This window comes from Acipenser ruthenus, chromosome 6 (assembly GCF_902713425.1).
Source record: "Acipenser ruthenus chromosome 6, fAciRut3.2 maternal haplotype, whole genome shotgun sequence".
Taxonomy (NCBI): Eukaryota; Metazoa; Chordata; class Actinopteri; order Acipenseriformes; family Acipenseridae; genus Acipenser; species Acipenser ruthenus.
Genome location: NC_081194.1, coordinates 56,379,735 through 56,451,823, shown reverse-complemented (window position 1 = coordinate 56,451,823; position 72,089 = coordinate 56,379,735). Strand labels below are relative to the sequence as shown.

Genomic DNA, 72,089 nt, shown 5'->3' with positions numbered 1-72,089 from the left:
ATGAACTGGATACACTGCAATGTTTAGAAGAAAATCTATTCCTCCCTGGTGTAAAAGTAGAAAAAACACAAGTCCTATTTTTTTTTTTTTTTTTAGCTATGATGTGCAAATAAAAAATATCAAAACTATCAGGAATATGCTTTAAACAAATTGCAGCGATTGTTACCAAGCGTTAAATTTAAAATGAAATTAAGCACATACACATAGAGTTATTATACTGATTGTTTATTTTTTATTTATTTAGCAGACGCCTTTATCCAAGGCAACTTACAGAGACTAGGGTGTGTGGTACCTTTGTCTTTCCCAGCAGCGCTCACAAAGGCCACAAAAATCAGCAAACATATAAGTCACTAAAATACATGAGAAGCATTTGAATTTATAATACCTTTTGCTTTATGGAATGGTTTAAATTTTCCTTTTTATATTAACAATAGATGAGTCATGCTACCTCCTGGATGGTCAGTCAGTAGCTTGGTATACCATTACTGAAATAAAGCTCCTTGGTTTTGGACACCCCACAGCACTTTAAAACATCATTTTATAAGGCTTGTGAGTATGAACCTAGTTCTGAGATCTCCGTTTTATGCATTTTTGAATTGATCTATGACTGTTTTAATCATCAATTAAACTGTAATTCCTCAGGCTCTTGAATAAGTTTCATAGACCAATGCCCCCAACTGAAACTTCAAGTCTAATTTGTTTCTTATGGCATTCAGTCGGCTTTCACACCGAGAATGATTGCCAGTTTTTTTTTGTCTCAAGTAAAGATCTATAAAAACAAAAAACAAAAAGTCAAACCATATTCACACAAGTGACTTTACCATCTATGCTTTTTCATGAAAACTCGTTCAAATGTATTTTTTTTTCGAGTTGCTCCTTGCCTACAGCTGATAAGGAATATGACCTTCCTCTGCAATCATCAGAGCTTGATGTGTCTGTCTGAATGTGTGTGAAATTAAAGTACTTTCACACTCCAAATTACAGGGGCCCCAGAGCCAGAATGACTTAAACTGTAAATATTGAACCTTCAGACAGGGGTGTTGCTTCACAAAAGGCTTGGGAGGGGCAAAGAATGCATTTAGTGGCCTCCTCTCCATAATAATAAAACTCTGCAACAAACTTAAAAAAACAAAAACTCTGGGATTGCATGAATAAACCTAGTGAAGTAGCGAGTATTGTCTAGGCTTCAGTTTTGCAAAGATATCAACCAGGACATCAAAATCAAGTTTTCTTTACCAATGATTTTTCAGTTGCCATTACAAGCAGATCACTCAGACGTGGATTGGTCATGGAAGTTCGTAAATAGGTTTTAACCAAACTTAAAACAGACGCTCACTACTTGCAGTGGTTACTGGAAGAGTGATGACTACCTTGATGATTTTTAGTAATATATATAAGTATAATTAATAGCAAGGATCCTTTTAGAGTTGTACCAGCTCAAAAAGAGAATATAAACTACCGGTGGAGTGAGTTTAGCTTTTCGTTCCCTTCTTCGACTCAGTAACTTCTTAATTAGTTAAAATGGCACTGGCTATTATCAGGGCTGACACCAGGTTTTTGTGGGCCAGGGCAATGGACCTAAAGTAATCACTTGTAGATCTGGTAGATATCCATATGGCACTAGAATTTTGAAAAAAAATGTATATTAATAAACATGACTAACCATATTTAATATATCATTTTGAAAAAAATGGTAGCCATATTAAAATTTGCAGTAAAGATGGCTGATGAGGTATATCAATTTTGATCTTTTGGGAAACCAAACTCAAGATGAGATTTTGGATAAGTCTGAATCAGACACCAACACTTATTTAAGTGGTGAAAAAAAAGTAATACTGCTAGGCATCGAATTTACCAAAGCACAGCTTCTGGACATAGAAAAAGAAAAGGAAAAAATAAATAAAATACACTGAAGTCCACTGCCTGGGCATTGGGTGTTGTTTTTATACCACTGTCCGAGTATTTCAAAATGCAAACAACATGTTTGTTGCCACTGTAAACGGTAACGCAAATCTGGCATGGATACCTCCTGTCACTATAATAATAATAATATATAATAATTTAGTTAATGCATTTTTTTAAGTTTTAAGGGATTATTTCTTAGGTCAGAGGCGGAAGGATATTTAATAAAAATTACTTTTTTGTTCATTAAAACGTGTTGTTACGTTTTTTTATTTATTTCGTTAGTTGACCCATTTTATAAGCGCAATAAGGCACTTCAGCCTACAGCCTTATAACGCACCCGGGGCATGTGGATATTAGAGTATATCCCACACCCTGTCATGCCTTATTGCTTACATAGACGTTATGATAGTGAGGCTCGACAAAATGCTTGTCAAATTAAAGTCTTGATTGTTGGAAAGTAAATGTGCCAATTATAGAATGTCTTTAATTTGGCACATTTGTATAATGTATGTTGAGATCAGCCAATAGCTTTCAGCTTTACAAAGCCCTGGATAGGACGAAAGCCAATTGGGAGTGAGAAGAGGCGGAACTAAGGGAACAGGAGGCAAGCAGGAAAAGAGGAAAAAAAGGGGGGGAAATCTGAAAAGTTTCACTGCACTGCAGTTTAGTTGAGTGAAAATGAAATGTTTCTAGTCCTACAGGTTGCTTGAGTAGGATAGCTGGCACAGAAATAGTACATTTACTCATATTTCCAATTTTATTTCTGTATGTGTGTGGGCCCCCCTCTGTAACACAATGTACACAGAAGCTGTTATCGTTAATTTTCAATTTCAACAAAGCTGATTATAGCAATAACTTGGGAGAGGCTGTTGCTATGATTTTTTTAGGCAGAACAATTTTAAAACGTTGTAGCATTGCAGCTTTTGGCAAGAAAAAAGAGAATGTTTCATTCAACAATGTTACATTGTCAGGCTAGTCCCTGCACTTTCGATGTCACTAAGCATGAACACTTTCCTTTAAGCCTTTTAACTTCACACAGAAACTGCCATTTGCGGCCCCCCCTGGTGAGCTTGGCAGTATTCTGCTCACAAAGCTCACACTCCTATCTCGGAGTGTGCTTGGACTTTGGGATTGCAAAACGCGTGCAAGATTTAAAATGAGATTACAATTACTAAAAGCGGAGGATTGTTCTTGCTCGTGAGATTTAAAACTATATTACCGTTCCACCATAGGGAGTATTTACATGCTTGTGGAATTTAAAACTGAATTAAAAAATTGTGTTGAAATGTAAAAAAGAAGAATATGGCCGTGACCATAAGGATTTTGTTGTGCAAGACAGCAAAGGAAATAAGGTACAAGTACTGTCGAGTTCATACATATTGTAACAGAAAAAAACGCCCAAGAATTTTGGAAAGTAACCGAAAACAATAATTTCATACAGTATATAAAAAGCAAAAGCCTGAAAAAAACAAAACAAAAACTGATTTACATAAAACTCTAAAACAGTTAAAAATAATCACCGAAAAATGAAATTTATAAAAACCGAAAATCAGAAGCCCTAGTTATACGCCTTCCCACCTCTCGCCCTGCTCCCGCTGTGTCTGGAGAAAATCGGGCAGGACTGGGCCAGGGTGCTCCTAGTAGCCCCATTTTGGCCCAGGATACTTTGGTTTTCAACCCTGATGCAGCTCCTGATGCTAAATTCAAATAAAACAGAGGTTATGCGAGTGGGCTCAGAGCCAACTAAAATATGTGGGATTACATGAGCTAGACTGTAGTAATCTCTCAATAAATCTTAAACTAGAAATGTAAAATGTGGGGGTCATCTTTAATCCTGATCTATCATTTGAGACTTATATTAGGGAAGTTGCAAAACTTTTTACCATTTGAGAACTATAGCCAAACTTAGACCAATTATTTCTGTATCTGATGCTAACAGACTAATGCATGCCTTGGTATCATCTAGAATTGATTACTGTAATGCACTTCTCTCTGGTACCCCAAAAGGTGTACTGTCTCGCTTACAGCTCATTCAGAATACCACCGCTAGAATTCTAACTAAAACCAGGAAAAGTGAACATGTTACCCCTGTTTTAGTTTCCTTACACTGGCTACCATCAAGGAAGCTGGGACTGTTACAGTTTTTAAGTCAAGACTGAAAACATACTTTTATAAAATGGCTTTCTTACCTTAGTAGGTTTTAATGTAAGTTTTAAATTTCTGCTTTTTAACATATTTTACATACTGTTATTTAACTATGCTATTTAATATGTAGCAGTTGTGTGTGTGACATGCCTGGGAACCTTTATACAAAGATATTGTGTTGTGTAAATGTAAATGCTTTTTTTAATGCACTGTACAGTGCTTTGTGATACTTTTGTATGAAAAGCGCTATATAAATGTAATAAATAAATATATCTATACTATAAAATGTCATACAAGTGACTTCTAGCACGACCAAGAGGGGCATTTTAGAGAGGTTTTTTTTTTTGTTTTTTTTTTCATATACATAATATAGGTTTAAAGCAACATAAACCTGTATGCATGTAGCAAGCAAAGTATTTAAATAGAAACAGACATAAATGTAAGTTACAGAAGGAACCACAAAAACATGTTGTAGCTAAGTAACTTTATACACAGTGTGGTGCAATTAGGCTGTATAAAGATAGGAAAACCTTGTGCTGTATGCAATTATTTTTTTTATTTTTTTTACGTCGGGCACAAAGTCTCATACCGGATGATGACCCATCTTTTTCTGCCCTAACAAGAGGCTACCATGAGGTCAAGAGACATCATGACACTATCAGCTTTCAGTCGTGGAAGAGAATGGCCATGAAGTTTATAGGCATGGCTGCTTACTGGAGGCACAAAGACTGGTCCATGACATTGTTGCCCTGCGGAGGTGGGATGCCTTATGCAACAATGAAAAAATAGGAATAATTGCATGATCATCGCTGTTTTACACAAGGGGCAATACACTCCACATAGCATGTACTGTACCAATGCTGAGGCTTTTCTCCAGTGCCTTAAATTTAGAGCTGTGTGAGTTCCTCTTTCTATTTTTACTTATTTTGTGCTGCCTAGGAAACAAGCGTGAATGCAATCAGTCAGCTTTGATATAGAGTCAACTGATAATTGATTATAAGAGTGTGAAATAGTGCTAACTCTGCTTAGCACAGAGTAAATATTACAATCAGGGCCAGATTAACCCATCACGGGGCCCTAGCAAAATACACTTTTGGGCCCCTATCTTCTTATATGAATAACAACAAATATACGATATATATATATACATATATATATACACACATTAGCTTAACTCACGCTCCACCAATTTTATAATTTTTGTTTTTAAGCTATTATACATGGTTTTGATCAGAATCGGTCAATTATGGTTATTAATTACGACGAAAATTTCACGCACTGCTCTGAGTCTGAACTGAACGACTGACCGAATCTGCCAGAAACAGTTCAATTGAAGGCGGTGTGCTAAATACATTTCAAAATAAATTCGGACAAACCTGAAGCCTACGATGTCTCCCGAGCTCGCTATGCTGTGTTTACTTACTTGGTTGAAGAACGCGTATACTAATTTCAGCACAGTATTGTTATTGGTATTCTTGTTTTGATACTTTTCACTACCATCAAATAAGGTATATGTCATTCGAGCTGATTGGGAAAGCCGCAAAGCAATACAAAACATACCATATTTATTTTGATTCAAAATAACGGACATATTTTATTTATTTACATTTTAGTGTTAAAATATAGTTTAACGTGGCTTCTTTCTCAATCGCCAATACAGCAAAACCAGTGAGCTTTACTTGCTTTACTGTGTTTTTTGACACGCTTCTTTCTCCAGGGTCGGGGATAATGTTTTGAGCGGTTCAGGGCTTTCAGCACAGATTTGTAAAAATATTTCTAATGCCCCCCTTTACCACTTGCATTCTTCTTCTTCCCGTTTCTTGTGTTAACATTTTGCTGCCCACGAAAGACACATTGTTTGCTGTATTCAAGCAAAATCAAACTTACTGACCTGGAATTTTCCGCTCGAAAGTAAGCGAGAGTAAGTTCCGGGTCAGCCAGTTTGATTTTGTGTGAACACAAGTGATATACACTGCCTCGGTTGAAATGTCAGCGAGTGAGGTTCTTCCAGTTTGCGCGCAATTCCATATCTGTTTAAAAAAAAAAAAGAGCCATTGTTCCCTGACCTTTGAATTCCTGCCTCTCCTAATAAATTGTTACCATAGTGACTTTGAGCCTCTGAAACAATACAATAAAAGTATATAACAAAACCTCTAATGATAAGACATTGCAAATATAAGTATTGGTTACACAACGACATGATACATATACAGTACATTTTCAGTAATTGCCCTTTCTAAATTAATTCACTGCCTCCAATATTTTCCTGATGGTGTAATTATTCACAACCCTACATTCTGCCTGCATGTCCGTGGTTTATGTCATGCATGTCTAGCATCCTTTACATTGGACGCTCATTTGGTAAGTTCCTCCATGAGTGAATTTTTTCAGTCTATGTTCCAATCTGTACTGTCAGAGTCCCAGTTAGCTATTAATGGAAAGAACAAGACTGAAATATTGCTTTCACTCAGTCTCAGTGGTCTTAACAGACAGAAGTCTGTAACACATCACAGATTGCTCCTGAGAACCTTTGCAGACACACCAAGGACTGAATGGGCAGGAGAGGAAAAAACATCCATGCTGATAAGGAAACTGTGGGAAAACCCAGATTGCAATTGCAGGACAATTGTCATGTATTTCAAGTATTTTGAAATTAATTCAATGGTTTTGAAACAATGTTAAAAGTATAAGTCTGTAAAGCTGACAGAAAGGTAAGACGCTATAAGATCATCTATAATTACCAGAGAGAACACTTCATCGCTATTTATATCTCAGAACCCAAAAATAGGTATTGCATATAACAAATCATAGGCGGTACAATGTTAGTAATCATACAGAGGATTATAATAGGTTTTGTTCCCTATGGTTAAATCCAAACAAGTGTAAACTTAACACTGTACATTATACAGAATATTGCTTTATTTGATTGAATTATTTAAAATAATAATATACACCTCTAAATTGTGGTTTCTTAACTTTCAAAATATAACTATAACTATTTCTGGATGTTATAAGTAAATAACATCCAGAAAATTGCTGCTTCATAAAGTGTTACAGTAATCATTGAGAAAATAGTAGGTTTAAATGTCCTTTTGAACTTCCATTTTGCAAGGGTGTGTATACAGGACCCTCAGATTGCATGGATGGCACCCTGATTCAATTTCTTTCCACGTATTATCAATCATTGGCACTGCTGGCATTGTCCCGAAGTACTGAAGACCTGTTTTTTTTTTTTTTGTCTAGATTAAAAGTTTCTGAAGAAATGCAAAGTAAGTGATTTAAATTTAATAGTAGGGATGAAGTGCAGTCATATTTTTATCATGTTGGTTAATAAGGTTTGAAGTTGTGAGGGTTAGGGGGCCAAGAGGCATCCCGGGGCAAGTGAGTATTAATCCAGCCCTGTGGAGGAGGGGTGGGTGTCATGCTGCAGCTTGCCTACCGTTTTGATTTCTGTTTCCGTTTAAACTGCAAAATCCTTAAATGAGTGGTATTAGCTTTTGGAAATGTAACTTTTTTGTTGAGGGCTTTACCTATCGGTATGAATGTGATACTTGGAGGGAGTCTATTTGCATTACTGAGCTCAACAAAGCAACACCAGGATAGTAATTTATTTTTATAGCTGCTAAACCTCAATTTGTATAATATCCATATATGGATTTAAAAAAGTGCCTCCTAATGTATGTGAGCTCTAGTTAAACTCTCTGTCCCAGTAAAAGTGGCACATCTTGTGTACAAGTGCACCCTGGGAGACACAAGGTGTAATGCAAGGTGACTAAAAAGAAATAAAGTGAAATCTGAATTCTAAAATATATTAAAATCTGTTAAATGGACATGGGATGGTTGAATCATTTGTAAAAATAGAGAAAAACCATTGCCATGTACATATCGAATTAACTTCACGTCCCATGTATAGTGTGGTTGCCAAGGAAATTTCCGGGCTCGCACTTTAGTCGAGGGGCTAAATATGGACCAAAGCCAGTTTGGGCCCAGGTAAGTTTAAATCAGAACTTTGATGGATAAGAAGAGAAACAGTCCACCGTTGTTTGACTTTGGACGAAGTGTAAACTAAATAAAAAGGTCCTAAACCTTTGTGTCTGCTTCTCACTCATATTTTTTTTTTAAAACACCTGTTCTTGAAATAATTGGTTCTTAGGAGCAACTGATAGCTTAGTTATTGTAGCTGTGAACACAGATTTCTTTTTTGTGTACACACACTCAAACATAAAGGCAGCCCATGGAAAAAAAGGTTATGAGTAATTCTAAGATAAAGTTGATATAAAATGCATTAAAAGGATCTGACACTGATGGAGCTGATAAGCAGTATTTATTTTAGTTTTATCTAACTACAAAATCCATTAGTTGGTATGCAATTAATGAGTTTTCAGTCCTTTTGAATTTTATACCATGACTAAGGGAATGTCTGCATCCTCAACACAAAACAGAGGTCAAGCATATGTAACAGGCAGTGTTGTGTGATACACTGCCGTTTGGTGTTCTAACCCGTCGGTGAGATGAGATGAGGTTATAGCGCTAAAACTACAAATGCAGATGAGCCCAGCTCTTTTGGATAGTGGTTAAGACGCTCGCTTGTGATGTGCAGGGTCACTGGTTCGTGTCCTGCATCTGCCTTGTTACACATGTTCATGGAAGTTTGACTGTAGCTGGTTCCCTGGTTAGTGACAGAAAGAAACCTAACTAAGATGATTTAGAATAAGGCAATTCGGCCAATCAATGCTTATCAGGTTTCTTGTAGCTGTTCCAAAACTACTTTCCATGACTGGCTGGTATCAGCCCCTGTCCTTCTTATTGGATAATTGAGTTGTTTCCTGGCGGTGCAATTTTAGCCCATAATTCATAGGCGCCGACTATGGGGGTGCTCAGGGGCTTCAGTCCCCCTTGTGGAATAAAAAGCGGGCTCAGACCCCTCAAGTATTGGTGACTTACCTCCATACAGTTATTAAAAATTATAATAAAGACTAGCAAATATAAATTCACCTGATGACCCCTGCAAAGTGCCCCACCCAGGCCATTACAGATGGTTGCCAAGCTGAGGTGCTAGGGAGGCTGCACTTTGGTTGATTCCTGGAGCCAGCATTGTGTGTGCTGACGCACCTGGGAGGCACCAAATAGGTTGATATGTTACAGCAAAGCTACGTCTTGGTCGGTTCCCACCACTACTATCTAATTTTATCTTGGCGAAAGCTGACTCCAAAATTAGCATGAAGTAAATAACAGCGACTCTCATGTAATGACTATAGTGAAATATCCATTAGAGAAACTTTAGAAGTGCAGGTGTTGGTAGTATCAATTGTAAGCAAACCATATCCTCTTGCGCAGACTATTTCGACCTGGTTGCCCTGAGCCAAGCTAATAGGTGGGACTAGAGCTAAGCTGCCAATTATTTCATTTACAGACGTAACAAATATGTAGCTCATGTTCACCTGGTGGGTTGAGTGATGTTTTTTGTAGTAATTTAGACATGCCCTGAGAGGATAAGTATACATTACACAAAGAATATAAAAACTAAAGTATTAGCATTACCAACTTCATTACACATTAATTCATAATGAAACATACACATTTCAAACAGTATGAAAAAAGTATTCTTTTCACATTTCCAACAATGTGACAATTTCAGTGGACAATTAAATAAAAATTATTATAAATCCTTAACAAAATCTGTTGTCTTTATGTAATAATAATAAAAAAAACAACTTTAAACTGAATATGTTGCAAATATTTAGACTTGTGTAAACTACATATCCAATAATTTTCTATTATTATTATTTATTTCTTAGCAGACACCCTTATCCAGGGCGACTTACAATTGTTACAAGATAACACATTATTTTTTTACATACAATTACCCATTTATACAGTTGGGTTTTTACTGGAGCAATCTTGGTAAAGTACCTTGCTTAAGGGTACAGCAGCAGTGTCACCCACCAGGGATTGAACCCACAACCCTCTGGTCAAGAGTCCAGAGCCCTAACCACTACTCCACACTGCTTCCTAATATATTCCCTGTGGCTTCAGCTGTATCATTTTTTCTCTGATGTTTATGACATGTATTATCATTTACAATTGTGTTACTGATGTCTAATTGACTTACATGTAAATTTTCATTGTCATGTTTTTTGGAATCACTTAAATAATTTTGAGTTATTGAGCAAGCTTCTTCCAATATATTATTGCTTGTATTAATTTGACGACCAGTCTGAACGGGGTCAGTTTGAGTAGATACAGGATTTACTTCTGATCGCTTGTTTTGACACAACTTGATAGCAATACCAGTGGCTTCTAGTGTATCTGCCATTCAGTTAATTACTGTAACTGCTTGTCATTGTAGACCTGCAATAGCTGGTTATTCTCTCTTCGTGGCAATAACATCTCATTTTCACTGACAGTGTATTTATTAATGCCATGATTTCATTGTTCGCACATAGATTCATGGTGTAACCACTATGGCTTGGACTCGTTTTCATGATTTCTCTCACAATTTTGTTCCTCCATGTTAGTTTTGTCCTGGTCTTGTTCACCGGATGTTAAGACATTTTAATTCCTTGGTACTGTTTCAGTCTCTTGCATCCAATCTTCTGGAACATTTATGATCTCAAGAGTTACCTCCACAGCTTCTTCATGCTCCAGCCTTTCATGAGCTGTCTGCATCTGTTGGTCGAGATTTATCTGTCAGATCAAGGCAATATCTCAGGCTAAGCAGGGAGAATGGATGAGATGGGAGAATGTGGAACAATGTAAGATTGCAATGTAATGATCGATACCTTAATGTGTTTGCATACACTGGTTCATATTAACAGATAGCTTCAGTAAGATACTTCATTGTAGGCTTCACCACCGTAAAAGTTACTGTTTAGATTAGAGCGCGTACCTTAATGAAGTTGCCATAGCTTTACATGCGGGACAAGTGTTTGTTATAGCCATATGTTTGTTAATCTTCCAAGAGAAGGGGTAATGCTGATGTTCAGTCTTTACTGGTTAGAGTTAATGACAAGAGAATAATAATGACAAGGATAATAATGATAACAAGTAAACATAGGATAATGGAATAGTTTATAGATTGTCTGTTTGTAAACAAAGACGGTATTCATGCAGGTTAAACAAAAATGTGGAAAGGAGAAGAAACATGTTTAATGTAAAATATATGAATGTTTATTGTAAAAAGTATGAATGGATTTGATGTTAAATAATGATATAGCAGACAACCGTTGAATTGACAACAGAACTGGCAGAAGACACAGGTGTCGTTGTCCATACATCAACAGTCCAAAGCACCTTTGACCATTGTTCCATAGTCCAATTTCTGTGTTCATGTGCATATTTTAGCCTTTTAGTCTTGTTCCCCTTTCTTAACAGAGGTATTCTTACTGCAACACATCCTGATTTCAAGAGTGACCTTCGTACTCTTGATCTGATGGACAACGACACCGGTGCCTCCTATCAGTTGTGTTGTCAATTCAAAGCTTGTCTTCTTTCTATTCCTTAAGTATATTATCTTCAAGTATTGCTCTTCCTTTTTGGACAGCTTTTTGGGTTGCAGTTATCAAATACAGTCCTGGAAACTAATGGATTATACACATAGTGTATAGATGCACAGGGTTATTGATTTAAATGCTTACTAACCCTTATAGCATACTGAAGTGTTTATACAGTTTTCAGTAAGAAAGGAACTTGCCTGACTCTCTTTAATTTGGTCACTTAAGTTAGGTTGCACTTAAAGAAATCTCCTGTTACAGTTTTCTTGGGTGTAACATGTGCTTACTTACCACCTGCTAAACAGATAACGGTTTTATTATTAAGAATCTCCGACTATAGGAATTTCACCCAAAATTTTGAAAGCTGGTTCTTTACATCTGCAATTGGAAGACTAGAGGGACCAGACACCAGTTATATTATAGATTAAAACTGAACATGAAGACTTGAAGACTGCAGCTTTAAATATTCACAGATACTCCAACAACATATTTAAAACCACTTTTAAAAAAAACCCCAAAAAAACAGAGTAAACACTTTTTGGTGTCAAACCAAACCTTGCCATTCCATCAATTGTTTCCTCACAAACAAAAGCACTGTTTACACAAACACTGGTACGGTAATTGCTTGTTGTACAGTTCAATCAATTAGTGACCTGCCTTCTTCTAACCCTTATTTGTCTAAGCGTTATTGCACAAATTACCATGTCAAAGGCCAGTCACATTTTTTGTGAGGGAACTGCAAGTATACAACTTGTCTTATATAATGTGACTGTACGGTCTTGCTGCTGACTAGCAGATGATGCAACACAGTCTAGGATTGTGAAAGATCAGAGGCTCTGCATAGGTGTGTGTGTGTGTGAGAGAGTTTGGTGGCTGGCAGCCATGTTGGTTAAGGAGGCTGGAACCAAGGTGACTAATCTTTGCACAGCCACATGGCATTGATTGTTTGATTGGAAAGTGTGGAATGTGGCCAAGTGGTGATTGGATGATTGACTGAATCAATCCAGCCTCTGGTCACATGGTATAAAAGGGAACAAAGGAGTGTTTATTTGGTGAGAGTGTGTTGGAGATAGTTCAGTGAAGGTGGGTTGCCCAGACAGACAGACAGACAGACAGACAGACAGACAGACAGACAGACCGAACAAACACTGGGATAGCTGAAGCTTAGGTGTTATATTTTGTTTGTTTTGAACAGTTGTAGGGTTTTTGTTTAAACCTTGAGTTTGTTCCTGTTTTGATTTGCTTTTTGTTATTAAAAGTTAACCAAGGCGCTTTAAACTGCAGTTCTGTGTCTAGGTTTGCTATTTCTGCACGCCACTATGCCACAACGATGTTAAACTGTAGATGGTACAAAGTGTCCCTTTTAAGCATGATCAAAACCAGAAAATAGATTCTGTATGTTTCATGAATCTTGATCTGATCAACTCACAGGCTAGCTAAATATTTCTAGTTTGAAGAACATGTTACAACTGTCCAGACAAGCTCAAAGCAGCTCAAGGCCAAGTAAAGGCAGATCTGGACAAAATGGTCATATATCAGAATTACAGCAACATAATCTAGATTGATTGAAAAGACTATGAAATAGTAAAGGAAATGTGAACTTCTGAAAAGCATGCAGTATGTGAGATTCTCACACATCTCAAGTGTCTTGCTTGGGTCACTAAAATGTCTTTTAACTACCCCTTTCCCATGCACACCACTACAGCAACAAAACAATGCATTGAGATCAGAAAAAAGAAACTGGAGTGGGCAGAGGAGGATTAAATCTCTGTTGAGGTTCACATAAATGACTTATATTGTAACACTTGAATGTATTTGTATTTGCTTGCGATTGTAAGTCGCCCTGGATAAGGGCGTCTGCTAAGAAATAAATAATAATAATAATAATAATAATAATAATAATAATAATAAATCTTGGTATTTTATTTATTTATTTACATGTACTACCTAAACATTATATCCGTTGTTCAGGGGTGGAGGGAGCTGGATTAAAAAAAAATCACTGATCTTGCTGCGTATTTTGATCTAGTGCTGGCACAGTACAATACTCCTCCACAATACAAACTGTGCATTTAAACCAGATCTTTAAATGAAATATCATGCTTTAAAAAAAGATATGCATTTAAGCACTACATAGGGAAACAAAATAATCCAACAGACAAATGTAACTAATACATAAACACATTCGCTTTACTTTCATGTGAAACTCAGCCTGCCAGTATAGCTAACTGTCTTTTTTATAAAAGAACCATAAAGAAGTTTTTTAAAAATAAACTTTTTTTTTAATAAACCCATTCAAAACTCCTGAGCATTTGGTGCTTTTCACCAGTACTTTGTAACTGATCTCGCGTCCACTCAACAATGCAACAGCAGCCAATGAAGTAAGGAAAGTTAAGAGGATCAAAACAGAAGACTGTGATTAATTGACAACCCCAGGATGCCGCTTTACGTGTTCCCACCAATACCGTTGCTCCCGGCCTTCCTAGAGAAGGTCCGGTTAGAGAAGGCGATAGTTCTCCTAGTGGCTTCGCCTGGATCTCCTGAGTCAGGCGAGAGGCACTCACTGGCATCCGGAACCAGACAGCTTCCAATTATAGGTCTGGTCAGTTTTAGGGCTATCTGACGCAGTAGTGGGTACGTTGCAGAACGGTAGGGTAGGTTCCACTAGGTCTTTATATGTCTACAAATTAAGATATTTTCTAGAACTGGTGTCTGACTAAGGGTCCTGACCCAGTCTCTTGCCCTATGCCAGTTATCTTGCAATTTCTGCAAGAACTGCTCGATGTCGGTAGGTCACCTTCTACACTGAAGGTGTATTTGGCAGCCATTTCTGCATGCCATGGCCTTGTTGATTCTGTATCTCCGGTTGCGCATTTCTTGGCATTCCGGATTCTCAAGGGTGCTTGGTGATTATGCCCTCCAAGGAGAGTCGTTCTCCCCGAATGGAGCCTTGATACTGTACAGCCTTCCTTTTGGCTATCACCTCCGCAAAGCGGGTCAGTGAGGTGCACAGCTTCTTTATGCGTATTCGTGGAACAGGAGTCTTTCTCCACCTCCTTTTTCTTCGTAGGAGCATAGGAGATTGAACTTCCTCTGCCCGGTGTGGGCGTTGAGGTGTTACGTGACCAGCTCTTTGCTGTCACGGGATATGGACCCTAGGACAGCCCCTCTTGAAGCAGCGACTGTCGCACTGGATTGTGGACACAGTCTCAACTGTGTATGATAGTGCTGGCTTGCCCCCATCTGGGAGGGTAGCCTCTCATTTTACCAGAGGGTTGGCTACATCTTGGGCCCTCTTCAGAGGGGTCTCGTTGTCCGATATCTGTACTGCGACTAGCTGAGCTATGCAGCATACTTTCTCCAGGTTCTATCGCCTTAATGTGATAGATCCTTCCTTGCCTTCATTAGGCACGAGGGTCCTTGAGGGTGTAAGCTCACACCGCTAACCTTGGGTTATGCGGTTCTGATGCATCCCTCATCTGCTGCCGTTCCTTCTCCCTTGCGACGGCTCTGGTATACTTTCCCATAAGTAATGTCTTAGTGGTTGTCTTCAAATTGAAAGGGAACGTTAGGTTACTTACCGTAACCGTGGTTCTCTGAAAGAGAAGACAACCACCAACCAGCGAGGTTGCATCGGTTGCCCTCACGAGTTCAGGGAACCAGGGTTACGGTAAGTAACCTCACGTTTTAAAGAAAGATTAAATCAATGACTGCCTACAAAATAATACATTTAAAGATTTGCGGTATTTTCAGTGGGCTTTTTTTAAAACAAAAATGATCATATCATCGAAATATTATCATTTCTCCTATTTTGCTTGACTCCTATTTTGCTTGAACTTTAAGAAAAAACTGGAACAGCAGACCAGGTCAGGCCCATCCCGATTCATGGTGTCTGAATCCCAGAGGTAACCATTCTTCTGCTTGCCAGGTACAGCCACACAGAGGTCTGAAGAGAAATGGCTGCAAGTGTTTAGCATTTTGGGGATGTTGCCCCTCACCCGCTCCCCCATTCAGTTTTTCTTATAAACCCTGTAGACTATGGGATCAGGCTCCAAAGACTACCTCCCTCCCCTTTTAATTTTATTATAAAATGTACACACACCAGAAAAACCACATTAAGTTGCCATAGCTTGTTTTCACACAAATACATGTTTAACATTATTGATTCTCACACACATTTTTTCACAGTCACAGTAGAATTACTCTCATCTTGTTTACTTTATGCTTTGGTCTTGGTTAGCATTAAAGAACAGCACATACAGTTTAATTAATTTTTATTGTATTTTAGCACGTTCTAAATGGAATCTACTGCACAAGGATGCTGAGCCCTATAGCTAAAACCATTGGGTATCAACAAACTGGAATGCACGTCTGCCTGGCAGTTGAGTGAAATACTAGCTCATAACTATAGTTTTGTATAAAATAAAAAAGCACATGGGGAACACGGTAGCTTTAAGGTTGATTCTTAAAAAAAAAAAAAGAAAAAAAACAGTCAAGGCTTTCAAACTTGACCTCTGAGTTTTATCGATTTTTACGTTGCTGTACACTGGTGCCACAAACTGTACCTGCTACAAAAACATTTTATTTAACTCTGAATGGGCGGGTCGTTTTTGTCAAGCTCCCCGCCTTCTTTCTCTCTCTACACTTCAGATATTAACCCGGGCTAACAAATTCACTCATTTCAGAATTTGCATGCCGCAGTATACTGGGTTACAGCATTCACTGAAGGTGTTGGTAAAGTTCAGTGAAGGTACCAATTTTGTATTTTTAAACGAGTAGGGGGAAAAAAGGTTAATGTCACACGACAATAAAGTTATGTATGGTATGCATATTAATACGGTTGTGGAAAAGACGAGTTCAAACATACACATAAGAAGAAAGATGACCATGTTCTAAGTTTTCAGACACATTGTGAGCATGCGCTGCGTATATAAGCTCCAAATTCAAACGGGCAGGCTTTATTTTTAAACACTGATAAGGAAATTACTGTAAGAATAACAACAGGGGAATGATGGTGGACAGGGGTCCTTTGTTAACATCAGCAATTATTTTTTACCTGTCCATCGGGGCGGCAATTTTTCAAGTTCTTGAAGAGCCAAATTGGAAGAGTGCTGAGGAGGACTACAAATTGAAAAAGACTCAAATACTGAAGGATTACCCCTGTCTCAAAAAACAGGACCTGGAAAAAATACTGGAGGTAAGGGAGATATTCATATCAGAACTATATTGAACGGAAGTACAACAACAAAAAACACACACAGTTGTGAGTCATCAGTCTGTTTGATTATTGTACTTTACAATGTTGTTAAACTGGAACGGCGGTGTTAAAGGTTTGTGAAGGGTAATTTGTCAAGTACCAGTATAGGTTAAATAGCTCATACGTAATTTGTGCTTGTGGTGTTCTGTGTTTTTCTTCGCTAAGTGGTGTTTGTGTATTTTTATTTATTGTTTTATTTTTTTGTAACAGGATACACAAGTATTTTGCAAGCACACACCTGCCAGACGTCAATAACATTTTATATATATATATATATATATATATATATATATATATATATATATATATATATATATATATATATATATATATATATAAAATGTGTTGCGCTTAGGCTTGTGGTCCTTTGACCCTTTTCCAGTTAGAAAGTTCCATTTTATATCGGTTGTAATAGCCTGGCGTTTGTATGGGAACATAGTGGTAATAACATGTAATATTTCAAAAGGGGTGGTGTGTATTGTGCAGGTTTATTTGATCAGTGTATAGCAATGAAATGTGTCAGAAACGCTTGCAATGATTCAGATGACATTTCAATTGTAGCAGTGTTGGCACTTCACAAGTCACTACCTACCGCAGGTCCCGTTTGAAAAAAAAAAAAAAAAAAAAATCCTGTTTATTCACACATATATTATAAACGCATGCGGTGTATTTTCATGGAAGTCATGTAAGAGAGATAAGAAGCACTGTTGACTACCATTGAGACTCACTTAGGTTAGGGTAAATACATGTTTAGAACCCCGCAGCTGAATTCACACGGTGTGGGACTGTAGGTTTCACGCAAGAAATGACGCATTGTGCTCTGGTCCATTACTCTGGATATTGTTACCACTGGCTGTACACAGCATGCATATGCAAAAGTAAAAACATAAAAAAATGTTGTTCATTTATAATAATGCGTAGGAGCATACATAAACATAATAATAATAATAATAATAATAATAATAATAATAATAATAATAATAAAGAATGTTCAAAAGCTGTGGGAATAATATTGATCTGCAGACTGAATTATGCTAAAGTTTCTTATTACCAGTACAAATTCTACTTCCTATGTGAAACCCCAGAAAGACTGTTGCCTGTAGATTAACATCTCGGCTGAGCAAAAAAGACATGTATAATATAATATTGGTCTTAAGTTCAAAGAAAGGGAAATGGCTAGTTTTACATTAAGAATATGTTTTCTTAGGCAAAAATCTTACTGGTAGGAATACCTGCTTTTGAGATCAGCTTTTGACTAACAGTCAGCATTCTCATCTTAAATGCAACTTCATTGTGGAGTTCTCAATTTAATGCTGGTGCAATACTTTGACTGGCAAAGGATTAGTGCCCTGCTTGCTAGAATGGGCTGTCAGGGTTAGAGTGTAGGAAACATTTTTTGCTACTGTAGTAGTTTTCTTTCTCTTCTTCATATCTGTCTCACAATACAAAAAAGGCGGCAATTATCTCACAATACAGGAAAGGCAGAAACGGAAGTGACACCATTCACCTTTTGAGTGCCCCAGATTCTCCCTTTCAGGGTGATGTCGTTTTATGTAATTGGAATCCATTCAAACTGTGGAGTGTTGTAATGAACTGCCTTATGCTGATGAAGGAGATTGGAGAATAATGGAAGGGGGAAGATGAGGTGGGATTGCTAGTGAGGTTTGATGATGAGCATTGAATGGTAAATGGTGAGCTGATAAACATAGAACAAAAAATTTGCATAGCAATGCAATAGGCTTTTAATAAGATTAGCATTTCCTGGTTACAAAGAACAGTGATTAAAGTGAATGTTTGTTTTTTCAAAAGCATTGCACTCGTTCTGGATTGCTTAAAGAAGGTTACAGATTACTGTACAGTGTTTCTGTAGGGTGTGGTTTATTGTGTCGGTTTAACTTCAAAGTACACCTGTGATGGTATTTCTAACGAAATATGATTATTTGCTATTCAGTTGACATTTATGTTATCTCTTTAAGAGATGCAGGACTGCCAGGGGCAGGATTCATTGGAAAAGTGTCCTGGTGAGCCTGGAGCATACATTCTTCTTTAAGAGTTAGAGCGTTATTTAATGAGCCATGGTGGGTGGGAATACTGGTGCAAGTGCTTTCTCCCTGCCTCGCTGATTTATTGAACCACTTTTTAACTTTTAAATACAGAGAAAAGAGGTCCACTGTTGTGGAACAAGTTTACAATCTTTGATATCTGTCTCATCTGTTGAGATCACTGAATCAAATCCCAGGTTCTGAAATTATATTTTCATTAATGCACAGCTAGTTTTGTAGTTTTTATTTGTTACTCTGACATTTTGTTGAGGATAGTGACACTAAAATTTAAAAATATATATTTTATAACCCTCATCCTTTCCTAACTCAATGGAACATGAAATGGAAAATGAAATGAAGAATGACTAGATGAAAGAAACATCTCCCCTTAAGTCCCCAGTTTTTTCTCGGCAGCCAATAAAGCCCGTTGGAACTGCCTCAAGAAGCAGCAGCTGCTGTGGCTGCCTTTCACTGTGGTCCTTTGCAAGTCAAAGGGTTAGGAAGTGAAGTCATTACGATTCAGAGAGCACTTGGGGGAGGGGAGGGGGGGGTGGGGGTGGAATCTCTACCCCCAAGCCACCCTGTGCTATTAGCGCCATACAAAGAACTTATTATACTTGCTGCAGGACTCTTTAAAGCTAGGAGCAGTACATTCTCCCAGCTGTACTTCGGATTTGCTTTTAATTGATCCCCATTGGAGATTTGAGGCTAAATGATTTATGATCCATGTCACTTTATTATGGAACAAATCTTCCTTGTGGGGGAATATTTTTTTTATATGGCCCTTCTGGCAATTATTATTATTTTTATATATATATATATATATATATAATCAAGGCTTGAATTTCATTTTTGTGTGCAAGGGGATTTCCCCCCTATGCTGTAGCCAATGGGGCGGATTCCAACATTTTAGGGGGAATAGCAAAAAAAGGCACTTTTTTTAAATGCAAAAGTGCCATTATATATTACTGCATCATCATTCACACTGGTGTTGCTTTAAAATAAGCTGCTTTCAGGTGACCTAACAGCTCCTCATCACTGTGAGACAGAGCACTGTCCATTGCTTTTGTCATTGTCTGATGTGAAGTTTTTATTTCATGTTTCTGTTTCAAAGCTGCATTGTGTGTACTGCCACGAGAATGTCTCAATAATGTAGACATTTTGTAACAACGGCCAGTAAACTTTACAGTTGCATAGAGACTGCAGACTGAACAGCTCATTTCACTGTTATTAAGCTCCAGCCATGGATAAATCTTCAGCCAGTTAGGCTGAAATTGATCTTTTTTGCCTTTCCCTTCACTGCTATCGTTTGTTTGTGTTGTACATTCTGCACTGTTTTCATTTAACGGCTCTGGCAATTTTTTTTTGCCTGCAGAAGAATAAGGTGCTTTTCTTTTTAACCAGCCCTCCATTTTTTTTTAAAAAAGTGAAAGTTACCGCTTACAAAACAACACCTAGATAAATTTAATATGGTCTTTTTTTTCAAAACTGTTTACTTACTGCAGTATACTGAGTTTCTATAACGCTTAAAGATGGCGGCCAAGAATCACGTACAAGAGAATAAAGTCTCGCGGCATTTAAAATATCCAGCACTACTTTTATTTATTTATTTTATCCAGCACTACTCAGAATGCGGCTCATAGAGCAACTTGGAAAATGCGCGATTCCCGTGATTCCGCGCTGAAATTCAAGCCCTGATATATTTATATATTTTTAAAGCAGTTTCCACCTCCCTGGACTTGAGTTCAGATCCCAGTGCTGGCTGTCAGGTTGAGTTCTGAGATTTATTAAGGCAAAGTTAATGGAGACTTGGAGATCTTGGTTTGTAGCCTCTGCTTAGACACTCGGTTACTCTCAGTGATTGTAGTTGTAGCTAACATAATAGTTGCATTGTGTAAAGCATCTGACATGCTCTACAGCCACTGTTAGGTAAGATAGTTGGCATGTTAAATACATCTGAAAGTTAAATTATAAAATTAGTCAATCTTTTTTTAAAGGTACTGTAACTTTACAGCTTATGAATTCAAATGCATTCTGTTACTGCCCTGCTCTCTGTGGCTGTAAATCTCAAGGCAAAAGAAGTCTGCATCAGGACTAATGCTGGAGAGTATTAATCAGTAAGAGATTTATGCTGCAATGGTATACCATGGCTTTAGAGAGAATACTTGGGCTTGAAACTTGTTCCAGCTCTCCACCCAGTCCCAAGTTTCAGTACTTTAGGTATATTATTGAAATATTATTGAAGTGCTTACTGAATTGTAATGACCTCACTGTCTAACCCTTTCACTTGTAAAGAGACCACAGGCAGGCAGCCACTGCAGCTGCTGCTTGAGGCAGTTCCAATTGAGTTTACTGACTGCTGAGAACCCCTCAGCACCATTCTCCCCTCAGGCTCTGCCATGATCACGCTTCATCATGACATGAACAAGTCACCTGAGTCTGAAGGTTTACTTAACAGCAGATATTCATTCAACTACTAAAGAGGAACATTTTTTAAAATTTTAATATCAATCCTCTGACTCTTGATCATTAAAAAATATATTAAATGAAGGTAGTTCTGACTTGGTGTAAAGCATGTGTGAGTTTCAGGCCATGGTTTTGCAGCTTCCAGGTCTAGGTTCTGCTCCACCATGAAAAACACAGGAACCCTCCCTGCTTCATTCAGCCTCCACCTAATGAAGCTCAGTTTGGGGTCCAGTATTGTAATGTGAAACTTTGTTTAATAGTGTTTCTTCGAGGGGTCTTATGATCTTCCAAAGCCTGCATGAACTACAGAATGCAGTATTAATTTTATAGAGACTTGCAGAGCCAGCCACTTGTTTCAAATACCCCTTCTCCACTGCCACACCGACCCGTGAGGGCTCGGTACGGTACGGGTATGGGTGGTTCTCCACTGGCTATTTGTCGAGCTGAGCGAGAACCTAACTGTGAAACTCCAGCCTCACAAGACATCTGAATCTGGCTCTGAGACAAGCCTGGCTAGGGGCGGGGTTAAGGAGTTTTTCGTCATTACTGGCATCAGTCAGTATACTCCAGAAAGACAAACAACAAGCAACATGGCGGGCAGCGAGTGTTATTTATAAAAATACTGTAAAACAAAATACAGCTGTACCATACATACAACTACTGCTCTCGTTGCGTAGCAAAGCTTCTTTTTTTAAGCACCCAAACAAAAAACACCTCTAGAAAAAGCAATTATCCTTAAACGGGATATCTTTGGCAAATCATATTTTTAAAACCAATTTTTTTCCCCTTCAATCGAACTAATTGAACTTTATTAAGTTGATATAAATCAGTAATATTTGTGGATTATAAAGAAATTCCTAAATATGTTTACAAGATGTAGTGATACAAGATACAGCTGTACCGTTGGTCTATTAATTTTTGAACACCATTTGTTTGCGCATCTTTTGGCAAACTGAGTTAATTAATAACAATAAATAATAACAACTGTCTTTCAGCTGACGTTAGTTCGGCTCTGCAGTGGAAAAACAGCCCAAGCTCTCCTTAACCGCACCGTGCGGGCTCAGAACGGCCCTGGCATGGCTCGGTTGTACAGTGGAAAAGAGGCAAAAGAGTGTACCTGAACAGAACAGGTGGAGGGGGCAGGGCATGAAGTTAAGATCATGAAGGGCAAGGCAATGTTGCCTTTGTTGGGTGTGAAGATTCAGGAGTTCTAGGGGGCAAAAAGGCAAAATATAAATCCAACCCAAGGGCACCAAGACGATTTCATACAGCTGTATCTTGTATCACTACATCTTGTAAATATATAGGAATTTCTTTATAATCCACAAAGTTACAAAGGATTTACAGTTTTGTTATGGTGCATTGCTGGACACTCAATTCAGGAAAAAGCATACACATTCTAACCCCTTTCGTGAAAGCACAGGTTTTACTAGTTAAAAAGTAGAACCTCGTACGGTAGTGAGAATGTATTACACACAAATATATGAAAAAAGAAATCAATCTACGTCTCAAGATTGTGTTTTGTTCACTATTATGTTATCTCTCCTACTCGGTTCATAACGCAGGGAGCTGCTACTTGCACCATGTCATACATAGCTACTTGCACAGTTTTTTTTTGTTTTTTTTTTGGTGTAAGAATTTCGAGCAAAATTAATAATTATCTACCAAATTTGTGCGTTCATTTTTAGTGTTGGTGTTTTGGAGGGAAAAACACTGAATCACAAAACAACAACAGTCATTGAAATGTCTATATACATTAGCTATGTATATACACTGAAGACATGAAAGGAGTTAGAATGTGTATTGCACCGTTGCATTTTTAAGTATTGCAATTTTAAGCATAGAACCAGATCTCCTTATACCATATATGATCATAGAATATGTGATTATGTGTAATGTGGTATATGTTATAAGTTGTATGTTGTTGTTGTGTTTTTTTTGTTTTTTGTTTTTTTTTTCTTACTAAGCCGTAATTTAAAAAAGGAAATTTAAATATAGGTCTCCATTATTTGAAGGATATTCACGTGTACATGAAATAGTGGACAACAAAGCATTGGAAATAAATTAAATTGCAGCTGCTAAAGAAATGGCCTGAAAACCCTCTGTTGTTTGATATTTTTTTGTGAAATGCCTAAATGATACGAACACAGTGGAATGCAAACTCTGCAAGTGGCCCAATTTCTGCAGTACTTGATGTAAGTTAACATTATTATTATTATTATTGTTATTATCGGGGACGAGTTGTTGTGCACTCATTTCTTACCTGTCAGTTTTCGCACATACTTCTTTTATTGCTCTGAGCACACTCTTAAACTCAGGGGAGACGTTTAAGGAGGACAGAGATGTGTTGGACTCCAACTTTTAATAAAATCACACAGACTCATTTAATTAGAAGTTTTAACGAATCAGAGCAGTAGTAGTGCTCCTTCTGTTTATTAAATGCTTAATAATGGATAGAGTGGTTGCAAGCCACTTTGGATTCCTGCTAATAGGCAATCTGGGCGTTTCCAGTGCCTTTACAGGTTTAACAGCATTAATACTTCAACACAGTAATACAGGTTTGGTTATCACATACTCAGCCCTTAGGCTAGCTATGCAAACTGCTAAAGCGTCCACTGCTAAATCCTAAAACATCCAATATATCACCCTCCAAAGCTAAAATGTAAATCCTATACCTTATAGCAATGCATCAATATAAATGAGATATACATTCAAAAGTCTTATTACCTTCCACTACATGGAAGTTTAGTTGTAGAATACAACATAAAAACAAGAACTGTTTTCAAAGGCAGAGACTTCTAAATACAACCAAACGCAAGCAGCTTTTTCAGAGATCTTCAGATCATGGACCACACAACTTGTAAGATCAAGTTGAGTGACACTTAACTACGATTTTACCTCAGCTTTTATATAGTTTTTTCTCCATCTAATACGTCAGAAGACCCAATTAAATCTAATTATTTGCTCTGTATTGACAGCTCTTATCTTTGTGTGAATAATATATTTCAAAAAGTACGAGTGACCCGCTTTTCAAAATTAATTGAATGTGAGCTCATTGTTCACTATCTTCCACCCCTCCTTTCCCTAAAAATTAGTGAACTGGAGTTCACAGGGTCCTTGCTATCAAGTACAATACAAGTATATGTGTATATATGAGACAGATGTTTTTAATTTGTAACACCAGCTCTGTTTGATTATATTAACCTGGGTCTAAAATATATGTCTCTCTTAGCAGCATATTATGTTACCTTTTCAGTGTGTTGTCAGTGGGCCAGTTTAACTTCATATACAAATGTGTGTTAACAAAATATTGGACAAAGACTGTAGGGGTTTATCATAAGCCTTTGAATAAAACCACTAAGCATACAGTGGCCAGTCCAGTTATTTTCAGGCTATAATGAACATGTTAAATATAATAATCTCATATTAACTGTACCATGCTTGGACTAAGCCTGACCTCTCTCTGTTTCTAAAAATCCCCTGCACAAGCAGGTTTGAGACACCCTGTTTACCTGCAAGGCTAGTTTTTTAATTAATATGAAACTCTGCTGCAAGCGCTTTTCCAAATTCACTGCATTAAGTGATTTTTGACCGGATTCATGAGACGCCTCGGTCTTTTCAGATAATAAAAAAGCTTACATCCTAATTTTTATGACTAAGCACTCATTATTTTCTTAATATAATGAGGTACACACTCCTGTCTTTCTTAAAGTACCTTCCGTTGGTTATCATTCAAGGTTGGCAAATCCCACTTTTAAGAGCCAGCACCAAATCCTGCTTTGAGGTGCCAAAGGCTAAACCTTATCTTTTGAAGGTCTAATGGCCTTCCAGAATTATTACTGTGTGTCTGAGACAGACTTTTAATTCTTTCACTTTTAAACTCTACAGTTTCCCTGTAAATACATACTTATGTTTATTACTGCAGTAGAACTTAAATAAATGCAACTCTGTGGCATTTTTAGTTTTAAATGTAACTCTGTCCAACGGTTGCTTTTTCTTTTGTAATACAAAAGCCTCCATATTTTTGGCTCGCAAACATCATCCCAATTAAAGTCACTACCTTTCTAATAAGCGCTTATACTGTAGACAACTTTAATTTAAATGAAATGCTCGCTTCGGCTGGCAAGTTTTCATTCATTTGTATAATATAATGAAGTGAACGGACATTACACTATATACTCCCTTATTCTGTTACCAAAGAATAAGGTTAATTTTTTAAAAAGATCGCTCATTATAGAAAGGCCTTGGATTCAAAACTGCTGATTACCAGCAAGTCTCGCTTTGACTACCAAAACCTATTTTTTCATGCCCAGCACAGCCTTGCTATGAGCAGGAAAAGAAGAGGTCACAGAATTAGTTATTTTCCTTCAGTATGTCCACTGTGTACTAAAGTTATTAAATCCAGTTTACACTTTATTGTCTTATATTCAGACATAACAGTCCTTCTGTTATAATAAAACATTTACACTTATATTCAGTTTGAATTATTCTAGAATACTTGTGTTTAGCTTAAAGACTATCAGATCAAGCTTACTTTTCTAAATAAGAAACTTGACTGTGAATCCATTAAACTATAGGCTTGTTAATATTGAGAAATATAGCAGCATTATTAAGACTTCTTTTGTTATTACTATTTTTATTACACTAAAGCCCCAACCGGGCAAAAACACAAATATGATGTTTCTATTTAATTAGGCTTCCAAGCCAGAATGGCTGGAAGCCTATTGTTCTTGTAAAGATTATTATTATTATTATTTTCTTTTCTTCCACCACCAAAATGGACCAAAATCAAGTGTCTCATTTTGAAGCCATTAAAACAAGAATCATTGCAGCTATTGCCATCAAACTTCACACATATGTTGATGACGGTATGCAATTACACACATCACTTTTTGGGGGTGACCGCACGTGACATGTAGCCGTCATTTTGGATTTTATGTTTTTGCCTTAAAATGCAACTCCTCCAGAACCACTGGACCGATTTAAACTGAAACTTTACAGGTATCTTATTAAACATAAGAGCATCAAAAATTATTCATTTGGTCGGTTTTCGTCAATCCAAGATGGCTGACATGGACCAATCAAAATCTGGCGTCAAAAAATTTGCTCGGGATTTCACGGGATGTTGCTTTTGGCAGGTTGCTGCATAAACAACATGGCTGCCACAAGCCAATTAAATTTCAGCTGTATTCAACATGCATTTTTTTCAAGTATATAATAACGTGAAACTTGTGCCATATATGTGATTAGATTTTAGAGTATTTATGTTTCTAATTTTGTTAAGTTTTCTTCAATCCAAGATGGCTGACATGGACCAAACAAAATTTGGCGTCGATAATGTTGCTGAAAATTTCATGAAACTTTATAGATGGTAAAAGCCTATGAGGTCTTGAACCTGAGTGAAAATGGTGCGGACATGTTGCATGATATGGCCGCCATATTGGATTTTTTGCATGCGTTTTTGACGATATTCAAAGATCTTCTTCTCTGAAACCGCTTATTGCATAGCTGTGAAACTTGGTGTGTAAAGTCATATACTAATGTACATTAATTGTTATAAATAAGACATTTTCTTAACGCATTTACTCTGTTTAAATAGTTGTAAGCTACTGATAGTAAGCATACTCAAAAATTATGCTTTCCAGTTAACAAAATGTTCATATGATTTCCAACCATACTTTCTTGTGCTGTAAATGCTTGGAAGCCGTAAAGTTGCCTGCAACTTCTAGTTCAAACATATTATTTCTCTTCAGAGTTTAATTATGTTCTTTATTAATTCAAAATCAATATTCTTTTAAAATACATTACAGTCATTACAATATTTGTTGCAGTTTTGCAAATGTTCAATTTGTATCCCAAAGATCAGTCTGCTTCCAGTAGCTGTGACAGTCTTGGGTCAGTTTCTGCTCTCAGTGAGTCTGTCAAAGCCACCACAGGTGTGGGTGACAGTCTTTAAAAGCCTGATACCTGCAAAAACTAAAATCTTGTTAGCTGGGCTTCCATCTCTACATTCTCATTCCCATCATCAGTAAATTAAACTGTTTCTGTCAAAGAGCCACCCATCTCTGCCACATACACCTTTCCTTGTACAAAGGAAGATGTTTTTAGGGTCACTCTGTGACACTACATTAGGTAAATCTTAGAACACTTTGCAGCCGCTTTAGACAGCTCTTCTTCCTTCTTTCTTTTTAAATGTTTTTGAGTTAACATGGTGCTCACAGACAAAATCAAAGACACGTGATTGAAAATTCCTGGAGGCGCAGTCATGTTGAGCTCAGTCTAACAGCGTCCCTCCCTCTGTTTGCCCTTCATGAACCGAAGTCTTTCTCGTGGCTTAGTGCTGGGAGGTGCGCAGTAAAAAGAATGCCAACAATAATACATTGGTAATGAATCATTTTCTAGCAGGACAAGATTCCATTGAATTGTGACAGAATTAGCCAGCTGACACTGAGCAAGTTTGTGAATGGGTTGTAGATGGGATGTGCTGGTGCTGATGGACATCGGCAGCAATGAAGGAAGGGCATACAGGCAACTTTTGTTGTAAGTTTTTTTATTTTTTTTATTTTATTTTTTTTATTTTATTTTTTTTAAATTTGAGAGGCATTGAGGCAAGTGGCCTGGGCACTGCAGCAATTGCCACCAGTGCCATCGGTTATTTCACACCCTGAGGGGGGTAAAAGTGGAGTACAGCAAGCATGGGTTTACTATTTTTAAACCTTAGTATTTAGCCTTTTTAGCCACGTTAAGCAAATCATTGTATGTTCAGTTTCTTTTTATTAGTGTATATAAGTACATTTTAAGCAGGTGGATTAAGTAACTGTGAAATAATAAAAAAGTATGTTGTATTTTGATTCACTAGGGCATGTATGTCTTGTCTGTGAACAGCTCCCAGATTGAACTTGCCCACGCTTCCTCATCGATGATGTTAATGATGATAAATGGAGCTATAAGGTATATGATAGGCGAAATCAAGAGGTGTGCTGTAAAATGTTTTATATGACAGAAAATAAAGTAAGGGTTCTATCGAGTCAGGAGCAAGTCCAGACTGAAATACTTGACGCTGCTGCTGTACATAGCTGTAAGGAAATGATTTGACATTCATCATCGTCTGAGCATGCAGGTACAGAATGATAACGCACCACCCATTTTAGGCATGCCTTGATTTTGTAGAAGCAACATTACATTATATGATTAGTCAACCAATGACTGACTATCTCACCAGGGCAAAAGGCTTGGGAAAAAATGGCAGCAAAACCAATGTGAAGACTTGCTTTTAATATTTTGTTAATTATTCAACCAGGAGAAACTATACATGAGCAAGACATTTATTTCCTAAATATTAACGTGGACATTGAACCTGTTTGGGCTCATTAACAGCAAGTTGAACAACACGCATTGGACAACCAGTGTGCTTTCGTTTCAGAGCAGTGTGCTAAATTCCAGATCATGTCATGTGTTAAAATATTAATCTGGCATTATGTAGGCTCTCATGGTTTATAGTGGGTGTTTTGGTCTTGTGTACGACATCAAATTTTCTTGCAGCCATGTGTGATCAAGGGTGCCATAGAAAACAAATTGGTGGAGTATATGGTTATATTTAGGGCTTCTGGTTTTTGGTGCTTTAACCCAACTTTTATACTTTCCTTTAAGAATTAAATTGATGCCTTTTAAGCCATTTATGTTTGTCAATCACAACTGAGAAACACGTTAATAGTAAAATTGATCTATGTGTTTTTTTTCTTTTTCTGTGAAACAACTAAATGAGCTTTTAAATTGCCAAGCCTTAATTTATTTAAATGCAGAATGCACAAACGAGATCGCAACATGTTAATAAGGACTAATCTTTATTAAAGCTAGAATGAAAAATAAAGTATAGCGGAACGTCGCATATCTGACTGTCACATAACAGCCCTGATCAATTAAATAAATAAGTATAAATAAGTATTAAAATTAGGCTACGAGAGTAATGGTATTCGCAGCAAGTGCAGCGTCCATGATGGAAACAGAAAGAAAGCGTTATAGCAATCGGCCTTTTGGTGCGTTCCCCTTTAAGAGAGACGGGCTGTGTGCGTGTGTCAGTCGGCTGTGTGTATCAGTGATATTTCAATACACCAGTTGAGAAAGCTTTGTGTTTTACTCTTTTTTTTTTTGTGCAATGTGTTTTATATGATGGAGTGCACAGTTGCAGATATTGGCAGCATGTTGTTGTAGCTTTTAAATGCATTTGAATTAAACAAAGCAAGCTTCATAAACGCAATGCTTACCACCCGTTTGTTTAAAATGGCTGAAGCAATATTTAAACCAAGCTGCTTATCGGCTATTGGCAATATCAAGAAAGAACGCAAAGTACCGTGACAGAGATATTAAGAAAGCAGAACCAGGGAGGTAGGGGCTTAAAAGCTTTGCGTGGAGATGGCTTATAGTAAATCGCACAGCAACAATGTGTATTTGTAGCCTAATTAATCTCACGTTAGCTTACTTTTAAAGCACAGAATTTTCCCTGTGTTTAAAGCAGTTTGAGTGTTGTTTTTGTTCACTAACCTATTTATGCGTGTGTAAATGTCATTTTCTATAGATTGCAAATATCATTTTCTATAGTTCGCAAATCCGACTTTTTCACATATCCGCCTATACCCCAATCCACAGGTCGGATATGCGATGTTGTATTTTATTACTTTATTACAATCATTATGCGTAACTATATTTACATTAATAAAGAGGTGTCCCTTCTGCTTTTAAATGAAAAAGTAAGACTTACGGTTTAAAAGCCCATTTAGTTGTTTCACAGAAAAAAAACATGAATTAAATCAATTTTACTATTAATGCCTTTCTCAGTTGTGATTGAGATACATGAATGGCTTAACAGATATCAATTGAATTTTTAAACGAGAGAAGACAAATCGTGGTTAAACACCGAAAATCAGATGCCCTAGTTATATTGTTATCTGATGGTAGGAGATACATTTCATATACAGATGGTAGGATGCCTGGATCCAAAGGTTGCGAATGGAAGGTGTGTCTACAACTGCCACTTGCAGCATTTGTGTGCTACTGAAGGCCTGGATAACAATACTAGAAAAAAAACTTCAGTTGATTGTCTGGCATTAAGAAGTGAACTGTGCTGTACATGTGGTGGTGTTAGTAACTTCAAACAAATAAAACTGAATAAAACCACTGACCCCTCAGACATACATTTCAGCAATACAAGCTATTTAACCTAATGGATTTTTTTTTTTTAACTGGATAATGCATGCACAGAAGTTTATGTGAAAAGTAGTGTATCGGCAACAAAATGTCTTGATGCATGCCTAACGATTCTGCTGAATTTCCAATTTCTTTGATTCATTTTACAACATTTGAGCAATAAAACAATTTAATGTGAAAAGCAACCAGTTGACCTTTGTTCTTGTAACAAGAGCATTTACTGTGGCACATGTGAAAGTGGCTCAGTTGATAACAAAAGCCATGTGTCATTGTGGTTTGAGCGCCTCCTGATATCTGATGGGTGCAGTTGGCATTCTAACCTCACCACCTTCTATCTTCTTACCAGTTTTATTTAATCTAATTTAGATATGATGAGTGCACAACTGGAGGCATTTTCTACACGCTTGTCCTTTCCCCATTTTCTGGATGGTTCACATGCTGTTGTGCTTATTTTAGACCTTTAATGTATACAGGTATTACAGGTTTTTTTTTTTTCTTTTTTTTTCTTAGGTTCCATTGCATGTACAGATTCGGGTAATACATTCTTGTACAAGTGCATATACAATTAATTCATATACCTGAACACAGAAATCTGCACCCCTGTTGCAGTAAAGATGTGGTTTTTTGAGACCACTTAAATTACAACAACCCTGCAGCTCACTTAAAGGGGTTAGTAATTGATCAAAAGCTCTTTTTGTTGTGCCACAAATTAAAGTAAGTGGCTTCTGCGGACTTCCCAGCATACCTCAGCACAGCAGTGGATACCAATATAATTTCCGAGATGTCCAAATAACACTTGGCGAAAGCCGCAAAAACATTTCCTTTGTATGTTTAATTGATGCCTTAGTCGCGCCTATCAAAACACCGCCCGAACAAGATCATTAGAACCCAGAGTTGGCTTCACACAGATACTCCCATAAATGAAAACAAAAGAATGTTGTTGCTGCCAGTTCACTCAGGAAGAGGTACGCATCTCCTGGACACTTCCTCCTTGCTCCGACCCCTCTGTTGTTGCATCCTTGGGGGTTTGGGGGTAACCACTTAAGAGGGACAGTGGGAAGTAGCAAGGCTCTGAGAACAGAGTTCTGTCTTTAGTATTTGGGAAAATAAATAAAAACTAAAGTATAAACCATTTACTCCACTCCAGTAATGATGGCCAGGTTGTGGACAGGGACAGAATAATTGCAGAGTGGCCATCCCTCGGGAGTTCTGGAACACATCTGACTAACAAGAAGAGTGAGAAATGGGAAGCCAAATACAAGTAGATATTGAAAGTTAAACAACAAGAAATCAATGGTACAAGGTACTGTATGATACAAGCTGAAATCCACTCCACAAAAGGTCAGAACTGATACTTACCTTGCCTGCATCTTGTACAGCACCCGATACTTATATTTTTGTAATATAATGTGTATGTATATATATATATATATATATATATATATATATATATATATATATATATATATATTAAAAAACTAAACAAATTAAAAGACTTTCAGAGGACTCCAGAAGGATGACATTGATTAAAAAAAATAAATAAATACGCACCAACACGAACATTGGTTTGACCCACGGTCTGCACTATTATCAGCGATGTGTATGCAACAGAAGCCGCTGGTAGATTACAAAAATGATTAATTAAACTTAGGCTAGGTAGTTGTTAAATTTGTATGTTTTTATTCGCTATTAATTTATTAAATTATATTCATTGAAAAAGGCAGGAGAGGACCAGATTATTATTATTTTTTATTGTTTTGGTTTAGTATAATGTAGCAAGCCAATTTTCCTATTGAAGTAGGCTACAATAGATTTTTTTCATTAAAAATTGTAATTTTCATTGTTCTTTATTGAAATTAATGTTCAGCTTTCATATTTTGTTGTGTACTACTCATTTAATCAAACCAAGTAGTGTAAGAAATTGCTTGTATCATTCATGATGTTGTTCAAATCAAGTAAGCTTGTGTATAAAAAAAAGACTTGCATCTAGTGTCATCTTACTTAAAGGCACTCAAGCTGAAATCTTAAAGAAATTTAAAGTAGGCTACAAACGTGGCAGCTGACTCTCTCTCTTTAGCTCGCACGCAAGAACTTGCAGGCTTGATACAACAGTGTTGAGAATTTAAAAAGGTACCGACACTATGACTCTGCACACCCAGAGGTTCCGGGGCTGTGTCTCGGCAAGCCCTGGCACAAATTAAGGACTGGATGTCTGCTTATTCGATAAAAAAATGTCAACTAAGAGGATGCAGCAGTGGAACATTGGATGTTTGAGACTGTTGGCACGAGACACACAGCAGGACATGCAGTTCAGAAGTCCTCCATCAGTGTGGAATCACCAGCAGCAGAAAAGTGTTTTTCAGTTGCACACTTGGGCTTGTAAAATTTTGTGTTAGTGTGACAGGCTGACCGGGGTAAGGAGACTCAGAGTCAGGATGTGCAGACTTTTAATTAAACAAAATACACAAAACAAAAGGCACGATGGTCAACCAAAAAGACAAACACAAAAACAGGCTTTAAACAAACTATACCAAAAAGAACCACTCACTCTCTCACACAGGTCTTCTCACTCTCACAAACACTCACCCACTAACATGCCCAACCACTCCCTTTTATACAGGTGTCTGGGCTAATTGGGCAGTTTGCACCTCATTAGCCCAGGCACATTCCATACATTCCTCACACAAACTCACTCACTGAACCACACCCCAAACTTAATCGTATCCACTCTAAACAATACAAAAAACACAAAACCACCACACAATAGGCTGCACCCCATTACAGTTGGGCATGTAAAATTTAGAGCTACATGCCCGAATGGGCATGTTAAGATTTTGGAAACTTTCTGCCCCTGTAATATTTTTAGTAGTAGTAAAATGTGACGGATAACCTGCTTGGAACGGTGACTGTTAAATAAAGCTTTGTTTTGCCTAAGTCCGCTGCAGTTGTGCAGTGCAAGCTTACTGTATGTATCATAAACATCTTCAATTACGTGTAAATAAACAACGTGTATTTTTATTTTTATTTAAATTATAAAAACACAGTTAACACAATGGTGACGTCGCCAGTAAATTATGCAAATGAGTACCATTGAAGGTTTGAGCCTTCCTTCGGTAATGTGTTCTGAACCTTTGAAAATGTGCACTTTGTTGCAGACCTAGGTTGTATTTATCAGGTTTGCCAGGTTTTGCTTTGTACAGCAGTCCAATATGCTCCAGCCTCTCTCTAAAGTCAAATGCTTCGGAAGCTATTTGAAATGTACATGTTAAAGAACTAATTCATGTACAGTAAAATCCACAGAAGCAATGTCTTCCCAGTTTTTGCTCAGAGCCCTTTTTTATTTTGGACAGGTGTCAAATATAACATCACAATGTTAAAGTTAGTGTTTATTTTGGGGCAGGTCAGGATTTTCCATGGTGTTACCACCCAGTGCTGCGATTCCCACAGATCTGCATTTCTTGCCTGGCAGGCGCTCTCGACTGCCTGGCTGGGATTTTGAGGAATGCTTATTTCTGCTGTGCGGTGCCCAGTGCCCCAGCTGGAAGTTCACAACTGTTGCTCAATGCTAGTTTGTTGTTCATTATTATTATTATTATTATTATTATTATTATTATTATTATTATTATTATTATTATTATTATTATTTGTTGGTGTTCTTGTTAAATGTTCCATTGCTGAAGATTTTAAATTATTGTATAGCTATGTTATTTTGTTAGAAAATGCTTGTTAACATGCATCGGATTTAAACATTTAGCATGCCGTAGGAACAATAATATCATCTGCTTGCTTGTAGTCTACTATTTTCTTCATCATGTTGAATCCAACTAAGGATCCCAGCGTTGTTTCAGCATCAACAACATGGCTCTGTAACCCATTCCATACACTAGTCATTCTCTGTATGTGTTAAGTGTCTGTGACAGGGTAAGCTGTTACCAGCAGGAATTAAGAGACTCAGAGACAGAACCTGCAGTGAAGCGCACATTTATTAAACAGAAAACACAGGAACAAACTAAACAAGCACAAGGGCCAAAATAAAAGGTTAAACTAAACAATACAATATTAGTTAGGCTGGGCATTCACCTTCCCTACAGTTACAAGCACACAGGTCAAAACACTTACCTAACACCCTCCTCCAAATAAAGGATTTCTGCTGCCCTTTATACAGGTGGCTAATCCCCAAGTATCACTCAATTACTTATTTGGGGAATGGCCACAGCTGTGATTGCTGGCAGGGACATAATGAACCCCTGCCACAGTGTATCTTAAGTTAAGGTGGATATTGTGTATTGCACCATTGAACAACATCTGAATCTCAAACCTCCTGGCCGTCTGAATCTCAAATCCTGCTAGAGCTGACAGCTGCTGGACACTAATAAACCAAACTGTACTCTTGGCACTGACACTTAAATCAGGTCTATCTCTCCAGCTCAATCCCCACCGAGTAATGTATCTGTCCCTGTCAGGAGGAAGTGGCTTAAAGTATGGTGGACCTCAGGCTCTTTTCTTTACCATGAGGTCACTGCACATGATGTTCCTTCAGTTCCGGTCAAGACGTTTTAGTAATTATTCATCTAGATTATGGAGCTTGCTGGCAAGTATCTCAGATGGGTTCTGCAAAATTAGAATAACAACCTTGTGACTGTTAGACTTGGTTCAGGTGAAATGATGATGTCATGATGTTAAACACTGTAGCAAAGATGTGTATACTGTGTACTGTATATACATATATACACCACCCACTCGATATATATCGCAGGTGTCGGGGTCCAATATAAATTCGCTATATATCGAGGGCCATGATATAGCGAGAGACCCCTAGAAAAACAAATAGGCTAAGAACAAATACTGTACAACCACTCCCTCGTTTTATCGGGGGCGTCACGGTCCAGTATAAAGCCTCAACGCAACCTGCTTTTTCTCATTTTTCGTATAAAAAGCAGCACACCATTTTAATTGGTACAGAGGGCGGTAATTGCTTCTCATAAACTTCCGTCTCCAATTAATTTCATGAGTCTTCCTCTCCTTACACAAATGCACAGACCCGCTGCATTGAAATAATCCATTCCCAACATAGGAGGCTAGTTGCTAGGGAGCTGACATCCCTACCCAGTGACTTTTACTGGTGCATTGCTGCCACACATGAACACCTCGTTGGCTAAAATAAAATAAAAACCGCTTCAGCAAGTAGATATTTAATTTTATGATAACAGTACAATATTAATGCTTTGTTTAATTGTTTTGTATATTGTTGTTTGTGATGTGCAGTATGAAATAAAACAAACAGTAATTCTAAGTGCCTATGTATATTGCAGCTAAGGCATACGCAGCCAGAAAGTAAAAATGAGGATCCAACTCCAGGACCGCGATATACCCAAATCCGCAGTATAGCGAGGGGCGATACAATGAGGGGTGGGTGTATATGTTATACAACATGTTGTCCTTCGTGCACCAGCCTCTCCGAAATCCCATCATCACCTTACATTTGCAAAAATGTACACTCTGCCTTAATTGAATCTGAAATCGTCACCACTCTCATCCAGGCAGAAATTGACAAGAATTTCATGGTCGGACCGTTTGCAGCTCCTCCATTTCCCACCTTTTGCATTAATCCCAGTCATTGCCACTCGCAAATATTCAGGCAAGAAACACCTTATCATCGATCTATCAGCACCTCGTGGAAGCCTCACAAGCAGCATATATATATATATATATATATATATATATATATATATATATATATATATATATATATATATATAATATATATTTATTTATTTAGTAGTCGACAGTTGTTTCTCCCCAATTTGGAATAGCCAATTATTTTTAGGCTCAGCTCACCGCTACCACCCCCGCGCTGACTCGGGAGTGGCGAAGACGAACGCACACTGTCCACTGAAGCACGTGCCATCAGCCGATCGCTTCTTTTACACACTGCAGGCCCACCATGCAGCCACCTCAGAGCTACAGCACTGGAGGACAACACAGCTCTGGGCAGCTTACAGGCAAGTCTGCAGGCAGTCTAATCTGGATTTCAGTCTCCGACAATTTCATTATTCAAGTTCGCCACCTTCCTGGCACCCATAATAATGCTACTGATGCTCTTTCTGGTTCCCTCAGCATCCCCATCCCCTCTTCAAACCCCACCTATTCAACTGCTTCTGCTCAGCTGAACCCATCACTCTCCAATCTCCAGCAATCTGCCCGACAATACATGGCCACAGCCTTGGCCCCTGCCACCAGATCATCTTATTCTACCCGCTGGTCAACATTTACTACCTTTTGCACTCAAATGCATATTCAACCTATCCTGTTCAATCAAGACTGCAGTCCTAGCCTTCATCGTTCATGCAAGAGACTGTCTTCACTTGGCTCCTACCACCATTAAATCATACATCTCTGGAATCCAGTATTCCTACCTCTTAATGTTAGTACCTTCTCCAATGATCCTATCCATCTCTGCAGTTCGTCTAACAATCCGAGGGATTCTCAAGAACTCCCCTCCCTCCTCCACCTCCCACCTACTCATATCATTCAACATCTTATATTCCCTGATATCAACGCTCTGAAAAGGCTGTTTCTCCCCCTTCGAGGACCTGGTCATGTGTTTAACAGCTTTTTTTGGCTTTCTCAGATGTTCTGAGTTCACCGTCTCATCTATTTCAAGCTTCCCCACATCAGGTATTTGTTCCTGCGACCTCTCTCAGTTCCCGGACTCACACTTCCTCATCTGGCTCCGCACCTCTAAAACTGACCAGCTTCACCAAGGACATTTCATTCAACTTTCAAAAATCGACTTGCCAGTATGCCCTACTCATCCATGTCAAAGTGCATTGTCTCTAAGAAACCATTTCTCCCATCAGACCCACTGTTCATCGACTCCTCCCGCACAATTAAATCCCACCACTGGTTTTCCTCTCATCTTGCTACCCTTGTTTCCTGAGCAGGCCTGCCTCATCAATTCTATACCCCTCATTCATTTAGAATCGGAGCAGCCACTTCTGCAGCCAAGGCCAACATCAATATCCACACAATCAAAAAATATGCGGCGCTCAGCAGTCGATTCATATATTGGTTCATCATCTACTATCCGAAAATTGTTAGCATGCCCGGAGTGGGGGCTACCTGTCTGCCAGGTCCACCAGAGGTTTTCCCCTAAGAGCAAAGGGTTTTTTTCCTCTCCACTGAGTGGCAGGTATACACATATCATCTCACACTAACCCTTTCTTAACCTCTCTCCTGTATGTCTTGTTTGTCCTTTCCTTTCTCATTTTTCTGGTATGCCTTTCTTTTATGTTCTCCTGTTGTTTGTCCCACGGTGGGGTTTCTGCGGAGAGCCAGGGGTCAATTCTTTGGGAGGCAATTGAGTCTCACTTCCTCGACCTCAGGTCTGCTTCAGCGACCTCGTCCTCGCTCTGGGGGGTTCTCACCACTGTGAGTTGGAGGAGACCCCCGGCTACACTATCCTGTCGCAGCTCATGCACTAATCTTACCTCATCACCCGAGGCTCTATTCTATTTCCCTCGGGACGTGGCACGCTTTATGCTCTTAGTGCCAAGTCCCAGACTGACCCATCTCTGTCTGTTGCCGGTTCCCTGCGGGATGCCTCTCTGCTCCCGGCTTCGGAGGCCTGCACCTCACCTCATCCGAGGGCAGCACCAGATCAGTCAGGGAACCCTTTTCTATCTCTCCTTTCAGGTCCTGATTCATCTGACTTTCCTTCGCCCCGAGAGGAGTCTCTGCCTAGTCGAAGCCCTTTTATGTATTTTCAGATCCTTGAGGCTTCAGCCTTCAACCAAAGGCGGCTCATCGGTCGGGGATCTCTTCCTATCCTAACTTCAAGTCCGGGCCCCTCTAAGCCCGCTTTTAAGTCCGAGCCATCGGCTCGCCTTCTATCCTAAGGCTCTCTTTGTCCACCTCTGTCCCATTAACAAGCTAGTTTCTGCTTCTTCTGCTCTATCCTTACAGCCTTAGCATATGCCCTGTGAATTGGTAACACTTTAAAATAAGTGTCTATTCATGTTTATTTCATGTGTATTAAGGGAAATGTCATGAAGTTATGAAAAGTATGCCATCAGCTCATTTTGACTTTTGAACTCAATAGGAATTTAATTTGAAATCAGTAGGAAATCATGTGTTAGTTACATTGGAATTACAGACACTTATTTTAAAGTGTTACCATTTTGTTGGTTAAGTAACTATCATTTCAAAATCATTCATAACAGTGCCTAGTTTAGTAGCAAAGGATCAATGCTCGTCAACACACTGCCCTCGGCATGATGGAGTTTCACGTAATGTCACGTTAGTGTCCATAAATGTAAATACACTGAAGGCAAGATGAGTGACGGCTAGTATAGGCAGTTAAGCAAGAATTTAAACCAGGCCAATCCAGATGTCTTGCAGAAGTTCAGGATGTTGAGAATACCCCTGTGGAAATGCAATTATTTGACCACTCTATTTCAGAGAACATGCTGTGTAATGGGACTGTAACCCATACCTTGACAACTGGACAACATCTTTGTATTGATACTGACATGGGATATTGCTCGAGTAATGAAAAGAAAGACACTAACCTAATTTCCACACAACATGGAATTAGATGGGGAGAAATTCACATTCAGAGGTGTTGTTGCTTTTTGCCAACCTGCTAGCAAATACTTACTTGGTCACTACATAGCATATTGCAAAAGGCATGATTTCACCTGGGAGAAGTATGATGACTTGTCAAAAGCAGTCATATCAGGAAACTCAGAAGTCCAGGTATGCCCTCACACTGTGCTACACAAAGGATTAATGTGTTTTGCCAGTACAGTATTCCCATTTCCATTCAGTGCAGATCTGGGGTCAATTACAAGTAGTGAAGAATATGATTCAAAGGGGTGTGCAGAAAGATGCCTATGTTCTCAGAGCAAAAATGTAGAGGGACATCTTTAATGCTGTTGAAATAAAGACGGCAGGGTTTACAGCAGGTTAGATCTGAATGTAACTGTAATTGTGTATTTCCTCAGGTAATTGTTTCATTAGTCTAAGGTTTCTTTCACCCGTTGTTTAAAATTATTGAATAATTTTGTTATTAATTGTGAAAAATACATGTTATAATTCATATGTTAAAGAAAATTGTAGAAGTTATTTTTTCTAGCTATATATTTCGACTCATGAAACGTTTGTTTGTATTTTCATTCAAAATTGTCCAGACATTATTAAAGTCTACATTTGTGATATGGTAGCATTCACAAAGTTGTTTTGTCAAGTTACTTTCAAATAGTCAACTGTCAGATTTTTTAAATAAAAGTAATCAATAAATAAAATACTCAAAACAAAGAGAACACTCAGAAAACATACCGCAAAGAGAAACAAAACACAAAAAGCTCACTCAATCTCTCCCGGAGCGTCAGTCTCCTGTACAAATAATAAACACTTTCATTAAAAATACTCAGAAAAATGAAAAATAATTTTAAAAAGTTGTGCTGAAGTACAGTTGATTTCTAACATAGTAAATATCAAAATAAAACTTATACAAACAGTAACACACTCTAAACTCAAAGCAATACTTCAGTCTATATTAAAAATATGTGTAGTAAAAGAAAACATTGAATAATTCAAACATTCGTTAAATAAAATAAACTAATAAACAGGAGAGACCACAGCACTACTTACCCTCAGTGGCTAGCACAACACTATTGAGACAGGGACAGCGCAAGCACAGTAGAACGTTAAAGATGCGTTCTTTTTTTTTTTAAGTTCCAAATGAACAATTAACAATGAACAATTAAAAAAACAACACAAATGAATGACACGACACAATTCCATTATTGTAAGGGGGCTGAGTGACGTCAGTCCCCTAAAAAAAGAATCGTTAATATCTTAAAAACCATAGCAGCACAAACGTTTGTTTCAATGGCACAAACCGACACAAACGTAGCACAGACTAATGATATATGACTCAATGTTTGTGCTGTTTCTAGGGGGACCAACTTCACTGAGCTTATCTTGACAGCCTGATTCTGTTTCGCTTAATTTTTATTTCTAACAGACGTGACAAATTAAATCAACTGCTCATCGCTGATCCTAATTGCATTTCATTCCTACAGTCGCCTAGTCTATCGTTACAGAGTGTACACTGATAGGAAGTTCATCATTTTAAAATCTACTTGATTTGTAGCAAAGAAAAAAAAAAACAACTTAAATTCAGTGTTTTAATTAGTAGTTTTGTCTTTATCAGGATGCAGAAACAGCTTAACAACTACTAATTAACATTTAAAGGGAGGTAGAGATTTGGAAAATCAAAACTGAAAGTTCAAGTCCTATATATACTCATTTACAGGTAGTGTCCAGTGCTGCTGGACAGGGAATCACCATCACAGGAAACAAGACCTTCAATAATTGGAACTGGCCTAATGCTGTCATTTTTGCTGCTACAGTCATCACTACAATAGGTATGTATCTAACTACGCCGGTAGTTTTTAATTTTGCATATGTGTTTGTCCAAGCAATAACAGCGAACTGTCATTAATCTCAAAAGATTTCTGCCACTGTTCATTAATGAAGCATGAATTAGTTATACAGTCGTAGTAGTAAAGGTACATAGTGTTCAGTATAGGAAATAATCTACCTAGTGTTTAGAACAATCTGTTTGTTTTGCACTGTGGCTCAATACTCTGACCTGCTCAAATCACTCCATTTTACACCCCAATCACTGTACATCAAAACACTGCTGCCCAGTGTTAACCAATTGTTTTCTTTTATCTCAACCCTGCAGCAACTACCTAAACCCACAGATGTCTTCACTGTAGCCAGCTCTCTTTAAAACAGAGCTGCTTATCCCCTTACCTAACAGTTTAGAGTTACAGCTAAAATTCTGCTTGAGTTGCTTGTGTCACTTAGTCATTCTTGTGTTCTGCCGTACTGCATTCTCTGTACTTTATTCTCTGTCCTTTCTCCAGGTTATGGGAACATTGCTCCCAAGACCTCCCCAGGCAGGGTGTTCTGTATATTCTATGGGCTCTTTGGAGTCCCTCTCTGCCTCACATGGATCAGTGCTCTGGGCAAGTTCTTCGGTGGACGTGCCAAGCACTTGGGACAATTTCTAACCAAGAGAGGCGTTAGCTTGGTGAGATTTATTTATTTTCCTTTGCTCTCTAAATGTAACTACTAAAGTTTAATTTCAGTATTACAGTATATCCCGTGTTTATAGTTATGGATGGAAATCCAGAGAACAGTCTGTGGATTCTTTGTCTGTGAAACAAAACTGGTCTCTAGAGCATTAATTTACATATTCCCTTGTTTGAGTAGAAAAAGCATAATGCATAATATTTATTGTGTGTTTTGTGACAAATCACGTTCGCCTTCTTAATAAACTGACATTTAATTTAAACTAGGGCACTAGCCTTGTTGACCACACAAACAGGGTCCCAGGTTTATATTGGGAACTCATGATCAATAAGTGGTTTGTGGGCGACATTTGAAATGTGCATTCTGTTTGCCAATTGTTTATAGTTTTAACTCTGAATAACTTTGTTTCTCTTCTCTCTCTCTCTCGTTTCAGAGGAAGGCCCAGTTCACCTGCACAGCTATATTTGTCGTCTGGGGGGTGCTGGTGCACCTGGTCATGCCCCCATTTGTGTTCATGGTGACAGAGGGCTGGTCCTACATTGAGGGTCTCTACTTCTCCTTCGTCACCATCTCCACCATAGGCTTCGGGGATCTGGTTGCAGGTACGTCTCTGAGGCAGCCTCCAAAACTGTCCATAGTGTTGCATGTGTAAACCACAACTTGTTTAGCGTTTTGTTTTCTACTTGAACCCACCCTAATTTCTAACCCTGTAATGTAGTTCTAAATGTACATGTATGCATTGAAGCAGAAAACTGAAGCAGGGAGAAGGGTATTTTAGATGCTGAGAACCACTTGCGCTAAACCACTTGCGCTAAAATTAATGCTTTCTGGGGGAGGGGAGTGGGCGGACAAACAGTGTGCTCATCAAGAATGTCCTCAAAGTCCTGGCCATTCCCTGAAAAAGCTGTTGCAGTGTGTATTATTATGATTTCCATTACACGAGAGTAGATGTTAAAACTTCATGCTGATTTGAACTCGGCTCTCGCCAAGATAAGCACCAACTAAGACGTAGCTTTACAGTAAACTAATGTGATCCATATGCGTCTCCATCCATTTACGTTTCCTTCCATATGATGATGTAGATATCCTTCTGTCTGGTGTTAATGGCTGAAGTGTAATGCTGGCTCCAGGGATCAGCTTATTTTGCCTCCCTGGCGCATCAGCACACACAACGGCTGCGATGCTGGCTCCGGGGATCAACCAAAGTGCGGCCTCCCCAGCGCATCAGCATGACAACCGTCTGGATTGAGCTAAGTAGGGTACATCTCTGGGGTTTTCAAGTGGGCACCTTCCATCCTCAGTGTTTCGTCGACTAGCCCACGACACCTCAAGAGGGCTCGACGGTGATTCTGGCGTCCCAGCATCACCCCCCTCCGTCCCCCACTCAACTCAGCCCAGCTTACTTACCTGTCCCCAGCCAGAATCTTTCCGTCTCAACCACAGCCAGTTGCTGCTCCTCTCTGCTGCTTCAGATAAGTTCTTCACTGTGCGACGCAACTCTTGGCCACTGAATCCGACGTCTCTGAGAAACCGGGTTGTAGAGTGTGCCACAAATCCTCGACAACCCACTTCCACTGGGTAAACCCGAACTCTCCATCCTCGCTGTTCCGCTTCAGTGGCTAGTTGAGCATACCGCAGTTTCTTCCTCTCATACGCCTCATCTACAGCGTCCTCCCATGGCACTGTTAACTCTACCAGGTGAACAAGGCGTGCTGATCCAGACCACAAGACAATATCTGGTCGAAGGTTAGTGGTGGCAATCTCAGGTGGAAAAATAAGCCGTTGACCAACATCTGCCAGCATATTCCAGTCTCTAGCAGCTTCCAGTTGTCCTGGGCGAGGATTGGTTTTAACACCTTTTCTTGGTGGTTGCTCTCCTGGGCGGAGGAATGTTGTCTTTTGTGTGTAATGTTTTGATGGAACAGGTGGCAACTTATTGGTCATGTTACGCTTGTCTTCCAATGCTAAGGCCAAACATCGCAGCACCTGGTCATGGCGCCAAGTAAACCGTCCTTGGCTAAGAGCCACCTTACATCCTGTCAAAATGTGCCTTAATGTTGCAGGTGATGAACACAAAGGACATGAGGGATCCTCTCCTACCCAGAGGTTTAGGTTCTGTGGTGATGGGAGAACATCATATGTTGACCTGATGAGGAAACTGATCCTGCTCTGTTCCATTGACCATAGGTCTTGCCAGCCAATCTTGCGTTGTTCCACACTCTCCCATCTCATCCATTCTCCCTGTTTGGCCTGGGAAATGGCCTTTATACACCTCATCCTCTCCTCCTGCTTTTGCACCTCGTTGACTACCAGCTTCCTTCTTTGAGCTGGGGCCGCCTTGTGCCATGTAGGAGGAGTTGAACTGAAACCAAGACCCCCTCTTCCATGCTGAACTTGCCCCATGATATCACCAATTCGAAGGGCAGCCTTTGCATCTTCCACAGCTTTCTTTGCCGCCCACTTTCTTCCAGTTTTCAACACAGGTGCTGCCTCCCTTACGCATTTATCGCGTGACTCTACTAATGTCATTTCCAGTCTGACCTTGGCGCACTTAAACTCCTCGGTTAGAGCAGAGACTGGTAGCTGCAGTATTCCTTTACCATAAAGTCCCACTCTGCTGAGGCAGCGTGGAACTCCCAACCATTTCCTGATGTATGAACTGATTAAAGCTTCCAGCTTCTCTACTGTTGTCAAAGAAACCTCGTACACAGTCAGTGGCCACAGCAACCTCGGCAGTAGACCAAACTGAAAGCACCAGAGTTTTAGTTTACCTGGTAGAGCGCAGCTGTCTATGCTCTTCAACCCTTCCACTGCTTGTTGTCTAACTTCTCCCACACGAACTGTGTCCTTTAGATCCCCGTCGTACCATCTCCCAAGACTCTTCACTGGCTTCTCAGACACTGTTGGTATTGCCTCACCATTAATGAAGAATGTTTTATCTACTACTTTGCCTTTAATTATAGAGATGCTCCTTGATTTAGTGGGCTTGAATTGCATTCGTGCCCATTCAATGTTATTGGTTAATTTGCCCAATAATCGATTAGTGCAGGCTACTGTTGTAGTCATGGTTGTCATGTCATCCATGTATGCTCGAATTGGTGGTAGTCGCATTCCAGAAGCCAAGCGCTCTCCTCCTACTACCCATTTTGATGCCCTAATGATTACTTCCATTGCCATGGTAAAAGCCAGTGGAGAAATGGTGCATCCTGCCATTATTCCAACCTCTAGGCATTGCCATGTAGTGCTGAATTCTGAAGTTGAAAAACTGAATTGCAAATCTCCAAAATAGGCTTTCACTAAATTTGTTATTGTCATCGGTACACTGAAAAAATCAAATGCTGCCCAAAGTAGTTCATGTGGCACTGAACCATATGCATTAGCCAAATCCAGGAATGTCACATGGAGCTCCTTCCTCTCCTTTTTAGCTGATTGAATTTGTTGCCAGATCACATTGATGTGTTCTAAGCAACCTGGGAAACCTGGAATGCCCGCTTTTTGTATTGAAGTGTCAATGAAGCAGTTCTTTAATAGGTAAGCTGACAATCTCTGAGCAATAATGCTGAAGAAAATCTTGCCTTCTACGTTTAATAGGGAAATGGGACGAAACTGACTGATGCTTGTAGAATCTTTTTCTTTAGGTATAAAGACTCCACCTGCTCGGCGCCATGCTCTTGGTACAACCTGTTTTTCCCATGCCACTTTCATCAATTTCCACAGAATTCGTAGAACTCCTGAAGCACTCTTGTACACTCTGTACGGAACTCCATTAGGCCCTGGAGATGATGAAGCCCTTGCTTTTTTCACAGCTTGCTCTATTTCTTTCCACTTAGGTGCACAGTCCTCCATTTGGTATTCTGGTGGATTGATAGGTGGGATGTCTGACGGAATTGACATAGGCTCCTGCCTTTTTGAATCTGTATGTGTTTCCTCCAAATATCTCTCCAGCTCAACCTTAGATGCTTTTAGTGTGCCATTCTTCTCACTGGTGAATAACTTCTTTACAAATTTGAATGGGTCTTTATAAAAGTTAGCTCTCGCACGCTCCTTCTTTTTGTAGCGTTTCCGTAGGCGCTCAGCTCTGCGCAATGTTGCAAGCTTATCTTTTATGACCCTTTGTAAGAGATTGAGTCCCTCCTTCTGACTTTGTTCTGCTCTTCTCCATTGGTTCCTCAGCTGTCTCCTTTCTCTAACTAAGCGTTCAATCTCCTGCTGCCGTCTAGACTTTCCAGGAATAGTTTGTACTTTTTCCTTCCTTTTTTCAACTCCAAACCTCTCACTTCCATATGCGTAGATGATGTCCCCAAATTTATCCAGCTTCTTTTCAACTGTTCCACTTAATCTTTCCAATGCAACGCAGAGATCTGTGTTTACTGTGTCCCATGCAGTTTTCTCACAAGCTCTTGGCCATTTAACTCCAGGCTTGTGCCCGTTGAGGTTCTTTTCTCTCTTATGCTGGTTTGTCTGACCGGGTTCACAAGGATCATTAGGTTCATCACTAACTGTGTCCATGCAAGTCCTCCTCACATCTATGACAGGGGTGCTGATATCCTGCGAACTGTGGTTTGCTTCCTGTCGCTGGATTTCATTCGACTGACTTGACTGACTTCGTAAGAAGTACTGATCAATGCGAGGCCCTTGTCCCTTCTCCCTCAAGCATTTCATTCTCCCTTGATGAATCTTCAAACCCCTGACAGTTGTCGCCTTGCTCCAGCCGCAGACACAAACCTGGAGTTCCATGTCTTTGTTAACTGCAGATCTTGAACTAGTCTTTTGTGAAGTACTCTCCATACTCATATCCGTTTCCGTTCCTAAGTCGTTAACCGTGTTGTCCAACGTTGAGTCATCTTCCGCCCCCGCTCTCGCAGACTCTAGGGGTATTTTTCTCTTTAATTTCTTAGAAGCCTTGGGCGGGTGTCTCCAGCATCCTGTAAACACAGAGCTGGATACTGCCGACAAGGGTAGCTAACCCTTACCAGCCCCAATGGGGTCTCTTTCCTCCTGTCAGCTGTCTCTCCAGGCTGTCACAAGGTCTTTCCCTTGTTGCCAGCTGCACTATTCACAGCAGTCACTGGACGTATCCAGATCTTCATGATTTCCATTACACGAGAGTAGATGTTAAAACTTCATGCTGATTTGAACTCGGCTCTCGCCAAGATAAGCACCAACTAAGACGTAGCTTTACAGTAAACTAATGTGATCCATATGCGTCTCCATCCATTTACGTTTCCTTCCATATGATGATGTAGATATCCTTCTGTCTGGTGTTAATGGCTGAAGTGTAATGCTGGCTCCAGGGATCAGCTTATTTTGCCTCCCTGGCGCATCAGCACACACAACGGCTGCGATGCTGGCTCCGGGGATCAACCAAAGTGCGGCCTCCCCAGCGCATCAGCATGACAACCGTCTGGATTGAGCTAAGTAGGGTACATCTCTGGGGTTTTCAAGTGGGCACCTTCCATCCTCAGTGTTTCGTCGACTAGCCCACGACACCTCAAGAGGGCTCGACGGTGATTCTGGCGTCCCAGCATCACCCCCCTCCGTCCCCCACTCAACTCAGCCCAGCTTACTTACCTGTCCCCAGCCAGAATCTTTCCGTCTCAACCACAGCCAGTTGCTGCTCCTCTCTGCTGCTTCAGATAAGTTCTTCACTGTGCGACGCAACTCTTGGCCACTGAATCCGACGTCTCTGAGAAACCGGGTTGTAGAGTGTGCCACAAATCCTCGACAACCCACTTCCACTGGGTAAACCCGAACTCTCCATCCTCGCTGTTCCGCTTCAGTGGCTAGTTGAGCATACCGCAGTTTCTTCCTCTCATACGCCTCATCTACAGCGTCCTCCCATGGCACTGTTAACTCTACCAGGTGAACAAGGCATGCTGATCCAGACCACAAGACAATATCTGGTCGAAGGTTAGTGGTGGCAATCTCAGGTGGAAAAATAATTATTATTATTATTATTATTATTATTATTATTATTATTATTATTGTTGTTGTTGTTGTTGTTATTATTGTCACAATTTTTAATCCATGAACCCGCACTTACACAAACAACCGGCATACTGGTTAAAATTCCATATGAAGTCCGAATTCAGGTTTATCAATACAAACTCGAAGACCTAAGATGTTTATGCCACATGGTCATCTGGGTTTATGTTTTCCACTGTTCATAAGCTAACTTTTTCCTGTTTACTGTGTAACAAAATAAATATGTACAGTGCAGAGAAAAAGTTTGTGAACCCCAATGTTAATTATGGAAATTCCATATTTTTACCATGATGGCCTTCTTGAATCAAAACCACTCTTTTCTTAAATATCCAGTAGGGTTCAAATTAACCAGTTCCATGTCTTTTGAAACAAAATGATGTATAAATTAGACAAACAATGAGTAATTACGATTCAGGGTATGTGATAAAGTAAGTGAACCCCTGGTTTTATCAACTCAATTAAGGGGATAATAAGAATCAGGTGTTTAAATAATTAGGTAGATCTTCAGGGGTGAGTTTGGGAGGCCCCACCCTATATAAAGATCAGAAACTTTGTGAGTTTGGTCTTCACCATACAGGTGTGTGGAAACACGTCATGCCATGATCAGAAGAAATCTCTGAGGACCTCAGAAAAACAGTTATTGATGCTCAACAGTCTAGAAAGGTTACAAAACCATTTCTCAGGATTTGGGGCTCCACCAATCCACTGTCAGACAGATAGTCTACAAATGGAGAAAGTTCAAGACCGCAGTCACTCTACCCAGGAGCGGTCATCCTACCAAAATCTCTCCAAGAACATACGGAAAATCATCAAGGAAGTCACAAAGAACCCCAGAGTAACATCCAAGGATCTGCAGGCCACTCTCGCCTTGGCTAATGTGAGTGTTCATTACTCCTCTATCAGAAAAAGACTGAACAAGAATGGTGTTCATGGAAGGATAGCCAGGAGGAAACCACTGCTCTCTAAAAAGAACATTGCGGCCTGTCTGAAGTTCGCCAAAGAGCACAAAGATGATCCACAAGACTTCTGGAACAATGTTCTCTGGACAGACGAGTCAAAGGTAGAACTTTTTGGCCTCAATGAGAAACTTTATGTTTGGTGAAAACCAAACACTGCGTTCGAACAGAAGAACCTTCAAGCATGGTGGTGGGAGTGTGATGGTTTGGGGCTGCTTTGCTGCCTCAGGACCTGGATGACTTGCCATCATTGACACAACCATGAATTCTGCATTGTATCAGAAGATTCTAGAGGAGAATATCAGGCCATCTGTCCGTGAGCTGAAGCTGAACTGACAGTTAGTCATGCAGCAAGACAATGATCCTAAACATACAAGCAGATCTACAAAAGAATGGCTGCAGAAGATGAAATTTTGCGTTTTAGAATGGCCTAGTCAAAGTCCGGACCTATACCCCATTGAAATGTTGTGGCAGGACCTGAAGCGAGCTGTCCATGCAAGGAAGCCCTTGAAGCAGTCTGTAAGGAGGAATGGGCCACAATTCCTCAAAACCGATGTGAGAGACTGACCAACAGTTACAGGAAACGCTTAGTTGAAGTCATTGTTGCTCAAGGGGGTGCCACCAGTTACTGAATCTAAGGTTCACATACTTTTTCACACATGAATATTGAATGTTGAATCATTTGTTGATAAATACATTTTGAAAAAAGATCATGTTTTTGTGTCATTTGTTTAATCAGGTTATATTTATCTATTATTAAGACTTAGATTAAGATCTAATAACATTTTAGGTTTGAAATATGTGAAAATCCTAAGGGGTTCACAAATTTTCTCAGCACTGTATATAATGTATAAAAACGATACAGAAAACCTAGAACGTTATTAAATAAAATAGGCAGTAATGATCATTTTTAATAAAACTATAATAAACTAAGGAGTTTGTGTTTTGTTTTACCTTAAAATTCTGATTAAGTTATGGGTGATGATTAATCTTTGTGTCTCTCTTTGTTTTATGTAGGGGTTGACCCGAATGCAGACTACCACGTTATGTACCGTTACTTTGTGGAGCTGTGGATCTACCTGGGATTGGCCTGGCTTTCCCTCTTCATCAACTGGAAAGTCAGCATGTTTGTGGAGGTCCACAAGGCCTTGAAGAAGAGGAGGAAACGGCGCAGAGAGTCTCTGCAGGACCGGCATCACCACCACAAGAACAAGAAGGCCCTGCCCGCGGCCAGAACCACAGCCACTAGCACAACCAGCAACATCGCCACTGAGGATGTCAACATTTTCAACTTCCTCTCTAAAAAGCAGGTGGGTTATAATGATTTGATCAAGCAGATTGGCACCACAAACGGTACAGCTGTGTGCAGCGGTAGCACCCACAACAACAAGATCCTGAGCTTTGAAAGGTCTCCTCGGCTGAAGAGGAGTCGCAGCCAAGGCGACTTGGAGATGTACTCCATGAACAAGGGCTTCATGTATGATAACCCTTCTGTCCTGCAAGCTATGAGTGGGAAGGAAGAAATGGAAATATTTGAGAACCAGCTAGACAAAGATGAAAGGGAGAATAGGGGCCGGTGGGACCCCAAGGGGTATCAGGCTCTCATTTTCCAGAATGCCAACATCACCTTCATTGATGAGGAGAACCTGATGGAGGAGGAAAGCAAGGGAAAGTTCTTACTGGATGACAATGTGGAGTCAGAGCTGGAGTCCAAGGAAGAGGAAGAGAGAAATTCAGAATCCGAAGGGTCCTTCACCACGGACAGTTCTGAGAACTCCCTGTCCTATGAACAGGTTGGGGAGTATGTCAAAGTTGACAACACAGATGTTTAACCTGAGGTCTTATTAAATGGTTTGTTTCAAACAATATCGGAGACCAAAAATGAGCGTTACTGGCTAAATCAACATGGATTCCAAAGCTGTTGCTATGTCTGTATTCAGCATGCTTCGAGAGCACATAAAGGATTGGCCATGGATCAGCTGTGGAGGCAGCTCTGTGTAACAAACTTGTCCATGCCACTCAAACTGTGAACATGTAACCCATAAGAGACCTATAAAATAATGGCTGCAATGCACATTTCTTATACCAACTGTAAAACCAGGACCTACACCCTTTTGCTTCCAGAAAGGAGATCAAAGAGAATTCTGACTTATTTATATAACTGCAATTTATTATAGGATTTTATAAATATGTGGCTCAAAGAAGCATCCAGAATATTATACAATTGTACCCATCTCAGTGTCCTTATCTAAAGCAGACAGTCATGGGATGAAGATATTGTTGTCTTGTTTTACTGATCCTGAACTACAGTGCTGCCAAAATGGGAAAATATTTCAAAACGGAACCTGTACAACGAGCAGTGAGGGCTTAACACTAATCTGCTGGCAGATTCACCCCCCTCACTTTCATTGAACTGTATTTTTATAATTCTTCCAATTCTATGTTATTTATTTTATTATTATCTTTTTGGAAATGTATTGGCAAGTATTAAAAACTCTTTAGGCAGTTGTAGTTGGGAAAATGTTGTGGGGTTTTTTTTGTTTTGTTTTTTTTGGCGGGGTGTGTTTCCTGGCTATATTTTGTAACCTGAGACATGTGTCTGTATTGTGCAATCATACTGTAAGCTCTTCCCTGACTTTCATAATAGTGTTGAAAAATGTTGATCGAGTGCTTGATATTGCCTCTTGAGTTTCTGTGCGTGAAAGGGTAGGGACTGCCTATGCTTGGTTAAGACATGCATAGTATGTGTATGTGTTTGTGTGGCAGATGATGAGTCATTGTCAGGTTCCTCAGCTAAAAGGCATGGTCAGACATGCCAACTGTTCAGAAGCTGAGCAGCAGGAGTAACGTTTGCTGGAATTCAGATTCATTTACATTGCAAATACTAGGTTGCACCAGCTTTAAAACTTGCCCTACAGCAAAACTAATTTGGAACTTGCACATAACTGAGACCAAGACAGGTTTTGCCACCATAGTTACTGATTCAAGGAGAATGTTCAGAGAAATCAATTTAAATCTATCATATGGTGTTTTAGTCTGGTCATAAATTAACAAAGGTCTCATTCTTGACCAGTCAGTCATGGTTAAACAATCAAACAAACCCTGTAAGCATTATAGGGCTACTGTGCTTTTCCTTCTGGCAGTAGTTTAACTAGATCCTATAAAATGCTTTCTTTTTTGTTTGCCGAGCTTTGAGGTTCATTTTGATTTCAGAGGTCTTGATGGTTCTGTTTTTTGGAGGTGTGACACAAAGATCCCTTATTGGGCAACTTCCTGGACAAAATTGTGTGTTGTCATGCCAGTCTAGCATCCTGTTAAAAGAGTTTTGGAATTGCATGCTTTATCCCACATATTGGAACTGAGCCTTTTACACAACTTTGTTTCCAGGTACCCAATATATATATTAAGTGGTCATCCTGGAGCTATTGTGATGACTTTTATCTCTTGCTAGTTATGTATGTTTGTTATTTTAAATAATTTGTCTATACTTGAATTTTTGTATAAATATATAGATATATGTTTATCTTGCCCTCATTTAGTTTTTGGATTTAAAATAACCATCCCCATAGACATTAGGGTTGAAAACGAGAGGTTGTATTTGACCAAGCCTTGTAGGGTATGTCTCCAAACCCATGACGTTTGGGACACCAGTCTTAAGAAAGCAAAAAGCTTGAGCAACCCTCAGAATCGCAGGGAAATGAAGAGATACGCCTTGAAAAAAATGACATTGTGGAGCCATAAGTATATTTCCGGTTTGTATGCTGCCTAGAGTATGTGTTAGTTTTGATCTTTTCGTTATGTAAGTGTGTATGTCTTAATACTGTGCCTAGTTGTACAGCATCACTGGGGATGAAAACATACTTAAATTGGTGGGTAACAACTAATCGAGTAATCGGCCAACTGATTCAATGATTTTATTTATTTTTTCATTGCTGTGTGTCAATACAAGCACTGTAACTATGTAACACATGGATCCTATTCAAAAAGCACACTTCTTTGATTATTTTAAATGAGGTTCAAAAATTACAAACCTTATTTAATAAGGTTTTGTGAATAGGACCTATACATTGTAACCCAGGGTGTGGATCAAAACAGTGGCATTGAAGTGACAGGGAAGGAAGTGCAGGCTGGGGAAAGTTGGTTTTAGGAATTGTGTATGATATATATTTAAAAAAGACAAACTGTTACTCAACTCTCACGATCGATGTATAAGAAGTATGTTGATTTGACAACGTCTTAAAGTGTTGCCATTTTTGTGACTCCATTTCTGTAAAACTTACTCCAGCATCAGTTTTTTTTTTCTTTTTAAGTTATTTATCGCTGGATACTATTTTGTACAAACTGAATGGGGTTTTTTTTTATTTTTTTGTTGGTTTTTTTGTTTTGTTTTTTAAGTGTACATAATTCATTTCAGTGTTTTAAATAAAATAATGAAATATGAATTAAATATATTTATATATGTGTGGTTGTTTTTGTTCATTTTTGTTTTCCTTTCCTGACTGGTTTGGAGATTATGCTGTCTGTGACTTGACCTGAATATGGTTCAATAGTTTAAAGTTTAAAAGTCACTGGGGTGAAACTCGGTCCTGTAGGCTAATAGTGTCACATGACACAAAATGGTTATAGCCACAAACTGGCCAATAGTCAGAAAACTCCTGCCCTCTGATGTCACTCAGCAGTCACTAGTCAAAACACTATTACCCTCTGACGTCACAAGTTAAATAAAACTCCCCTTTAGGTTATGACCTCCAGTGAGAAAGTGAGCAAATTGTTTTCCACAATATGTTTGAACTCCAGTCAATATTTGTATACTAGACCATTAGAATACAGGCTTTTTTAATGTCAGTTCAGCTGTGGTTAATCTGAGGGGTGATTTATAGATCCACTTACTGACTTTATCACATACAATAAAAAATACATAGAAATAAGTTTAAAGATACATCTACTAACTTTAAAGATTTTTATCTAATTATTTATCTCTTATTTATATATATTTTATTTATATAATATATATTATTGAATATTAGTGTTCCAAATAAAATAATGTCCAATTATTCAAAACTTTATAACAGATGTTTTATTAATCCTGTACTCTGTGCTCCAGATAAATTGCGTACTGGGTGATTTACGCATTGAAAAAATATGATATAAAAATTACATATAATATTTACATTTAATGTGTAAAGAATATGCATATCAATTTTGCTGCACAGCTTGAGATTGCATGTTATCAAGCTTCATGTACTTCTTTGGTTCCCGTCATCTCAATGGTCAATTGTGAATATACTGCATGCAGCAGCGAGAGAATGGATTATAGAAATGCCCGGACAGCTAATTGTAGCTTGCCTGGGATATACCAGAAACAAATGACGAATAAGTACAAGTTTAAAAAAAAAACAAAAAAAAAACCACCCAGTTGAATCTACACACTCGCAATGCACGTTTGTGACTGTGAATAAGCACCTGGATTCTTGATCCTTAGGATTTCTCGGCATCTTCTTGGTCCACCTCAGCCTAACCTATCAATGTACTAGTCTGTCAACTGAATTTTTGGAAGGTAAATCTGTATAATAAATGCAATATTCTATGTTTGAAGTGCTTTATATGATTTCCATTACACAAGAGTAGATGTTAAAACTTCATGCTGATTTGAACTTGGTTCTCACCAAGATAAGCACCAACTAAGACATAGCTTTACAGTAAACTAATGTGATCAATCTGTGTCTCTATCTATTTGCACTTCCTTCCATATGATGATGTAGATATCCTTCTGTCTGGTGTTGATGGCTGAAGTGTAATGCTGGCTCCAGGGATCAGCTTATTGCCTCCCTAGCGCATCACAACGGTTGCGATGCTGGCTCCGGGGATCAACCACAGTACGGTCTCCCCAGCGCATCAGCATGACAACTGTCTGGATTGAGCTAAGTAGGGTACATCTCTGGGGTCTTCAAGTGGGCATCTTCCATCCTCGGTGTTTCGTCGACTAGCCCACGATACCTCAAGAGGGCTCGACGGTGATTCTGGCGTCCCAGCATCACCCCCCTCCGTCCCCCACTCAACTCAGGCCAGCTTACTTTCCCGTACATCAGAGTTTCTTTCTTTCTATTGTGCTTGAGATCCCCAGCCAGAATCTTTCCGTCTCAACCACAGCCAGTTGCTGCTCCTCTCTGCTGCTTCAGATAAGTTCTTCACTGTGCGACACATCTCTTGGCCACTGAATCTGAATATTGTTATAGCAAGACGATATTGTTATAGCAAGGAATATTTTGGATATATATATATATATATATATATATATATATATATATATATATATATATTTGTAGGGTCTGTTGACTTGGAAACGGAGAGCACAAGAGACTGGAAAGGAAGATTTACAGAAAACAACTATAAAAACTGTAATATAGAGCCTAGTAGTAGTGGGAGGAGAATGAGGAAACGCAGTAGGTAACTATGTTGAGAGCAGCAACTTCCCAGACTATAATATTTTTCATATTATTAAGGCAGGATTAAATGGCTACGAAAAAGACATTGTTGGATTTTGTGTTAGGTGGAAAATAAGGAAAGCCCAGTGTCTACATGTACAGTGATTGTAATGGCGTTGTTGTGAATGCAATTGAGATCGCTAAAAGGCAGACAAAAGTGTGTGAGAGAGAATGATTGTTGAATGGCAAACACAATATTCATGGCTTGATATGGTTACTGATGTTTTAGTTTAAATGACTGGAAATATATAGTATGTGCATGCAGATTTTTTGTTAGTAAATTCCATCTGCGGTGTTGGAATAAAAAAATAAATACAAAATCTGTGTATTTGCTTCACAGCCATGTTGTTTGTGGTAAATAAAGCAAATAAGAATAATTGTTGTTTTGTGTTTTTATTGTAAGACCAAGTTTCTGTGTAGTAGGTCAAAGTAATATTAATTCAAATGTAAGGCAGTTAATGCATACCCTGTAAGTTAGCATTAAAGTATGTACAGTATTTATTGAAAGTACTTCAAAGGACTTCAAGGTTATGTTGCATTTTACTCACCCAAAATACATTTTACACACACAGTGTCTAAATTGACCCAAAAACGTATCTGGAGCACTGACTGTATTGAAATAATAGCAAACACGCTGCTGTAGAGGAATTACTATTATTTCAATACAAAATTATAGGGCGTGGCAGGGTAGAAGCCCTGCTGCTGTTCAGTGTGTGGGAATGTAAGGTTGGCAAGGATGGGGTTAAATCTGTCCCTGCTAGCAATCTCCTGCGTGACCATTCCCCAATGAGGTAATTAAGTGCTAAAGGGGGAGTGTCCACATGTATGTAAGGAAGGAGAAATCCTTTGCCTGGTGGAGGGAGTTAGATGAGTGTGTTGGAGAGCTGTGTATTATTTTGACTACATGTAGTGAAGGCGATTGCCCAGCCTACAGCCGGTTTGTCTTTTGTTTACACCTTTATTTTGGTCTTCGTGCCAGTTTGTTTGTTCCTGTTTATTTGTTGTTTTGTTTATTAAATGGGCACTCTAGTGCTTAAACTGTAGCTTCCTTGTCTCTGAGTCTCTTTCCTGTCGATAACATCTGGGGCGTCAGACTATATCCTGTCACAGGACACTTAAAAATCGCATTTCAAAAAATCTAAATATCATAGTTGTTTAGATCTGTACTGTCTTTCAAGCTTGAACACAATATACTGACCCTGGTCTAACAGTGCATAACACTATATAATGGAAATAAAATGTCAAAATGTACATTCCCATGTAATAGGCCACACTGTACTCATGCTAACCGAGAGCGTCTTCACCACTGTACAGGATTACATAAAGTGCCACCAATGGGTATTGCTCCAAATCACAAAGTCGAGCACAGCCAGTCCCTGCTTGAGAGAGACCCAGCACTGAATGGCAGACAGGAGGTGTGCTGACAGCTACTAGAGGAAAGCTCCTGTGGTGTTTAAAAAAATCTAATTATCTTACCTTTCAAAAGCAATTCAAAATCAGAAGGTGTTTATCTGATCAGTTTTTGAATGGAAGCTAGGAGCAGCAAAAAGCTTTTTATAAAGATTGATGCTAAACTGATGTTGGATACTGCTTCTCACATGTTTAAACTTAACTCCTCTTAATTTCTGTGGAGACGACATTCTTACAAAAGACTGAAACATTTGATCATCTGTATTAAGAGGTAGATATGAAGATTGAACATATAAATAGTTAACTGAACTTCAGTGTACAAATTGTAGCAGCGGCGTGGGAAGTTAATAAACTACATACTGTAAGGTAAAGGGCTGACTAAGCTATTGCAACAGTTCAATCAGCAAGAACTGCAATCAGAAAGCCAAACAAAGTTACCTGGGTATGCCAAAAAAGTGAATAGTGTTCACTGTTAGCACAAGACATTTTAGAAGAAACAACTCTGGATACTCTGGAATTTTGATTGAATTTTCTGAATCAGTACACCCGTATTTAACCTCCCTAAGTTTGAGTCTTTTAATCTACTAAACTGTTACACAAGGTGTTTTTAAAGTATATCGCCTTGAACATGTATTCTGTGGTTGAGAAGTCAGAGTTGTGAAGTTTGTTTCCATGGTAATCTGTCATGTTATCACAATATTATTCTTTGGCCATTGTGTTCTACGGTATGCTTTGCATAGCTTTGTTCCCTTTTCTGCTTTCCCATCTCAGCTGTGTCAAAAGCTGAAAGCCCTGCCATTGGTTTTCTGCATGGCTTTACATCCTGAAAAATATGACAAAGTGCCCTCTGTGCTGCCAGCTGTATGGGAGCTGGGCTGTGGTTTTGTTTTGTTTCTTCCGGAACGCTGTTCTAATTTATCTGCTGTATTGCTGATTATGTTTTGGATGCATGTACACTGGAGCTGTGCTACACTGTAATACCCGTTTCCCTGCATGTTGCACAAGAGCTGTCTTTAAAACAGCATGAAAAGGTTGTTGTTCTTAATATTCAATTATGACATAACAGCAGAAGCAACAGGTTGTAGTTACCAGTGAGTTAATTAGTGATACAGTGCTCTCATGTATCCTATTGTGTGGTTTGCTTGTTTTCCAGGTTTGTTGAATTAAAGGCCAATTTAAAAGAGTCAGTAGCAGGGGTTCCAGAAAATATAGAGTTACAACTGTTTAAATAAACGTACCTGTAATTTTTCTTTTCATTGTTAACATCCTGACAACTTTTTACATGTTACACAAGACGGCTACCCAAATTCCCACAGCAGTCCGAGTAAAGCCTAAACTGCAAGGTTTACACTTGAATGCATTCCTGATCCGTTCAAAAGATTTTGAGATTATAGTTAGCATGCCATCTAGCTATTCTTGAATAAAAGTGAAAAAATAGACCTATAGTCTGTGTTTGGTCGGCTGAAAAGTGTATATGTTCCAACATAGGCTCAAATGACATGCTCGCTATTGGTTCTGAGGGGTTGCATAACATTGTTATTGGATTTCTTTGAGAAGCAGATTAATTTGTTGATATATTGTCTATACAATGACAATGAACCTTTGCTTTTGGTTGTTTTAATTCTAGATTCCATCCATAGTGTTTTGGATTTGTGAAGCCAAACATATTACCAATGACCCAAACAGCAAAAGAACAAACCTTGTGAAGCTCTGTGAAGTGCAAATGTAAGGAATGTCTGGCAAGATAAGAGTCCTATCCCCATTAAAACGGAGGCAGCAGTCTTGCTTGCAAGATCCATAAGCCAACCTCTGGTCAGCCCTTAACAAACTTTCAGCTTAGTTATGAAGGAAATGGGTTGTCAGTGAATTGGACTTTGAGTACCACACATTTAAATACATTACTTATGGATAATAATACAAGCGCATTAATATATTACACCTATCCATATAATACCCTATCCACACAACCCAAATAATTCACAACCAATGCATGTTGAAACCACAGGATTTCCATTCACTAAATTTACAGACGTTTTCAAAGCCTAATGATCTCTCATTATAGAAGAAGGGTATTAGGTGTTTAATGTATAACAAATTATTCAATAAACTTAGTTTATTTATTCAAATAACATTTTAATCAGTAAAAAAAATAGTACAGACAAAAGATTCAATTGTAAAACCTCAACCAGAAAAAATATGTTTGAGTTCGAGTCTGACAGTTCATGTTTAAATGGACGCTTGTCTTTAAATATTATTATTTCTTTTTTTGTATGACTTAGACATGAGTTATGGAAAGCAATCGAAAAAGCAATGCCAAGTTCTTGTACTACTCAGTAACAAGCTTTAATGATATGCACCTTTTTACAGCTCTGATTTAATGAGAGCACTTACTGTGTAATCCACAACATGTTAAAGAGACTAAATGGAGTGTGAGTTTCATGCACTTTGTAAAACCAGTCTATAAAGTAAAGCTTATTTTATTACAGGACAGCCACTGTAGCTAGCTTTATAAATGTACAGAGCTCAGGATTCCAGCAGGGATTAACTGTACTGCATATACTGCATATAGGAGTTACGTTCAGAAGTAGGAACAGATCGCTTAGCACACAATTCTGTGATTGTGAGGATGGAAATCCATACTTTAGAGAATTGTCTTTTACTGCACTGTAGTAACACAGCTATAACACACATTTGTGTAGTTACCAAGCAACAGCATGCTACAATTCAAAATGGATGATGTGGTCAGTTGCTAGAATCTTTTGTACTTGCACTGTATTTACAAATGCGGCCAGGTAATTACAATGTAAGTACCTTGTAACAACACATGCAATTACATGTTTTAACAATCATATCATTTTCATGTAAGTACGTAATTGGCAATGTAACAAAAGTGTTAGTACAGCGTATATAGAGTTTACTTAATGTGCCTGTATTTGAAACTAGCCAAATAGATTTTACATATGACACCCTTTTGTGACCAATCATTCATGTCTAACTATATAACATAATAACCTGCATTGCCCATGTGGAAAACGCCAGCTCTGTATATGTTTCCTATAAAACATCAGTAGAATAAAAAAAAAATTAACAAAGAATACTGATGAATGTACTGTGTGGAAGATACTGTTGTTTGATTTAATCTGTATTGTGCAATGATTCAGGTCTAGTGTTTTCAATCTCCACTCAGAGACTATTATTCCATCCCCCACTGGATCAAAGATTAAAGTAGTTTAAAATGACTTTTCATTTTCACAATGTTTTCATTCATTCTGAGTAATTATTTTTACTGTTATGTGGGTTTTCTTTTTATAAGAGTGTTTTTATGTGCTTTACACTTCTAGAACACAGCTATGCTGTCCCCAGTAATGTGTAGATTTCAAATAAAAGAAAATAATTGTGCCATTAACACTTTATTTCGGATTGCCTGCTGCAGGTTGTCGATTTGTGCAGTACAAAATACATACATTTCTGGTGCCGGAAGAAGCACTAAAACACATTAAAAGGAAGAATCGTAATATCTGAATACCAACACATCCCTATTAAACAGAAGTGAATTATTATTTTGAGATAACAAACTTAAAAAAAAAAATACTTTCATGTAAGCGGCTTTCTTTCTGACTAAAGTCAATAGTTTGAACCCTTAATTAAAAATTGTTGAGCTATTCTGCTTTTGTTATTAAGAAATGTTATGGCTGTTAAAAAGAAATAATTGTTTAGTACACTATACCATTTGAGACCACAATGAACTGTGATAGTATCCAATGAGACTGTGTAATGTTTATTATTTAGAACTGCTGTTATTTAATCTCGTTCTATGTTCTATACATTTAATGAGAACTAACCCTAATCATGTCGGTGAAAAAAAGGTAAAATAGGAACTGATTTCTGAGTTACATAAAAGTGAACCTTTGTTCTGCTGTTGCTGGTTTCGAGGAAGGTTAGTTGTTGTATTATGTCACAAATGGACAATTACATGAATAAATATTATTGTAATCATTGGAAAAAAAGTATTTTTTCTCAAATTAAATCAGTACAATCTGCATTTATATTAAATGTGGTATAATGCAGTAAACTCTCAAAAGGGTCAACTTACCACCTAATTGGAAATAATAAATAACTTTTGTCAGAAAACAAAAACAAAACTGTAAATGTCCTTACAACTGTGGGCATTTAAAAAATCAGTTTACTCCTACCAAACTTACACATATTAAAGGCACAGTGTATCTATATCTGCCATGTATCTACCGTTTCCAATGCACAAGAATGTCTCTTTATACACTCAATACACCCTTAGTTTTTTTTACCACTGGTATGGGAGCTGTGACATAAGAAGACAGCGAGGTAAACACTAGCCTTGTTAAATAGCTCATTTGCTCATCACTTGCACCATACCTATGAAATAAATTCTCTAAACTGGATAACTAAATGAGTATGTTGAAAAAATGATGTACTGTTGCTACACTAATTTCATATGAACAGTTTTATTTGGGTAAAACAAATAAGCTGAAATATATATATATATATATATATATAAATTGTTTCCTGTTGACATTGACAAAATGAGAGCTATATTTAAGAACAGGAAAACTTCCCACGTACCATGAGAAGCTGCAGGCAAAGACTATCACCCACAAAAATGGCCAGTGCGATTACAGAAATAAACTGGATACACAAGATCAGATTTTGAAAGAGCAAATAGTTGCCTACTGGATTGTACAACATGTTTCTAACTGAATCAGAACAACTTTGAAAAGGTGCAAATAATAAGACTAGATGACATTACAAACTAACACCACTGAAATATGATTTATTTATGATTAAAAGCAAGAATAAGATCTGTAATTTGAATAATAGTTACCAGTAGGGTCACTAAAGCTTGTGTAGTGTGCACATAAAAATTGAAAATAAAGATGGATTGACTGCTGTATTTTCCAGTGAATGTGGAATGATGAGAAACCAGGAGTCTGTAAATAAAGGAAAAATTAAGTCAGCCTAGCTTGCACGAGGCCAAATTAAATTTACACGCATTCCACTGTGGCATAAAAAGCTGCTTAATAAAAAGTCATTTTCTACTACATATTGTAGGTGTTTGTCTTGATCTCCTGAGCTCTGCATGTAAAAATATGAGAGAGATAAAAGAAAATATAATGAAATAATTTAGTTTCAATTTAAAATAATATTTTATTATCTACACGTCCTACAGCAGTACACTAGTAAAATGAAATGAATACCTAGCAGGGTTTCGTTTTAGTCTATCCTACAAGTAATACAGTACAAAACAAACCATGCTGATGCATTGTAGGCTTCACATTGTTGTAGGACACGTAGATAAAAACAAATATATAATTTTAAATTGGAAATTATTTCAGCATATTTCTCTTTATCTAGCCTACTTGGGGGACATGAATCAAGTGTTTCCAACAGCATTAAGGCCATAGTGCTGAGTTTACACCGGCCTTAAAATTGCCCCGTATGTATCATGACACTTTTGGCAAATTAAGGCCGTGTTAGCACCGCCAAAATGCGCTCCGCAGCTCATTAGCCATGCATTTTAAAGCCCTAATTATATGCATGGGCAAATTGTACGTGGGACTCATTTGTAAATGAAGTGATATTAAAATGAGATTTGTGAAGAGGTAGAACAGCAGTGCCAGCCCTAAAATGGTCCACAAATAAGACCGATTTCAAAATGATCTTATCTGAGCGCAAAAAAAAAGTCAGAAAGCAGCTGATAGGAAACAGCATTATGACAGCAGTCATATAGGGGCCCTGGAAAATTCACAGTATTTTTAAAAGAAATTCACGAATGAGAATAAAAAAAGTGTCACAAAACCGACATTTTATATAAAAAAAAAAATAGAAATACATATGTAATGTGTTAAGTAATAGCTCTTTGAGTGTATATTCAGTGCTCCACCATACTGCATCGCATTCGTATTTTCCATTGTGCTGTGTGTACTGTGCCATTGCCATTATTATGTAGTATTATTGTATGGGGTTAAGGGGGTAATGCTCTCCAGAACTGTACATGCTCCACATCATTTTAGGGCATGAACAATGATATTATGTAAACATGTTTTTTGTGTCTATTCCCTTGGTGCATAATGGTTACACCCAATATCTTTCATAAAAATAGGATGCGAGTGTGGGAGGATTGGGGAAACTGATCTGGGTGAACTAAGAGATAGGTGAGTTTAAATACTCTCATGAATCTGCATCTCAGCCCATGGAATTGAATGGAAAGCCAAGGGCTGGATGCGGACCATGACCATACTTTTCAAAGACGAATGCCTTACCATTCAAGTGAAGAGCAAGCTCTATAGTTGAGAGGTAAGTATGTGCCTGATGCTAGTATTATTGCCTTGTTTGGATTGCTTTTAAAAACGTAACTGCTATTTTGATGCAAAGTAATCACTAGTCCAGCGAATACATTAGACCAAACATACACTTGATTTATGCTGAGTTTACTTTATAATCAGTCCAGTTGCTTATATTATTATTATTATTATTATTATTATTATTATTATTATTATTATTATTTATTTCTTAGCAGACGCCCTTATCCGGGGCGACTTACAGTCAAAAATACATTTCAAGAATCAGTTATATCACTTCAGTCAGGGTACTGTTAAGAAAAGTAATTATTGCTCTCTGTGATAGTTTACTGGTGTTTTTGAGAATGTACCACATTTGTAAGGTCTCAGTAAGCGATTGTGTTGTGCATATGGGGAGGGTGTTCATAGAGTGTGTACAAGACACAGCCAGCATTGAGAGATGCTTCCTGTTACTGCTGATGTGATGACGTTGGCACAAGTGGAGAGAGCTTCTGTCCCATACTATCTTTAAACTGATTGCACACAGCCTCTTGTAGACCAGTTTAACAGAAATTAAAGTAGACACAAAAGCGTCAGTCAGAATTGGGTGGTTGTGTGAAACTGAAAGATGAAACTGAAGCTGTGTTTTTTTTGTGTATGTATCTCAAGTTAACTCACGTGTTACTGGACTAGTGGCTTGCACTCACTTTTGCACTCAATTCTGGTCTGTTATTTATTTTTATTGTATTGTTCAGCCTCCTATGCACAATGTTTTTAATTGGTTGAAGTGTCCAGCAACTTTCCTTTATAGCAAAGTAACAGTTCAACACACAGTGATCCAGTCCCCAGGTTCATGTGTCTATGTTAATTAAGCAATAGCAACAGGGTGTCAAGTATAAGAATGGATCAAATGTATTTTTTACTAGTAGTTTGGGCTGTACATATAAAGGTTGTTTGCATGGAGGTATCTTGGGAGAAATTGTAAACCTCACTTATACATCTTGGTAACCAAAATGAATCACATATAGTACTGTGAACATATGTATTTACAAACTTTTATAAATACAGTTTATATTTTTACTATATTCAGGTTTGTTGTAATTTGAAAATGTTAGAGACGTACAGTATTACAAAAAAACAAAAAACAAAAACAAAAAAAACACATTAATTTCTTGATTCTAATGAAAAAACAGAATTGGGTGTGTTTACATGGAAAATTGTTGATGCCAGTGGGTGTTTACTGCTAGTTTACTTATTTAAGATCATTCAGTTAAACAGACATTTCCTGCCAAAGACATTATCATACTCCCCCCATGGTAAGATTGTTGTTAGAGGAAAAACACAGTGAGGTTATGGCAGCTGCAACAGACAGGTAATGCAAATAAAAACTTGATTGGTCAGAAAACTGCATTGCTTAGTAGTAAAAATAAATTACTGAGGCTGTGCAGAACACAGTAATGATATATAATGGTTGAATAAGAGTGCTTATAGCAAGACATTGCGTTTATATCACACCAGATGAATCGTTGCCTATCCTTGGTGTTAGTATCTTTCTCGACATCTTTTGTGTCAAGGGACTGTCAAATGAAACAGAAATACAGCAAACCAGTGTTAACAAAGAGATACAACATTTATTTTGTTTTATAATTTTTAATAAATATGTTACTCCTTTTTTCTCCCCAATTTAGAATGTCTAATTACTTATCCTTACACCAGCAATTTCCTTACACCAGCAATTTCCTTACACCAGCAATTTCCTTACACCAGGTTGGTGGTATGCCTTCATAGGGATGGGCCGAATCGATGATAGGACGGAACCGGAGGTCGGCCATCTTGTGAACAGGCCATAGCTGTAAGACTGCTGAACAACTCTATTGTGATCAGCTGTATTGCATGCGGCGATTGGATAGAGCGCGGTGCCGCACTGAACACAGGGAGGAGTTTGGTAGTACAAAAGGACAAAAGGGATGCAGATACATGAGTACGGCCCCTTATGCTGAAAAACTAACAGGTTAGAGCACTGTGCTTTTATTTATTTAAGCCTTTTGTTTTGGGACTGAAAACCTGCAGTTTTAATCCCCCTACCATTGCTGACCTTTTTGTAAATTTATCTCTTGCCTGGACCCTCACTTATTCCCACACCACTTACATCCTGACAGCTATATCCAAAAGTTTCACATCACCTTATAGAATTAACTAATTTTGCTTCATAAATTCGAATGAAACCTGCTGAATAATATTACATTGACATATTGAATTACATACATCAGTCTGACATTTCCAAATCTAACATGAAACACTGTGCTGCTATTATGGCCTCCGGTAGACTTTTGCAATATAATTTTGTATTTTCCTTGATTACATGATGTTCAATAAAATATGTAAATTATGTTCATATTTTTTTTATTATGTCTCAATCCTAAAATTCTAGGTGATGCAAAACTTTTGGCCATAGCTGTACTTTTTTGCATTGCATTTAGGTATAAACCTTCTTCTACAGTGTGGAGGGCAGTGGAGTTGAGGAGCTCAATGGTTAGAAAGCTGGGCTGCCACCCCCACCCCCCCACGTGGCACTCTCTCTCGGGCGACGGTGCTTGACTCTCTCCTTGGCACTGTACTCTCTCTCTGCTAACGCAGAGCACAAAACACTCACAGTTACTTTTTCTTTCTCCGTCCTTTACAAGTCTTTTCTCAAACATAACAAAGGAACAGATCGCTCGGCCACTTCCCGATATAGCTTCAGTCACGCCCCCTTTGGTAGCGAGTGCAATCACGTCTCCTCCAATCCATGACTGACACATCACCTACCAGAGTAAGGCCCTGACTTCTAGTATTGTGGCTTCCCCCCCCCTTTTTGGATTGCCGACTTCCGACCCTGGAATGAACTGTCAAACCATCCAGTCCGGGGCACACTGTTCCTGTTATACCATGCCCTCACAGGTCAGCAGGGAGACTGTTGATTCGGATTCATTCGCTCTCTGTCACAAGGGACCAATCATAAAATCTTTACCAATTTTTTTTTCAATAGGGCAGTGTAACAGGGCGAGCAGCACTGTACATTGTTTTGTTTATGTTAGTTTAGAACGGAGTCCCCTCCGCCCCTGTGCAGATTATTGTTTTGTGTTTATTATGATTTAGTAACGTTTTGTATATTTATATGACGGCGAGTGCCGCAGGGCTTATTATTATGATTTATTTATTGTAATTTGTGATGGCATACCGTCGTGTTATTGTTTTGTTTATTTTTTAAAATGTGTTCTGGCAGAGGCGAGATCGGTGCTCGTCCTCTGCCAGGAATAATTAAACTCGTGCAGAAGGTGGCCATCTCCCGAATTGATTCATTTTCTTGCTAATCGGGAGATGGTCACCTGAATATAAAAAGCCTGCAGCTCTCCATGTTCCGGGCGGGTGTATGAGGAGCGAGAGTGGAGAGAGCGAGGAGAGAAACGTAAGAGTAAAAACATAAAGGATCAGTGACGGCTATTTGCCCAGCCAGACCTTTGTTTGTGTATTTTTGTGTATGTGATTTTTGTTATGTTCAAACCTTTATTTTCGCTCGGTGAGCAAGTGTGTTTTCTTTGTTTAAATATTTTATTTATGTGTGTTGTGCTGAATAAAAACAGCACAGCTTTTACCTGCAGTACTTCCCTGGTGTCAGTGTTTTTACGTTCCTGCTTCTGTCTGAGTCCAGGAGGCGCTGGTAATCCCACTCTGACACCACGTGTGACAGGATGACTGAGTCGGTGACGTCAGAAACCATGGGCCCTATTCACAAAACTTTAATGAGTTATTAAAAGCAGAAGTTCCCAAACTTTCTTGGCTTGTGGACCTCCATGACATTAGACACCCTAAATGAGGACCCCCCCACCGAATGTTCGCCTTAAAATTACCCCTAAAATACTGTCTGAATAAATTTATGATAAAACGGATGTCAAGGAAGCAAGTCTTAAGGCTGCCACACACCAGAATTTCAATTTTGGGGTGTGCTCAAACAGTAATTTTTGCAGAGATGTGCATTCCGGAAGCATTTGTCCCCGTTGAGCAAAAATTACTTCCAACACCAATCAATGAATTCCACTGCAATCAACCCCCATCAATATCCCTGCCTTGGCCAATGCCCTCCAATTTCACCCTGATCATTGCTTCCACCTATCAGATGGTTTCCTAAAAGGGTCCAACGTATTCCCACTTGTTACACTTGTTCGAATCTGAAGTCTGCTCTCGATGAACCAGAAATTGTAACTGCCTGTAACAGGGCGAGCAGGTCCTCATTTAGGGTGTCTAATGTCATGGAGGTCCACAAGCCAAGAAAGTTTGGGAACCCCTGCTTTTAATAACTCATTAAAGTTTTGTGAATAGGGCCCATGGTTTCAAACCCAGCCATTCTGTCCAAGTGTTTTTTTTTTTTTTTTCCAGGCTTGGAACAGAAAGCAGTGTGTCCTTGGAAGAAGATAGTATGTGTGCAGTATTATCAGTTCAAGGCCTTTGTCTAAGTTTAAGCAACACAATAAGCCATCTGTGTTTAGCCGATTTGTTTTCAATTACAATATTATATCACATGATCCTGTTTGCTGTATTATATAAGGGCAATAGACATTTACTGTAATTTAATCTACAGTACATCACAAGTGTTATCTTTCTCAGAATTGTGTTTCTATTGTGGTAACCGTGTCTGTAATTGAAATGTAAGTATTAATGAATTGTACTGAGATTTGCTATTGGTAGCCATTTAAATCAAATAGAGGATAGTCATTAATGTTCATATACTGTTGTTGTAGCTGTTCCACAAATGAAGAAGGTTGAATAGCCAATAAGCTTTAAGCTTAAAGTTTCCTTTTAGGACTTCTATACAGCAGATGTATGATTGAGTATTATAAGTTAAGAATACAAATCCTAAACGCCTCTTAATCCTATGCAGCACTTTTTGTTTTAATTGCATTTTTACTGCATACAGTTTTCCTGTACATGGCATATCTTTCCTCCCTTACATTACAGGGATACATTATAGAGGCTTTATGAATAGGATCCATTGTGAAATCTGTATAACGCAATTTTACAGCCTTTTCCATATTTACAAAACGTACAAACTTGTGTGGGCAAACAGCCATTCACTTAAAAGCCAACGTATGAAACATGAAACCCAGGGGTGTAATCACACCTGTAATTACGGAGTTACGGTGTAACTTTGATTTAAAAATGATCAACATGAAATGGATGTACAGTGCCTTTGGTATTGTATGTGTAACAGGGCGCAGGTTGGCCGCACACCGCAAGCAAGCATCTTAACTAGTATGTAAAAGCGCTGGGCTCGTGGTTTTAGAGCTTTTAACCTCATTTCATCTCACCGACAGTGGACAAGATCTGCAATGGCAGTGCATCACACTGCTTTACATCATTGCCAAGCTTGAAATCATACTGAAAAAGTTAAACTGTTCAGAATGATTTTAATAAGACAGATATACTTACAGTAATTAAACACCAAATCATGTAGATAAGATTATTATGGGAACTGGAATATAATGCAAAATAAGTAGTTAATTCAACATTAAGAAGGAATAAAATATAACTTTGGCTAACTTGGCTGATCATAAAAAGTAAACAAACATGACAAAACTGTATTGAAATGGGTGTTACCAGGCCTTGAATCCTAAGGACTCTTAGGGATCGATTTGCAAAACACCCATATTGCTGCACAAACATTGTAATGAGATGTAAGGATTTTGTGCTTTGCACTTGGGCAATTTCTGACCCTCCAAAAACTTTTACTCTCCTCTGTAAGGTGCAAACCATTGTAGAAGCGAGTAATTAAGATCTGTATAAAACCACACACCTGCAGAGACCTGTCATTCTCTGCTCTAGTTGTGGACAGGCAGGACCTTCAGAGAAGAAGGGCAAGACAGAGAAGACTCTGCATATTCAAACCCAGGGTCACTTTGTTTGGGATGGATTGTCCTCTCCGCTTGCCTCTCCAGCGGTGTCAGCTGTGATGTGGATGGCAGCCCTCCTCCTGTTCCTGCTGCATGCCTATTGCGAGTTTTGCTTTTTATTTGCCGCCACAGGTCCTGCCACCTTTTCATCACTTGGTTGACTGTTCTGGTGACAGCATTGACTTTCTCAACTATAGAGGAGCATATGGCCTCTTTGGTAGCATAACTGATGTTGGCTGAGGCTTTTCCAAACAACTCAATTTCACGCTAAGTGACCTCAGCCGTAAGGACTCTCAGCTCCTCCTCAGAAAACTTTTCTTTTCTTTTCCATGCACCAAGAAGACTTTGCTGCCCTTTCTCTGACATATTTTTTTGATTGGTTTGATTTTCGTGCTCCACAAATCTCATACAGCACCTACTGCTCTCTGTACTCCTAACTCCGTCACCACTGGGCTGCAAGTGTGGCCGCTAAATAGCACGATGTACAGGTGGCAGTCATTGAGACCCTCATTATCATGATTGCAGCTCATTATTTGTGCATGTTGAGCAATCTGCATTCCTCTTAAGCTTACACAGACCGCAGTGGAAAATAATTGCCTGGCTGCTAGGCAGTTTTGATTTTGCAGCCGCAATTGTTTGCACTGCGCCTATCCTTACATCAGCCGCTTAAGGTGGATCATCCTACAGCCAATAGGGGGACTAAACTGCAGACTTGTCCTGGTTCCAGAAACCATAGCTCTTTATGGTATCATACCAGCTCTGACACATATTTGTTGGGCAATTAAGGCAGGTGTGCGCAGACTTCCAGTTAGTTGTGGTGCACAAAGAAGGGCTTAGGAAGCTATTATTGAATTGACTAGAGTGGGAGAGTATTGGGGCTTTTGCCAGCATGGGAACATGACCCTCATTTACTATTTGGTTCCACTTGTAAAGTTCAATCCAGTTTTAACCAGTCTAAAATTCCTTTCATTTGTCAGAACCAGATATGTTCTTGTGATGGAGTAAACCCCACCCCTGTGTGTATATGTATTATTTGGTATTTGTGTGGTGTTATTATTATTTAAATATATGGTTTTGTTAATGTTGTTTTGCAGCATGGATGGGGTTAAAATCCCCCATCCATGCTAAACTCGTGCAGATTAATTAATTGCTAATTTGGAGACGGTCATCTGTATAAAATCCCGCAGCTTTGGCTGAACAAGGTTGGTTGTTCAGAGGCGGAACGTGAGTAAAGAGAACTGAAATAAAGAAATAACAATTGCTACACATATACACCAGCACGATACTTGTTTGTTTTGTTCCGTGTCTGTCTGTTTTGGACAATGAGCAGTTTTCTTTTGCAAAGTGCTGTTTGTTTAAATATTTTATTTTATTATTAAACATGCGCATCAGTGCTTCCATACACCTGTACTGTTATCTGTGTATTTCCTGGTCTGACGTCACCCACAAGCCTATCCGTGACAGTTATGTAATTGAAAGGTCAGCAATTTAGCTAGAGTCAGGCACAAAGTACCAGTCATCGTCTTGTCAGTTTCTGCAAGCAGCAATGTAAACTGGGATTTTAATCAAGCGGTAAATCCAGTGGTGGTACTAGAATTCTGATACTGTGGAGTAACAAACTAACAAAATACAAGGTCCCGTCACTTAATTAGTAATATCAATTTGTTGGTCGCCATTTCAGAAGAATTACAGCTGCCAACATGCCAAGATAAGGTCTGTCAGTATGTAAAGACTGTATGTGTCACTACAGGTGTACTGGATACAGAAGGTTAAAGGGGTGCTAAGCTTTTAAACCATAAGTCTCATTAGAACCAGACACATGATCACTTGTCCATGTATCTTTGTGTTGAAGATTGAAGATCTTTTTGCCCTTTACAAGGCAATGGCATGAAATTTGTGGGGCCTGGATTGGGTTTGAATAGTATTTAATGGATTACATGGACAAGCCATCACAACTAATTATAACATTAATATGACAGCACCCTTTGATCTTTTAGTTTAGTTGACTACTTTTACAATTGACTTGAAAACAGTGGAATAGTCAAAGAAATCACAGTTAGCAATTTCAAAATTCATTTTCTCATTCAAATGTAGTTATTTAGAAATGTGCATTACATTTTTTTTACAAACCGTTTTAAATACGTTTCAATTTTATGTTTTCAGAAGCATAAAACGACTCCAAGTGTTGATTCAGTGTTCAAGTAATCTACAGGTTGGTGAGGACACCTCTTGACATTTTGAACAACATTTCTATGGGAGAAATAAACAACTGGTATAAACATGTGTCCGAGCATTGTTGCTTGGTTTTGGGCGCTTGGTGTTGCCTTGACTTGTGATTGACATATGTGTTCAGCCAGCACTGAGATCAAGGCAGGGAGGCAGTTCATGTGTAAACCATCTGCTGAGCTGTGTGTCAAGGTGAATGTACTGCTGTACACACAATAGCACTCCATACCTTTCTACAAGTGAGGTGTCTTCAAAATGTTCTTGTAGTCGTCACGACACATAAAAAAGCAACTTCCTTTACATGTCCTCCCAGAAGAATGTTTATCCTATTCAGAGGATATGTCTACAGCAACACAATAATTTTACGTCCGGTTTTATGCAGGTCCTTTTCCAGGCACAGCAGTTTCAACTCCCCCTCTGGACTGAACTGATTCGCTTCCAGACTACCATGAACACAGAAAAACAGATTATTACACATACAGCATAACTTTATACGATATAGAAAAGCATTCACTCCAGCCTGAGAACCATGAAACAAGGTGGACTGAAGCGACGAACAACAGACTACAGATTTAGTGCAGTCAACTCCTAAAAGTGTTATTGCATTTACTCAGTAAGACCGAATAATACAGAATAATGAAGCATTTACACAGGGACATGCAATACTTGTTTATGGATGATGTCCTTTGATTTAACTGGGTTTTGAACTCTATATATACCTCACATGGTGGTTCACAAAGCACTTGTGCTGATATGCCAAGGCAAAAGCATAGAGCAATAAAAGTGGAGCAATAAAACTGGTCTCATAGCAGGGAGAGGATGGTTTGGTTGGCCCTTTGTAACAGTGTGCTCCCTTTGGTGAAATCAACTACACAACCACCTGCCTCATGGTCTAACATTGCCAAGTTCCCTTGATATCCCCTATCTGTTTCTGTCTATCAGTATAGAATAAATACTCACTTGATGCTCTTCAGGCTGGTGCCGTTTTGAATGATGCGGATGAAGAAGTTGACAGACTTGTCTGTGAAGTAGTTTTTGTTCAGGTGGAGAGAAACTAGGGATGGGTTAGCAATGATAATGGAGGAGAGATGCTCGACACATTCATCTGTCAGATTATCGTCAGCCAGGCTGGAAAGAACAACAGGTTTATTTACGTCACGTGAAA

General features: G+C 38.6%; 2 protein-coding genes across 3 annotated transcripts in view; one reads left to right on the top strand and one right to left on the bottom strand.

The window, feature by feature from the left end:
* Positions 1-16,216: 16,216 nt before the first annotated feature.
* LOC117410408 (potassium channel subfamily K member 5-like) lies at positions 16,217-53,023 on the top strand. Its single transcript, XM_034016921.3, has 5 exons — positions 16,217-16,740; positions 40,834-40,945; positions 41,453-41,619; positions 42,055-42,223; positions 49,580-53,023. Exons 1-5 carry the CDS (start codon positions 16,552-16,554, stop codon positions 50,392-50,394), a joined length of 1,452 nt encoding a protein of 483 aa, XP_033872812.1. The 5' UTR covers positions 16,217-16,551; the 3' UTR covers positions 50,395-53,023.
* Positions 53,024-69,868: 16,845 nt separating this feature from the next.
* Positions 69,869-72,089, bottom strand: part of LOC117410680 (NACHT, LRR and PYD domains-containing protein 3-like) — a 17,294-nt gene continuing 15,073 nt past the window's right edge. For both annotated transcript variants that reach the window (XM_034017404.3, XM_059025568.1), the window contains 2 exons: positions 71,885-72,052; positions 69,869-71,367 (listed from right to left, as the gene is read on the bottom strand). In XM_034017404.3, coding sequence (XP_033873295.3) covers positions 71,268-71,367; positions 71,885-72,052 — 268 coding nt within the window. In that variant the 3' untranslated portion in view covers positions 69,869-71,267. The remainder of the gene's footprint in view (positions 71,368-71,884; positions 72,053-72,089) is intronic.

What these genes read in the sequence shown, in the direction of transcription:
- LOC117410408 (XM_034016921.3), top strand. Translation starts at nt 16,552, where the DNA reads ATGATGGTGGACAGGGGTCCTTTGTTAACATCAGCAATTATTTTTTAC. An exon ending in ACCTGGAAAAAATACTGGAG is followed by an intron (nt 16,741 to 40,833) that starts GTAAGGGAGATA and finishes ACTCATTTACAG; the next exon opens with GTAGTGTCCAGTGCTGCTGG. An exon ending in CCAAGAGAGGCGTTAGCTTG is followed by an intron (nt 41,620 to 42,054) that starts GTGAGATTTATT and finishes CTCTCGTTTCAG; the next exon opens with AGGAAGGCCCAGTTCACCTG.